General features: G+C 42.3%; 4 protein-coding genes and 1 long non-coding RNA gene across 6 annotated transcripts in view; all 5 read left to right on the plus strand.

Annotated features, from left to right (window-relative positions):
- The first annotated feature begins 10975 nt into the window (after positions 1-10975).
- Positions 10976-12225, plus strand: LOC149317682 (proto-oncogene Mas-like). The gene has a single exon (XM_089518405.1). The coding sequence runs from the start codon at positions 10976-10978 to the stop codon at positions 11984-11986; it is 1011 nt and encodes a 336-aa protein (XP_089374531.1). The 3' UTR covers positions 11987-12225.
- A 3083-nt stretch (positions 12226-15308) lies between these two features.
- On the plus strand, positions 15309-26085 carry LOC149317683 (uncharacterized). Its single transcript, XR_016280753.1, has 3 exons — positions 15309-15349; positions 15932-15994; positions 26012-26085. It is a non-coding gene; the product is annotated as an uncharacterized LOC149317683 (long non-coding RNA).
- A 359-nt stretch (positions 26086-26444) lies between these two features.
- On the plus strand, positions 26445-35586 carry LOC149317684 (mas-related G protein-coupled receptor member H-like). The gene is made up of 2 exons (XM_089518406.1): positions 26445-26479; positions 34346-35586. The coding sequence occupies exons 1-2, from the start codon at positions 26445-26447 to the stop codon at positions 35376-35378; spliced, it is 1068 nt and encodes a 355-aa protein (XP_089374532.1). The 3' UTR covers positions 35379-35586.
- A 3793-nt stretch (positions 35587-39379) lies between these two features.
- Positions 39380-53752, plus strand: LOC149317685 (mas-related G protein-coupled receptor member H-like). The gene is made up of 3 exons (XM_089518407.1): positions 39380-39416; positions 39881-39953; positions 52714-53752. Exons 1-3 carry the CDS (start codon positions 39380-39382, stop codon positions 53750-53752), a joined length of 1149 nt encoding a protein of 382 aa, XP_089374533.1.
- A 12843-nt stretch (positions 53753-66595) lies between these two features.
- LOC149317686 (mas-related G protein-coupled receptor member H-like) overlaps positions 66596-71905 on the plus strand; it is a 6951-nt gene continuing 1641 nt past the window's right edge. The window contains exons 1-3 of one of the 2 annotated variants that reach the window (XM_089518966.1): positions 66596-66674; positions 68068-68191; positions 71405-71477. In XM_089518966.1, the coding sequence (XP_089375092.1) occupies positions 68164-68191; positions 71405-71477 (101 nt within the window). In that variant the 5' untranslated portion in view covers positions 66596-66674; positions 68068-68163. The remainder of the gene's footprint in view (positions 66675-68067; positions 68192-71404; positions 71478-71905) is intronic. The other variant, XM_089518967.1, reaches the window with a different exon arrangement.

A 71905-nucleotide genomic window follows, 5' to 3' on the forward strand; every position in this document is an offset into this window, starting at 1 on the left:
GTTAAACATAGATTCAAGACTCTTGTTTTTGTTGAGCCAAATTCATACTAACAATGTCTGTAGAGTGAAGTTTACTGAAAGTGGACATCTAACTGACCCAATCTATGCAGGAATAGGTGTAAGACAAGGCTGTGTTCTAGCCCCACATTTATTTAATTTATTTGTGGCAGATCTTCCAACTTTTATGTCAACGGTTGATACCCATCCTCCTATGATAGGAAATCGCCCACTTTTTGTGTTGCAATATGCTGATGACACTGTATTACTTTCATTGACTCAAGTGGGCTTATCGAGAGCCCTGAATAGATTTAGTGAGTATTGTGTTAAGTTCCATCTACAGATAAATGTTACTAAATCAAAGGTTGTGGTATTTTCAAAAGGTTTCAATCCAAGGAAATGGAAGGTGAATAATCAAATTATAGAGCAGGTAAAAATGTATACATATTTGGGTGTTCTTTTCCATTATAATGGTCTTTGGGCAAAGCAGAGAGAAAAGGTTGTTCAATCTGGAAAAAGATCTCTGGCGACTCTACAATCCTTTTATTATAAGAAGGGAAACCAAGATTTCCTTGCAGCTATGAAAATTTACAAAATCAAAATAAGACCACAAATACTATATAGTATATCTGTTTGGGTAACAGCTTTTAACAAGGAGGTCGAAAGTTTACAAACACAACTCTGTAGGAAATTGTTATCTATCCCACCATGTGTTCATCACCTAACATTATATGCTGAGCTTGGTCTGGATACACTCGAGACCACAGCTTGGTTGATGGCGTACAAATCATGGCTAAAAATCCACTATAGACCTAATAGATCTAGTCTAATTTGGTTTCTTTTATCTGATAATTATTATACTAATTGGTCAAAAATCTATGAAGATAAATTAAAATTAAAGGGCCTAAGTCTGGATTCTCTACTCCTCCTAACTGAGGAGGAGTGCTTCAAGACAATTAAGGATTGTTTATTGAGTTGGGACTATAAGATGACTTATTCCACTCCTCCCAGAGTGTGCTCCCCTTCTGTATTCGGCATTCCCCCTTATTGTGGTGAGATGCCAAAGTACTTTCAATCATTGTCCCTTCAGGCTTCGAGGAAAGCTTTCCTCTTCACAAGGTTGAATATTCACCCTTCCTGTGTCACCAGGGGTAGATATTTGAGGATTCCTCTTGCAAATCGAATATGTATATGTGAACTATCTCCAGATACTCTCCAACATATCACATTTCTTTGCCCGTTGTATCAAAAACCGAGAGAGAAATTGCTAAAGAAACTAATGGAAATGAACTACTGTTTAACCGATATAACTCTAGTACAGTTATTGGAGGATTGTAATGTACAGATTACACGATTGATGGCCAATTTTCTAATGGAGGCAACAAAAATCTGGCACAAATTAAATAATGGTTAGAGTTTAGTGTTAGATGATTTTAAGGATGATAAATTTTTAAAGTACTCATGTAAACTATTTTAGTTTAATTTTGTATTGTATTGTTTGTTGTATATTGACTATTGAGATGCCTAATAAAGGTTGATGGATGGATGGATATCTACCCGGACATGTGAGGTGAATGGCTCTGTGGGAAAAAGTCCAGCTTTGATGGCTTCCAGGGATAGAGACCAGAGGTTGTTTTCCTTAAAAAAAAATGTTCAAAAAATTAATATTCCAATACATGCAATTCAGTCTTACAAAATCAACAAATCATGTGTTCAAAATAAATTGTTTTAACTATCCTTCAATGCACTTCCTAAAGATTACTAAGTTTCCCCCCCAAAGTAAACCATAGTTAATACACTGACTCTTTTCTATAACGTATAAACAACAACCATTAGATTCTACCAGTTTTCTATCAACCATTTGTGTTTTATCTTATGTGTATATATTCTTTATAGCTACTTAAATACTATAATTTTACACCAAATTGTATATTTATAACACAATTCATCTCTTAACAATGCTATATGTAATTCTTTTTCCCCCGACTGAATATAGTTCTTCCATGGTTCCCATTCTTTATAAAAGTTTTCTAATTAATCTTTTTCCAGCAAGGTGGACAATTCATCCATTTCATATACTTCCATGACTTTCAGTCTCCATTCTTCCACTGTAGGAATTTTGTCAGATTTCCAATATCGTGCAAATACGATCCTTGCTGCGACAATCATATAAAATAATGATTTCTCTTTTATATTTTCCAAATTTAAAGTTTCTGTTATATTCAGGAGATACATTTTAGGATCTGCTTGTACATTAAAGTTTTAAAAAAATAATCTCAATATGGTTATTCTTCCAATATATTTTTGAATTTTGAAAGTTCCACCAGCAGTGTTATATAATGCTTTTATTTTGAGACGGAAATACAATTATACTTTTCCATTCTCTATTGGCAAAGATGGTATCTATCAACATATTTCTCTTCTTGCACCTCACTGGCCTGTTTCTACTGACAGCCATCAGCATTGACAGGTGTGTCTCTGTTCCCAATTTGGCATAAATGCCACCGCCCGACCTTTCTGTCTACTACTGTTTGTGCCATTCTTTGGGTTACTTCCTTCCTGTTTTGTCTAACTCCCTACATTGTCTTTATAACTAGCCTATATGAAATATTATTCATGCCGCTTGCTGTGACTCCCTTGCTTTGCATCCCACTCATGATTATCTCTTCTCTGATCTTCTTCATCAAAGTCTGCTTTAAATCACCAAAACATAAACGGGGGAAGGCCTTAACTGCCATTTTCCTTACTCTCCTCTTCTTTATATTTGCTCTTCCATTGATTGCATGTCTTTTCTTCTTCAGTTTTATAATTCCTCATTTCCAGTATCACAGTATCACTCGGTACTCTTTCCTAGGTGCATCTCTAAACAGCAGTGTTAACACCTTCATTTATTTTCTCATTGGGAGACAAAAGGCAGGCCAAAGAAGGGAATAGATGAAAAATATCCTTCAAAGGTTTTTCAGCAAGGAAGAAGGGTATGGAGCAGACACAGACACCACAGTTTAAACACCATTATTTAATGAACCCAGATACCAACACTATCTTTGTCAATACAAAAATAAATATGTACCTTGATCCATGAGGTAAATGGCTCTTTGGGGGAAAGTATGGATTTGTCGCCTTCAAGAGACAGAGACCAGAGGTGGTTATGTGTGACATTCAGTGCCAAGATGCTGCAAGTGACAAAGGCAGAGTTACACTTCATTTAAGCCCCAGCCAACCATTGACACACCTTCTTTCAGTTTCCCTTTGTGGAAATCAGCTTCTGATCGTCGCTGGAGTTTGCCCTTTACTTTTTTTCATTCCATTTATCTTTCGCGTTTGCTTCATTCCCTTCATTTAAGCTTGTTTCTTTCTATCTTTCACCTTGCTTTCTTTAATTCTTTTAATTTATTTAATTGGTTTCCCATTCATTTCTACTGGGGCTGGGTGGCTCTTGGTCAATTTCATCATCAGAGTCTCCCCACTCATGATTATTTTAAACCTTTTACTTTAAACTGTCTTGCTTCTGGGGTGATGACAGCTTACTTTTCCTCTGTGTTTGTTCTGAGAGGGCATATGAGGCAAGCAGGGCCTTTAGAGATGTTAGCAGTCTTCCTTTGTTACATAGGGCCTTGTCTGGACCACATCACATGAAGGAGGGCTGGCTAGTGATTTTTGGTGTCTTTGATTTTTTTTAATCATTAGCATTTTTAAAATATTTTTTCTTAATTTTTCTTAATCTTAGCATCAAGACACTACTTCTTTGATGTTGGAGAGAAACAATATATTCCATGTATACTAAACAGAATATAGATTTTCAGTGTGTCAGGAGCATGTTTTTCTCAATTTGATGTACATGAATGATTGGTTGCTGGTGTAACTATACAAAGATTCTGCTTTAGGTGAAAGCATTGTTGCTCTTCCTCAACACTGAATGGAAATCCAAATCTCATATTTCTGTTTAGTCTAGAATTTTCTGTACATTTATTTCACTACTCCCATGTTTACAAACAAATGTATTCATTAGTCCCACTCCCAGCTCTTTTACAATGATTAGAGAACGTATTGTCATCACCAAAATAAAACATTTGATTGGTATTTTACTAATTCAAATATTATTTATGCTGATTTTGCAAAACAAACACTGTGCACAGTTGTGCTTGGGCAACTAAGAATAATTCAATTTCGGTGGCAGGTTTGTGAGCTAAGATCCTTTAAATATTTAACAAATAAAACACATGGGAAGGGGACACATTTATTTAATGAGTTTTTTAAAAAAAACATGTATCATTTACTTATTTGGTGGAATAAATAAGACTCAGATCAATGAAAGCTCATGCTCCAACTTTGGTCACCTTGGTGGATGATCTATGCAGGGAGCTGGACAGAGGAAGTGTGTCCCTGTTGGTCCTGCTGGTTGTCTCAGTGGCATTCAAAATCATCAACCGTGGTATCCTTCTAGGCCCCCTCTCTGAGATGGGACTTGGGGACACTGTTATGCAGTGGTTCAAGTCTTTTTTAATAATAATAATAATAATAATAATAATAATAATAATAATATTTATTTATATCCCGCCTCTCTACAAAATGCAATTGAAGCATACTTGGAGGGGCGTACTCAGAAGGTGGTGTTGGGAGACTTCTGTTCGACCTCCTGGCCATTGGCCTGTGGAGTCCATCAGGGTTCTGTTCTGTCCTCTGTTATTCAACATCTACATGAAACCACTGGGAGAGGTTATCTGGAGTTTTGGGGGGAGAAGTCACCAGTATGCAAATGACACTCAGCTCTATCTCTCCTTTCCATCTGATTCCAAGGAAGCTGTCTCTGTACTGATAATAATAATAATAATAATTATTATTATTATTATTTGTATACCGCACTATGGCAAACCAATCCAGGCGGTTGACAACAGTGCTGAACCAGTGTCTGCTGTCAGTAATGGACTGGATGAGGGCAAACAAATTGAAACTTAATCCAGACAAGACAGAGTGCTCTTGGTCAGTCGTAAGACAGATCAGGGAATTGCTTGATGGGGTTACACTCCCCCTGAAATCTCAGGCTCTCGGTTTTGGTTTCCTCCTGGACTCCACTCTGAGCTTGGATTCCCAGATCTCAACAGTGGCCAGGAATGCATTTGCACAGTTAAAACTAGTGCGCCAACTGCAGCCGTTCCTTGAGATGTCAGCTCTGGCTATGGTAATGCATGCCTTGATTACACCCCGTTTGGACTACTGTAACACACACTATGTGGGGCTTTCTTTAGAAACTGTTCAGAAAATTCAGCGGGTTCAAAACACTACAGCTAGAATGCTGAATGGAGCCAGTTACAGGAAGCATTTAACTTCCATGTTAAAACAGCTTCACTGGCTACCGGTTCATTTCCGGGCACAATTCAAAGTGCTGGTCATGACCTATAAAGCCCTACAGAGCTTAGGTCCACAATGTTTGAGTGATTGTATCTCCTCATACAAACCAGCTAGAGCCCCAAGATCTTCCGGGGAACGCTTTCTCTTTGTCCCACTACCATCCCAGGCTCTTTTGGTGAGGACAGAAGAGAAAGCCTTCTCAATGGCTGTTCCCACCCTCAGGAACTCCCTTCCATGGGAAGCTAGTCTGGCCCCCTCCCTGCTTGGTTTTCTACAGCAAGAAAAAACATTTTTATTCAAGCAAGCTTTTTAATGTATTATCAAGAGAGATGGTTTATATGGGGTATGTATTTTAGTGATGTTTTCAACTTTGTATATTTAATATGAATTTTATATTGTTTTAAACTGAGAATTTTAATTGTTTTAATTTTTTATTGTGAAGTTTGTTTTTTAGATGTTTTTATCTAAGTTAGATGCTTGTAAGCCACCTTGGGTCCTTTTCTGGGAGAAAGGTGGCATAGAAATTAAGTAAATAAATAAATAATAAATTATTTTTTATCAGTTATCTCCTATACATAGGTAAAAGTTAGAATTTGGATATCCCGTTCTAGTGGCTATAGCAGATTTTATTCGAATTTCAAAAATGCAAGCATGGTAGGTGGAGATGCTACAGAAATAGGCTGCGTAGCTATCACTATCAACTTGCCCACTTTTCTGGAATGCATTTTTTTGTTGATAGTGTGTAAGGGTTTTGGTGAATGGGTCTTGTGTTCAAAGGGATCTTGCAGCACTTTTGAGATAAACTGAAAAATAGGAGTTGGTACCATGAGCTTTCACTGACTTGAGATTTAGGGGCAGCTACATGCCATGGCCCCAATCTGGCCTTTCCATGGTGCAAAAATAAGACTCAGACAGTGGCTCCTTTTTGCACTGCAGAAAGGGTGCTCTAGCCACTGCAGCGGTGGTGGCTTTTTGCCACTTCTTTGGTGCAGAGCATGTAAGAGCTTTGCCAAAGATGCGGCATGATGCCACCTGCCATCTAGTCAGGTGAGCAGTGTGGGGGTGGAGTCGGGTGGCTGGCATAGGAATACCACGTCCCCACTTTGCCCTGAGGCCGGCATATAATGCCAGTCTGTACAGCCTCCTACTTCCTCAGTGGCATTGTGGTGTTATAAACCTTGTTCTGTTTCCTCTTGTATAAAACTCTAATTAACTCTCCCTTGTGCTGGGATATGCTGTAAGCCCAGCTATGTCTGCAGAATATTATCCAAGCAGACATTTGCAGGATAATACATCTTGCCATGGACCTATAGTAATAGGGATCTTTGTTAGTAGGTTGTCAAACTGGGAAGCCCAAACAAATTATAACAGATCCTTTGTGTTGACAACTTCATTTGTGGAGAATTTTGTCTACATCACACATACAAATTGGTGCATGAATGCCCCCAGGGTAGTGGCCCTCACCCCCTTTAGGAATTGGAAACAAACATATGCCTACAGAGCTAACTATAAGGGCTAATGTGCTGGGCTTCCTCCAAATGTTTTAGTCATTTGCCTTGGCAGAAGTGGCTGGGGCTTCCTTGCAGAGAAAGGCCCTTATTTTACAGGCTCTGCATGGTTTCATGGTATTCATGGCAGATGGCCCCTTGTATTTGGAGGGCAAACTGCCGCTTCTCCTGCATGTTCATCATTTGCCTCAATGGGAAAGATAGAACTGCGTGAGGTTGCTCCTCATCTTGCACCTGTCCAGCTTCATTGTAAACTAAATAGATTATAGATCAAATAAGGTGGCCCTTATTTAACCCAAATTTCTGTGCTTGATCTCATTATTCCATGGTTGGTTATCAATTGATAGAATTGTGTTCCCAAGTCTAAGGTATTGAGTGGTAAGCTCTTAAAAATATGAGTATAAATGTATATGTATTGATCCATATTAGTACTGAAGTGATACAACTATCTCTTTTTCTTCCCTGAGAAATTTTTCATTTGTAATATATGTATGATGCCCATGTAGAACATAGTCTTCACCATGCTATGAGTAACTGTACCTTCTAAATTTGATAAGCAGAGATGGGTGAAAATTTCATTTCTTGTCTATTCTTCAGTAATTTATCAAAATTCATTCATTACTTATTTTGGGTGGAAAGAAATTGAGGCCTAAAATGTGAATACAAGGCAAAGCAAAAATGACAGATTTCCCTCATCTGTAACTTAAAATGGTGCATATATATTGATGTACAATTATTTGTGTAGGTCAACTGGAGACATGTTTTCAGCAGTTAAATGCTAGGAGATTATGATTTATCAGCATAATTATCTTGCCCAAACATACAGTATGTGGACAAGATAGGAGATGTTTCTTGAGCTTAAAAGCAATATCATGCCATGAAATGTGCATTTTGAAAAAAAGATTTCCCAGAATCCGCTGCCAGGGAGATCATGACATTTTCATCTGTCTCATTCCTCTGTTGCCCAGAAAATACACTTTCTGTCCAGAGAGGCTGTAACGTATTTGTGGCCATTTTTAATTCCATGGGTACTTCTGCTCCTTTTTTACGGGTATATAATTACTTTTTAAATATTTATTTCTTGTTCATGGTGTTTTTACATGTGATTTCCAGTGTTTTACTTTGTACTTTACAATTTGTGTTTTGCTGTTAACATACTTGAGGAATATTATGTGTAAATATGATAAATATAGAAGAAGAAGCATGACAAGGATCTGCAACCCTTCAAGGCACTCTATTCCAGTGTTGAAGAGTTCTTACAATCAAGATATTTTTCCTGATGTTTAGGTGGCATCTCTTTCCTACTAAATTCCTAATGTCAGAAAACATTTCCTAGCCTTCTCCAAAACATGAATGCTCATCCCAAAGTCATAGACTCTTGCTTCTCAATTCTTAATCAAAATGTTTTTTAGGAGGTGGAATATAGCTGCCTGGTTTCAGACAACTGTGTCTATGGGTTTCTATATGCCTTTAACTTTCATTTTTAATGGAGCTGCCAGTAATATGTTATTATTTCTTGGCAGAACTGAAAGACATTTGTGAACAGAGCTGTCTGTTTAGAGGGAATCAGGACTACCAAGTATCAGATGAACACGTAACCTGCTTTTTCCCCTCTGAAGACCTTTACAGTAAGTGTATTTAGCAATTTAAAGGTAGGATGGATAACATCAATGCATAAACTACCTATTTATTCAAACAAAACTCCTCCCTTGAACTCTGGTCATGAGAAAGACAAGAATTTCTGTTGTGCTTGCTAATGCATCACTGGGGGGAAAATGCCTTCTGAACAGTCTATTATCATTGTTATGTCTTACCAATATTTTCCTATTGATTGAGGCCAGGAAAAACAACCTATTAAAATACAACATAACCTTTATAGTAAGTTATAAAACACATAACATCAATTGATAGACCATATAAATACATATTAAGTAAAACCAATTACTACTTTGAAACCCATGACTTAAACTTTCATACCACAATAACGTCATGCTAGCAAAACCTAATGCCACAATAACATCAAAAAAGTTGATACTTAAGTATTTTAGGAAGATGAATTTCACAGTCGAGATCATATTTTGCAGGGAGGTCTTTGGCACCCCATAGGCACAAAAAGCTGACATACATCCCAGGCTAAAAATGCAATATTTTTATGCAAACTGATTCAGATAGTTGAGCATCTTTCTGATACTGTTGCATAACAATGATCTAAGGAAGTTACTTTTTTGGAAAATGTTCATTCCCTTCTTCTTGACCTATTTCAATGTGATCAGTGACAGCCTCAGTCAGAAGCCAACAGGGATGTAATCAAAGGCTTTCATGGCCAGCATCCATAGTTCTTTGTGGGTTTTTCAGGCTATGTGGCCATGTTCTAGAAGAGTTTCTTCCTGATGTTTCGTCAGCATCTGTGGCTGGCATCTTCAGAGAAGATGTAAACTAGGGATGTAATCCTTCACTAATTTTCTTCTGAAAGGAATCACTGGGTAATATTAGCAAAAAAATGATTTCAAAAACTGCATAGTTTTCAAATACTATTCAATTTGGGACACAATCAACACACATTGCATGTGTATGTTTGTGTGTATGTGTGTGAGAAAGTATACTATTGGTTTCTGTCCAAGAAAATCATGTGCAAATTGTAAGCATAGGTTCTGCAAAGATTCTCACCAATACAGAATTCTCCTCATTAGGGTTTCCTAATACTTGAGAATCATGTGTGGTTGTTGTTGTTGCTGTTGTTGAGTATTTTTGAATCTCCTTTCCACCACTAGATGCAGGCTTCTCAAATTACACGCAACAGACTGAACCTTCTGGCAAACATCTGCCTCCACATGCAATATTAAGCTCCCAAAAGGTAACTTGCCATTGCCCCCATTAGCATCAACTTAACCTTGGCCAGGGTAAAAATCATAACTTCCCTCTAAGGTGAGAATGCAGGTAGGAATTTGGCAAAATGTAGACCAATTGGGAGACATTCATATCCTTAGTATATATCGTTTGAATGTCACTGAATAGACAATTGACATTTCAGCTGAAGTGGAAGAGTGCCATCTTATGGGGTAAAAGACAGATAGTGGACTTTTATCTTGGAAAAGCCATTACATGCTAAACAAAAGTGAATGGTTGATAGACAAAAGCAGGACTGGAAGATCAGAAACCTCTCTGGAAGCAGAACAGCATTAGGGAGAGTAGCTTTTCAATCATACCTGTTGAGGGCAATTTCTGATTCTTCTTATAAAATCAAAAGGAGGTACGGCTGGAAAATATATTAGACAATATCTGGGAAACAGTTGAAAAAATTATTATTATTATTATTATTATTATTATTGTTTTGTTTTGTTTTGTTTTGTTTTGTTTTGTTTTGAGTGCTGAGAAGCTTAAAGGGAAGAATCCTGGACTGATCATAATATTTGAAATTTAGGATTTATGCTGTGCAAATTCCAAATGTGTCCATTTGACATGGACAACAACCTTTTCTATACTGGAACCTGTCTTTTATGCACAGAGGTCTATGCAGAAATATCATTTTCTGTACAGAAAAGGCTGCTTCCTGTGCAGAAAAGACTGTTTTCTATCTAATGTTCATTTTGCATATAGTAAATCCTCAATAACAGCATTTTCTATACAGGAAACAGCCTTTTATGTCCAGAAAATTATATTTCGGTGCAAAACAGGGTGGACCCTGCACAGAACAAGCATTAATCGCTAACTTATTCTTCATGAATTTTACATGTGGTTGACCTGCAGAGAGAGCAGCCATTTTTTCCTCAGGAAACAGCTTTTTCCTTTTCCTTTTTCTGCACAGAAGAAGGCTAATTCTGTGCAAAATACTCATGTGTGATTTTACACAGAGAAAGTCCTGAATTGTAAATAGGTTTTGTTGTAGTTGTAGTTCAGCTGAATAAAGAAGTAGGAGAAGATGCTTAAAGAGAAGTGGGGAAAGGTTTTTAATGTCAGAATTGATGGCAATAGTAAGTACATCCTTAAAAAGAAAATTCTCAGACTCACCCAGTCCACAGGGCCAAGGATGCAACTTTTACTTGTTTATTTCATTATAGTTCAACATGATAGGAGAAACTGAATCTAATGGTCTTCCTCTTTCTTTCCCCCTCCTAGTTATCATGAACATGCAAGATATTGCCCAGAACAAAAACTGGCGCATCATAACCAATGATAGCATGGCATCTCTGCCCCCTTTGGATGATAGAGAAGAATATTATACATACAATGAAACTGGATTCCCAAATGAGCTCATCCTCCTCTGTCCTTCAGAATGCAAAGTTATCAGCAGCTTTGCTTTCCTTGTCTCTACCTTTGGACTTGTGGGGAATGGAACTGTCATCTGGCTTCTTGGTTTCCGCATGAAGAGGAATCCTTTCACAACATTCATCCTGAATTTGGCTGTTGCTGACCTTGGGGTCCTCATCTGCATAGTTATTCAGGGAATTGTTCTTATTATATATTCCTTTTTAAACAGAAATATGGTTTTAAATGTGTATTCTTTGTTGGCGTGGATGTTACTTTCAAATCTTTTCTTCCTTATGCACTTTACTGGCCAATTTCTATTGACAGCCATCAGCATTGACAGGTGTGTGTCTGTCCTCTTCCCAATTTGGCATAGATGCCACCGCCCAACCTACCTGTCTACTACTGTTTGTGCCATTCTATGGGTCACCTCCTGCCTGCTCTATCTACTTCCATGCATTTTCTTTCTAACTCCTCTATTGGAAAAAATATTGATAATGCTTACTGTCATCCCCTTCCTTTGCCTCCCACTCATGATTATCTCTTCTCTGATCCTTTTCATCAAAGTCTGCTTCAAGTCATCAAAAGTTCAACAAAGGAAAACTTTAAGAGCCATCTTCTTTCCTCTCCTATTCTTCCTCATATTTGCTTTTCCATTGACAACTTCTGCTTTCATCTTCAGGATTTTAATTCGTCGGAGATACGATGAGAATGGTGTTCTATATTCTTTCCTAGCTGCTTCCCTGAACAGCAGTGTTAACCCCCTCATTTATTTCCTGGTTGGGAGACAAAAGAGAGGCCAAAGAAGGGAGAAGATGAAAAATATCCTTCAAAGGCTTTTCAAGGAGGACGAAGAGCATGGAGCAGATATGGACACCCCAGTTTAAACACGGTTATTCAGTGACCCCAGAAACCCACACTGCCTCTGTCAATGCAAATATACAGGCTGTTGTTTCTTTTTTCTTTCCGAATGAGGTGGACAATGTGCTCTGAGTTTCGATTCAAACTTTGAAAGACACATCGAAGGTGTGAAAACTATGTAATGAATTAGGCTGAGTGATGTGCATAACTCTACTGAATTTTAAATTAAGGGACAGGAGGAAAGACAGCAAGCGATTGATGGACTTCTGAGAGGAGAAGAGGATAGAAGCTGGATGGTTGCAGGACCATTATGCTGAAAGAGCTGGTGATGTCTTTTAATGCATTGAATTATTTATTGCTTTCAACTTTATAAATTGTTTAATTATTTCTTAAGTAACTGTTACATTTATAATTTTACTAAAGTGGTTTTTTTGGTATAATCTGTATTGATTTTAAATATATTGTTAGTTGCCTTGAGTCTCATTATTGAGTGAAAGGTGGGATAGAAATGAATTAAACAAATAAACAAATAAACAAATGAGATATTTGCATTTTTTTTCCTTTTTAAAAAAATGAACTGGAATGAATTTCCCTCCCATCCTGACTCACTACCCCCTTCAGATTTTAAGAAGAAGAGAACTCTATTCTCAATATGAAAAGTGAAATACTGTCCAGAAGTTACCTTAAACTAGCAAAATGTAACACATGTTAATGAAAATTATTAGATTTTAAAACATTGTAAAACATTTTAAACAAAATCTTCAGCAAGTCACCTGAAAAGGTTTACAGAGCAATCAGAGCACTCAGAGGTAAGATGGCACATCATCCTTTCGAAGTCAACATGAACCATGCACACCACATGCTCTGCTCACAGTTACTTGCAATGTTGCTGACCTTCCCCCATCCATTCACTAAAAAGCCTGGGCACTTCTCCCAGCATGCCTGACTGTTGAGGTTATCAGTTGGGGAATGGGATTTCCTTGTCCCATCCTCTTCCTGTCTTTGTCCCACGTGATCACAGAAAGGACTTTCATATGACATTGCGCTGATCCTGTCATTGTCCTGTCAGTGAGCTGGATTTCTCCCATCTTTGTCCTTCATTTTGTATTAATAGAAGTACCCATTAATGCAATTCCACTTCACTGACAGGTTAATGACAGGATCAGTGTGACATATGTGAATGTCTTTTGTGCTATTGCTGGCACCAATGGGATAAGGATGGGAAAGCAATCCGCTTCACTCCCGTCCCCCATTTTATAATCTCCACAGTCACAGTCCTCCACACGTTGGCACATCTTGGGTCAATTGTCAGCATCAGTGAGGATGGGCTAAGGGGTTTTTATTGTTTTTAAGGATTGTATTGCTAATTGTATGTTTTTAACTTTGTATTTTGTTTGCGCTTCGGTGCACTTTGTTAGCCGCCCCGATCGTCCGGAAGGGCGGGGTATAAATAAAAATTTTATTATTATTATTATCATGGTGCACTGTTGAATATGGCCCTACTTCTGCCATCTTCATATTCTTCATATTCAGGGGGTGGGGGAGATTTTTTTTAAAATGTGAAGATAGGAGAAACTGAAATGGGCAAATTCACAGATCAAGTTCAGGGCTTTGTGTCTTTAATTTCAAAGCTACACAGATTATAATGCCTCTGCATTCAACCATGATAATACTGAATGAAGTTTCCCAATACTTTTTAGCCCCCTGATAAGCTCCCTATGTTTAACCACGGATGGGCAGTTTACCTTTCTCCCAAAATCTGAATTCCGATTAAATACAAATTGCAACATTTTTTTCATCCATCCCTGTTTTTAATGCCAGTGACAGTAAACCCACTGCCCTGATTCCTGATCGATGGAACAACAGAAAGGTATATCCCTTTGATTCTGATTGGAAATAGCAGCATTCAGATATTTTCCCCATAAAGTAAAATGACTTGGATGTAGTCTATGAAAGGAATCAGTCATATGGCTAGTAAGTACCTCTCCACCATACAGGTAGGTAATTCAGTAATCCACAACATAAAGCATGCCTCACATTTGGGATATGTCTGTATGTCATAAGATGTGTTATTATTCTGAAAACCTAAGAGAAAGCAATAAACAGAGATTTTGGATATCTGTAGCTATTCAGTCCAAGACAAAGGAAAACATGTGATATGGGTTCTTTACAGTTAATGACAGGAAGTCATTTTATATCATCATAAGAATCTAATTCAGATATTTCCTGATAGGCTCGAGAAATAACATGAAACAAAATTTGCAAAATAAGTATGGCAGTACAGATATTTAAAATCTTTTTTTAAATCCTATAAAATTGGTTGACAAAAAACAAAACAAAACCACACACACACACACACACACCAAAATTGATGTGACATTACTAACAATCATGTCAGAGCTATAGGCTTGGTTCCTGAAGGAGGGAGGTGAAATATGGCCCATGGACTTTTCCTTTCTGCAAATGATCACCCATATGCTCATATCCTATGTGTAGTGTAATGTTTTGAGCATTGAACTATGTCTCTGGGGATCAGGGTCCAAATCCCCACTTGACCATAGAAACCCATTGGATGACTTTAGGCAAGTCACATTCTCTCAGCTTCAGAAGAGGGTAATGTCGCCCCCCCCCCCCCCCAAGAAAACCCTTGTGATAGACACGCTTTATGGTTTCCCCTCTGGGGCCCTTTACAGTAAGTGTATTCAGCAATGTAAAGGTAGAATGAATAAAATTACTGCATAAACTACCTATATTTATTCAAATAAAACTTCCTGTATGCACAACTACATTTGCTTGGGCTCTTGAACATCTCAGTTGAACAACTCAGAGACAAGAATTGCTGTTGTTATTGATAACTCCTCACTGCCTTCTTCACAGTCTATCATCATCATCATAATTTCTTACCCATCTTTTCCTAAAAATTGAGGCTGAGAACAACAACAGATTAAAATACAACAATATATGACCAGTTAAAAAACACATAACACCAGTTGAAAGACCATAGAAATACATATAACATGAAACTCATGATTTAAATCCACAGCATTGTGCTTGCAAACACTTACTGCAACAATAACAATAAAGTATGGGCACATACTTTCAGCAGTTAAATGCTAGGCGATTATGATTCATCAACATAATTATCTTGGCCAAACATATGTAGATCAGATATGAGATGTTTCCTGAAAGTAGTATCGTGTGAAGAAATGTCCATAAATATACGATTTCTCAGAAGCTGCTGCCAGGGACATCATGACACTTCCATCCGTCTCCATCCTCCACTGCCCAGAAAATACACTTTTTGTGCAGACAGGCTTTTGCCATCTATAACATATTTGTGGCTAATCTTGAATTTTAAATCCATGGGTACTTCTGTTCCTTTTTTACTGGTATGTAATTCTTTTTTATATATTTGTGTGTGTGTGTGTGTGTGTGTGTGTGTGTGATATTTTTAAGTGTAGTTTCTACACTTACTGTTTTAACTGTAAATGCTGTTAGTTACTTTGTACTTTTTGTTTTGTATATTTTGTATTTTCTCTTAGCCATCTTAAGGACTATTGTTTGTAAATACGAGAAATAATGAAGAAAAAGAAAAAGGATGACAAGGGTCTACCACCCTTCAAGACAGTCTATTCCACCATCAAACAGTTCTTATAATCAAGATGTTTTTCCTAATGTTTAAGTTGAATCTCTTTTGTTGTAATCAATTCCTGATGTCAGAAAACACTTCTTAGCCTTCCCCAATGCATGATTGCCCAACCCCAAGTCATACACTGCTGCTTATCTATTTGTAACTGAAACATTCTTTTAAGAGCGGGATATTGCTGCCTGACATCGGACAACTGTGACTATTGTTTGTAAATACGAGAAATAATATTGCTGCCTGACATCAGACAACATCAGACAATCTATATGCCTTTAACTTTCGTTTTCATAGGAGTGGCCACTAACATATTATTATTTCTTGGCAGAACTGAAATACATTTGCGAGCAAAGCTGACCTTTCTAAAGGAATCAAGGCTTCCAAGTATCAGGTAAATGCATAACCTGTTTTCCCCCTGTGAAGCAAATTATTATAAGTATATTTAGCAGTGTAAATGGGGAGATGGATAAGATCAATGCATAAACTAACAAAGGGGCAGTAGAGACAGGAGGCTCCTTGCCACCCCTGTAAGCCCGTGTCTGTGCTGCAAAAAAAAAGCTGCCTAGAGCGGCTTCTTTTTTGTGATGCCAGAAGCAGGAAGGGGCACCGCCAGGATGCCACTTCCTGCTAGCGACGTCTGGTTGCTGTATGGCAGCGATGGCATCATGGCGGCCCCCATATGGATGGGAGGCCACCGTGACGCCGGCGCCCACAAGTATTAGGGTTCAGGAGTGTGCGGTTGCTGCACACTCCAGAACCCTAATATCGCCAGCGCCATGCCACAAAGCACCCATGTGTACTGGGCCTATGATTATTCAAATAAAATAAAACTTCCTGGATGTAGAACTATATTTGCAAGGGGCTGTTGAATATCTACTCTGATCTCTAGTCATGAGAAGTGCAAGAATATATGTTATGCTTGGTAACTACTCATTGAGTTAAAAATGCCTTCTACACATATTGTTGTTGTTGTTGTTGTTTTAACCTATCTCTTCCTATTGATTGAGGCCAGGAACAACAACAAATTAAAATACAACAATATAACACCAGTTTAAAAACACAATGGTGGGATACAGACGGGCAAAAAGGGGTGTATTCATGACATCATGAAGGTAGAGCCTTCAGACAGCCCTTACCTGAATGCCGCCATGAACACGCCGCCCGCACGCCCCAAGCGGGAAGAAGCGGCATTAAAAAGGTGCTGCTTTTTTCCGCTTCTTTTTGATTTGCGGCGTACGTGCGCAGCTCCATATGTAAGCTGCTGCACCGGTATGTCCGAATTGCTACGCCGCAAATATAAGTTGCCCATTTAAAAGCTCCGTGTCAGCTGCGTCGCATATTGGGTCGGGGTCCGGGACATGCGTGGTTTGCAGTCGGGCTTTAATTGCAGCGTCCGCTGCCATGCAGCTGTGGAAGCTGCGGCACAGCTGCGGCGCATTTTAAGGCTCGTAACCCTAACCCTAGAGCCACTTGTGCGCATGCGTTGCTAGAACCAAGGGAAGTTGTAAGTTTTGCCGGCGGATGTTTTGGTTGTAGAAAGTGATAAGGGAAAGTTTGGAATTTAAAGTGACCCTTTACACACATTCCTGCGCCATTTTCACCTGGGAACGGGCACAGTTCGGCTGCTCCTGGCACAGCTGTGCGGCGGCTCCCCTTTGCCACCAGGCAGGATGGCACAGCCATCCACCAGCACCCCGAAAAAAGGCAGGGGGACGTCTTGGTCTCATGCGGAGACGGCTGACCTCATAGCTATATGGTCCCAGCCAAACATTTTGCAGAAACTGGAGCAGTCCTACCTGAATGCTGACACATATCGAGAAGTGGAAGAAGCCATGAGAGCTGCTGCACCGGTACACCAGAATTGCTACGCCGCTAATTTAAGTTGCCCTTTTAAAAGCTCCGTGTCTGCTGCGTTGCATAATGAGTTGGGGTCTTGGAACATGCGCAGTTTGCAGTCAGGCTTTAATTGCAGCGTCCGCTGCCATGCAGGTGTGGAAGCTGCAGCACAGCTGCAGCGCATTTTAAGACTCCTAACCCTAACCCTAACCCTAACCCTAACCCTAGAGCAACATGTACGCATGCGCTGCTTGGAAAGTTTGGACTTTAAAGTGCACCCCTACACACATTCCTGTGCCATTTTCACCTAACAATAAAAAACCCCTAAAACTGTAAATATTTACATATGTACAAGGGAGGTGATGGGGGATGGCAGGGGGACAGCGGTGGCAGCGGAGACAGCTGTAGCTGTGCATTGCAGATTCAGCAGGAGCGTGGGGACCAAAGGAGAGGAGGCATCCATGATGCTGGTGACACTGGCAAAGTGCAAGCGGGCAAGGATGCCAACACCAGCTGATCACCAGCTGGCAGGAGACCACCTTTGTTCTTGGGCAGAGCGGGGGGAAAAGTTTTAAAGGGACTTGGGCACTTTAAATGTGCCCATAGGCTTTCTGCCGCCGCTGCTTAGCGCTGTAGCTGCGCAGCTGCGCACCCGCCAGCCGGCAAAGAAAAAAAAAAGCCCCGTTTTTGGCCGCCCGTGAGGAGGGGCAGACAGTCCCGCAGGGAGCTCATGGAAAGGGCACTTCGATTTCAAGAGACGGCACTAGGATTTCAAGAGAGGACACTGGGAGTTCAAGTGAGGGCACTGGGATTTCAAGAGAGGAACCTAGAAGTGCAAGTGAGGGCAGTGGAAGTTCAAGAGAGGGCCGTTCAGAACCAGGAGAGATCAATAGACAGGTCAGACCAGGAGCACAGGTGACTCAACACCACCTTGGAAGCGCAGACTGTTCTGATGGGGCAAATGCTGGAGGTCATGAGGGGAGGGCAGGGTGGCCCAAGACGCAGAAGGGTACTGACAAGGCACTAGGTCCCATGATGTCCCATGAAGACATCATTTCCCCTCCCAGGGCATGTGTTCCCTCCCAGCCCTATCTACTCTAGTCTACCTGTTCCTGTTCTCTCCTCCCACCATGCCTGGCTCACTGGTCCCCAAACCAGCAATGTCCAAACTCTGTCCTTCCAGGTGTTTGGACTTCATCTCCCAGAATCCCCAGCCACCTTGCCCTGTGGTCTGGGATTCTGGGAGATGAAGTCCAAACGCCTGGAAGGACAGAGTTTGGACACTGCTACCTCCCAGCACTCCTGCCTAGCTTTAGACTGCACAGTTGCGCCTAAGCTGTCACATTCACACTCACAGCCACACTGCCGCAGTTGCGCATAATGAACCACACAAATTTTTTTAAAAAATAAAGTTTTTTATTTACAATAAAACAAAACATTTTTTATTTACATATTTACAATATTTACAAAGGGAAGGGGGAGGGTGAAGGGGGTGGTGGTGAAGGGGGATGGCAGAGGGGGCAGGGGAGGGAAGCTGCTTCACGGAGCGGGAGGAGGCGGTGGGGCGGGAAGCCGGCGGAGGAGTTCCTGGAGGGTCTCTTCGATGGAGGAGACTCTCTCCGCCAGCTTGTCCACCTTCTCCTCCAGGGCAGCGAACATCCTCTCCGTCCGGTTCTCTGTGGGGGGAAAGAAAGAGGATGGTTAGGGTCAGCCTGTGGAGCCCATCACCCACTCCCACAGGCAGGGTTTCTGGGTGCCCCCGCTCCCTTCCCTGGGTTCACCTCCGCACTTACCTTGCTGCCGGGCTTGGAGGACTCGATCCAGGGTCCTGGCATCGAGGGCCAAGTCCCCTGGCTCCCCTGGCAGGCGGCGGCTCGGGCCAGGCTCCTCGGCGGCGGCAACAGCAGCAAGGACTTCAAGCCCTGCAAAAGAGGAAGAAAAGGCCCAAGTTACCATGCTGGCATGGCAGACGAGGGCACAAGTGTCGTGGGGGCTGCAGTCAGGCAACCCCCACCCCTCACCCTAGGGACCTACCTGCCGCCAGAGGAGCCTGCTCTGGCTGCGGAGGGGCCACAGCAGCTGGTCCTGGCTGTGGCCCACCCTCGGGGACATCCTCGTCCCCCGAGGATGGTGGAGAGGGCGACCTGGCACGGTGCCCTCCCTCCCTCCGCCTCCACCTCGGCCGCACGCCTGCAGAAGGGAAGAGGAGGGATGGCATTGGCACCATGCAGGAAGGAGAGGAGGGCAAGGGAAGGGTCAAGGAGGGTAGGACAGGGCATGGCAAGAGCTCTGACTTACCTGGAGGACGGCGATCTTCCGGTCTGGGCCTATCTCCCCTGATCCACAGGTCCTTCAGCCACGAGAAGAATGGTGGCCGCCTGTCAACCGGGGGCTCCTCTCCGAAATCTTCAAGGGTTTCAAAGAACGCTGCCTTGAGAGTTTTAAACTTCACTCTACATTGGTGCAGCGTTCTTTGAAACCCTTGGTTTCGGAGGGCTCGAGAGGCCTCGAGAAAATGCCCCCGGTTGGGCTTGTTGGTGCTGGCCATCACCCTCCTCGCAGCTGCCTGTGGCATCAGGGAGTCCAGGAGGATCCCGACCTCCTCATCGGTCCAGTAGGCCATGCGGATCGGGACCCTCCTGCGTGGCGCTGCCATGTTGATCGCCGTCCTGGGGTCTTGCACAGTTGCGCACGGGTATATATGGGCACCTGTGGCTCAGGGCCGTTAGGCCAAGGTGGTCCTAGGCCAATGATAGCTTTCAGAGGAGCAGTTTGAATCTCTCCCCCAATAGATGCCCTCTGGGTGCCCTATTGATACATTCAAATGGGCCATTAGGAAAGCTTGAATTTGAGGGGGATTGATACATTGTCAAAGGGGCAATTGGCAGTTGGAGCTGATGTATCTTTTTAACCCAGGAAAACAGGCGCCAGGAGACCTTTTGTGTGTGTGTGGTTGTGTGTGTCCCCCTCAGGCACGTGGCAAAACATGCCCACAGCACAGATCAGGAATGATAGGCAGACTCAAACTGTGGATAATGGGATACATTTATTCATGTGCTTATGGTATTTCAGAACAATGCACTCTGACATCACAGATGATGGCAAAGGAGCCATCCTTCAGATTCTCCTTGTCAGAAAAAAATCTGCCAGGGCATTCCTCACAGTCTCCCCTGCTTTCTTCTTCTCTTTCTCTTGAGCCTCTGTGATTGGTGCCAGGGTGGGCAGCACAAAACGGCGCCTATATCGCATGCCCTCATCCAGGACCCTGCCCTTGGTCTCACAGATATTGTGCAGAATGACACATGATGCCAGGATGGGCACCACGTTCTCCTCTGCCACCTTTGTTCTTGGGCAGGGCGGGGAAAAAAGTTTTAAAGGGGCTTGGGCGCTTTAAATGCGCACATAGGCTTTCTGCCGCCGCTGCTTAGCGCTGCAGCTGCGCAGCTGCGCATCCGCCAGCCGGCAAAAGAAAATAAAAGCCGCGGTTTGGGCCGCCCGTGCGGAAGCTGCCCCTTTCTTTGCGGCGTCCTCCGAGGCGGCGGTATAGAAGCTACGGGTCCGAAACGGACCCAGGTGAGGCGTCTTCACTGCCCCCCGTGTGGAAGCCCCAACACCTGAAGCACGTCCCCGGGGCGGGCGGTCTGGAGGCTCCGTATTCAGCAGACTACACCTCCAAGACGTCTTCTCCTGCCCGTCTGTATCCCGCCATAGCATCAGTTGAAAAGGCATATAAATACATATTAAAACCTATTTGTTCCTACTTTACAACTCATAATTTAAATTCCAACAAGACAACATTATTATGCTTGCAAACACTGAAACAATAACATCTAAATAGCCAAAGGTGAGTGGCAGGTAGGTAAAGGGAGGTCTGGAAGATGAGACCTGAAACCACCACGGGAACCTATCTGGAAGCAGACCAGCCTTAGGGGGAGTAGTTCCACATTCCAAATGAAGAGATGTCTGGGCTGTCCTATTGCAAACTGTAACAGTAGAATAGCTCTTTATGTGAGTACAAGCAGCTTAGATAAATATTTATCATACTTTGTTCTCAAATGTTTTTAACTTGAACTCCCTAAAGCCCATGTGAGCAGGGACAATGGCTGAGGATTCTGAAAGTTGAAATCCAAACCATGTGGAAAACCAGACATGAGAACTGCTGGTTTTGTCCTTAGCCTTTTGTTCTTCCTCGGTCTTTGGATCAATATTACTTTAAAGACATAGTTTGCAGCTATTTTTCCCCATATTTATAAAGACACCGGATCCAGTCTGATTTTGGAAGCTAAGCTTGGATGGGTGACTGCCAGTAAATACCAGGTGCTGTAGGTTTCTGATATTATTCTGTATCTGGTATTCTTCTGTATCTCTCTATATTTCAGAGGACAAAACTGGCAAAACCAAATCTAAGTATTCCTTGCCTAAGGAAACCCCATGAAATTCATGGAGTCACCATAAATTAACAGGCAATTTGAAGGCACACACACACATACACACAAACACACACAGAGAGAAAAGATTAAGTATGGAGTGATACGTTAGCATTGCTGTTAAGAAGGTTTCTCTGCAAAATACTGATACATTTGTGTTTACTTATTACTAAATTGGGGATTTATGAAAAGATATTTGAAAGGCTTTGATTAGAGCTCCTTGTTATAAGTCATAGTGAAATAATTATGGAATAGGAAAATAGAAATATCTTAAACCTCTGGTTAGTAGTAATCTTGTGTTCTCTGTCATGAATACATTAATAACCCAAAAACTTTCTCTTTTTTAAAATCAGTCAGTCATGAGGTCTGTGGAAGGTAGCTGCTGGAGGAGATATAGGATGGTTTTTTAAAAAATATTTTTATCTCCTACATTATTTTCTATCCTGAATCTCTATGCTCGTTCTGGAGTTGTCATGGATTAATTCCAACCTTTTTAAGTAGGTGGGAGGGAACATAGGTTAAAAAATAAAAATGAGCCAGAAAGGTAGGGTTGCATGGGCAGGGGAGAGGAAACAAAGCTACTCTCTTCATTCTGCTCTTTGTAACAAAAAATTAAAAGGTTTGGATTTTGTAACTAAAGTCCTTCCAGGCTCATGCCAACATTCTCCTATTAACATGAATGGTTGTGCAGAAATAGGTGCTTCAACTTACAGTTCGAAAAATCTTTGGTAGATTGATTAAAAGCCTGGCAATATAGAAGAAGATAGTTTTGCTGTGTGTATATGTGTGTGTGCTGTTCCACTATGGTTTCAAGATAAAAGAAGTTATAAATTTATTTAAAGGAAATAAAATATTGATAGGTGATCTTGAGATTTTCTAAGGTTGGGTTAAACAGTAGCATATACATACTTTTGAAATGGGGCCAATATATCTCATGAAGGCACCAGTGTCTCTCACAAATTTCAGTGGTAAGAAATAATAATAATAATAATAATAATAATAATAATAATAATACGTTTTATTTATAGACCGCTATTCCACAATGATCATAGCGGTGTACAGTAAAAATTGTAATAGAATACAATACAAAATACACAGTGACAGTTAAAGGAGGGAGGGGCTTCGTCCTTCAGGCTGTCCCTGATGTTGCTGGGTCTGCCTGATCGCTCCCTCTGAGGCCGAGATGACAGTTGAGGAGGGAGGGGCCTCTTCCTTCAGGCAGTCCCTGATGTTGCTGGGTCTGCCTGATCTCTCCCTCTGAGGCCGAGATGACAGTTAAGGAGGGAGGGGCCTCTTCCTTCAGGCAGTCCCTGATGTTGCTGGGTCTGCCTGATCGCTCCCTCTGAGGCCGAGATGACAGTTGAGGAGGGAGGGGCCTCTTCCTTCAGGCAGTCCCTGATGTTGCTGGGTCTGCCTGATCGCTCCCTCTGAGGCCGAGATGACAGTTAAGGAGGGAGGGGCCTCTTCCTTCAGGCAGTCCCTGATGTTGCTGGGTCTGTCTGATCACTCCCTCTGAGGCCGAGATGACAGTTAAGGAGGGAGGGGCCTCTTCCTTCAGGCAGTCCCTGATGTTGCTGGGTCTGCCTGATCGCTCCCTCTGAGGCCGAGATGACAGTTAAGGAGGGAGGGGCCTCTTCCTTCAGGCAGTCCCTGATGTTGCTGGGTCTGTCTGATCGCTCCCTCTGAGGCCGAGATGACAGTTAAGGAGGGAGGGGCCTCTTCCTTCAGGCAGTCCCTGATGTTGCTGGGTCTGCCTGATCGCTCCCTCTCTAGTACCAATGTGAAGTCGAAGGTTTTCACGCCCGGCATCCATACATTTTTGTGGGTTTTTCGCTTCCATGCCAGCATGCTCTGAAGATGCCAGCCACAAATCCTGGCAAAACATCAGGAAAAAAACTCTTCAAGAACACAGCCACATCACCCAAAAAACCCCACAAAAAAACTAAGTCTAGTACCACTCTGAAAACTTGGGTAGAATTGCTGTAAAATAATATCTCAGATTGTCCTTTGAAATAGACTTGTGAATATTCCTTGAGCTGTTTGTTGGCTACTTAACTGCAAAAGGATAAACAGTCTTGAACTAGGATGCCAGTGTCGTCTAAGAAATAGTTTAAAATAGGAGAGAGGCACACATGAGAAATGATTGGTCGTAATTTTGGCAGTTTTTTAGAAGCCTGCCAGCCACCCTAAGTTCCTCTATAAGATCCTCTGTGTGGCATCCACAGCACTTTTTCATTAGTTTGGCTTCCAAGAAAATACTAAGGTCCCCTCCCTCCCTCCCTCCTTCTCTTTTTTTCTGCAAACATCAGCAGCTCTTTTGCTGAATAAATTCTGCTTTCTGACAATAGCCGTATTAGGAATTCTTAAACAAGGAAACTAGAGACAGCAAGGAAATTCTTTCCCTGGATTTTTAAAGAAAATTGTTTGAACACGTGACATATTGTCACTATCATCACCAGGTAGGTCTGATACTGCCCTCAGAATGGACTGAATTTGGACAGATCTTGGGAAAGGTTTTTTTGTTTGTTTGTTTGTTTGTTTTATTTTGTTTTGTTTCGTTTCGTTTCATTTCCCACAGTTCCATAAATCCACCAGTTTATGTGACCAATGATGGGCCTGGATGTTATAAGAAAAAAGTAGCTTTTCCAAGCTCTAAATCTAAAATAATGTTACTTGGATTCTGTCCTGCGTTTAGCTAGTAAAGAAATAGAACTGTTCAGTTCAGGATGGATTTTGGGGATTGCTTGAAAAAGAATAGCAGGTAATGAAAATTCTTCTGCCAAAATGCAGCACTCAGAGATAGTTCAAGTGTCATAGGCAGCTGGTTAGGTGACATACCTCTGGAAATGAACTGGAGAAAGGACCAAGGGATTTTATTTTAAATAGCTTGTAGGAGATAACCTTCAAAGGGATAATTTGCCCAGAACCTCATTCTGCTCCCACATAACCTCTTCTCTTAACCTCCTGATCAATCTGTTGCTCTGAAGGCACCAGTGTCACTATGCTACCTTGCCATACCTGTTCAGAAGAGATGTAGGGGCCAGGAGACCTTGAGAGCTTGTCTTTGGTTACCACACCAAGGTCTGAAAGTGCTCACCAATGTGACTATGTCTACATATCTAGATCCACACTGAATTTGTCTGTTGTGATATGCTTATTTGGGATGTAACAGAGGAGAGTGGTTGTTGTTTTTAATGTGTGGATGAAAAAGATGCAATTGGGAAAAATACAGTGCAGTTGGAAAACCCTTGCTATGCAGTTTGAAAACTAAGAGGGATACTAGTGACATTAGGACTTAATGAGTATTTATTAAGCATTTAAATGACAAGGATGGCATGCCTGCAAATTATCCAGGCTTTCCTATATTCAGTACATAAATTGTAGGGTTTCTCTGCATAAAACACTTGTTTTCTGTATTCTTCCCCCATAATATGTTTTGCCCTCTTGTTGCCTTGTTATACACTTTTGACTATACACAGATGTTGCTAAGACCTATATATTCCTGTTTTCATCTGTAAAATATTGTGTGTGTGCGTGTGTGTGTGCGTGTGTAGCAGGGTTATGTGGTGGTCATCAATCAAGTTGGCCTAAGTGATCTGCAGAGTGAGCAAAGATGTATGTGTGTCTCTCAGACCTCATCAGTGTCCTATAAATATCTGTGCCTTGCCAAATCTTCCTTCCCCGGTGTTCCTCCCCACTCCATTCCTCTTCAAAGGTTATTCATTTTTTTAAAATGGCACTTTGTAAAGCACAGTCATAGTGTTATCACATATACACCCAAAAATGAAAATGCAAAGTAAATTCTGCTAATAGCTGTCAGATCCATATGCATGGTTCTGTCATTATGATCTGATGAACTCCATCTGTGAGTGCATCTTCACTTCTTCCTCCCTCCAAGTTGTCATAAACTGTTTCTTCACAGTCTGAATTCCTTCCTTCTCATCCTTGCCTGTAAGTAACCTCTCCTACCGCCAGTGTGGGGAACAGACACAGAACTGTGCAGGCAGATCATTATACAGTATTCTGCCTGCCTAATGTAGGATCTTGTCCTAAGTCATTTAAATCAGCCAGTTCAAAAGACTGCTGCTAACTAATATTGGACATAGCAAGTGACTTATCTTTCTTTGCATGTGCTTTGTGTTTAGGTATCATGACTACAATATATGATTATATGTTTGATTATGACAACACATCTTATTATGTTGTGGATGAAGTGAGGTAAGTATGTGATGCTATTAAACAATTTCCTTAGTGGTAAAAAAGCAAACAAAGAGCTAGAGAATCTTACTTTTTGGACTGTGTTGTTCCGAAAGCCACCAGTCTAACTAGAAACATATAATGTGCTTAAAACAAAAGAAAAAAATGCAGGCAGCCATAACTGACATCCCATGCCTTCACTAATTTTGGATACTTTAAACGCTGATTGATGCACAAGCCACCATCATAACCCAATGTAAAAGAAAAAGCAAGTTGTACAAGCACCAACAAAAGATGATTTATAATATCCCCATATAGATCTACCTTTAGATGTAAACTCACTGATCTTCTCCCCCCACTTCTAGGGACATGAGAGGCACGATGCCATCTTATCGAGATAATGTGGTAAATCTTTGGTAAGTATGTGAATTAATTCCTTAATTACATCACAGGTATTCATTACTATAATATTTCAATACCTTTCAGGAGGAAGAGGAAGAAACATATTTCCTGCTAGAGACTGTTCAACTGTTGAAGTGGCTCTCAGCAGTATAGCATAGGGAGCCCTGGTGGCGCAGTGGTTAAATGCCTGTACTGCAGCCATTCACTCAAAACCACAAGGTTGCGAGTTCAAGACCAGCAAAAGGGCGCAAGCTGGACTCAGGCTTGCATCCTTCCGAGGTCGCTAAAATGAGTACCCAGACTGTTGGGGGCAAATTAGCTTACTTGCTGTTCACCGCTATGATCTTTGGAATAGCGGTATATAAATAAAACAAATTATTAATTAATTATTATATATAATCTTATATAATGTTATATAATTACATTGTGTAAATGTATAATAACTGCACAATTTTTTATGATTATACAACATAATGCAGTAATGTTCCCCACCCCTGTCTCTTCAGTTGAAGGATTTAGGGTCCCTGCCACTTGTCAGCTAATTCTATATTCTTCCTTGGTGACCTTTATCAACTTCTGGCCATACAATATGTCAGCTTCATGATTCAACCAGACCAGTCAGAAAATCAACATTGTACTTAAGTATCTTCAAGTTTTGAAGTTCCACAATATTTACCTGGGAATAAACAGACTCTTTTGGTATTCTCTTGTCCCTTCATATTTGCTAGGGTTAGGAGCACAAGATCCCCATGAATATGGAAAAAAATTAAATAACAAAAACACCATGTTTTTACCTGAGAGGACACCTCTCTGGGAATCTCTAGGTCCTTCAGTGCAACTTTAGTTAAAGTTGACCATAGAGTTGCACTGGAGGACCTAGAGATTCCTAGAGAGAACATATTAATCAAATCTGTGAATAATCAAATCCACAAATATCAAATCCACAAATATGGGGGAATGAGTGTATTTCTTAAAAGTATCCATTGATATACAGTCGACCCTCCTTATCCACAGATTATTTTATCCACTGATTCAACCATCCATGGCTTGAAAATATTATTTTAAAAGTATAAATTTCAAATAGCCAAGCTTGTTTTTGCCAGTTTATATAAGGGACACCATTTTGCTATGCCACTGGATTTAATGGGACATGAGCATCAACAGGTTTTGTTATCTATGCAGGTTCCTGAAACCAAACCCCAGTGGATAACAAGGGCCCACTGTATACATACACATACATTCCCTTCAGGGACAATCACAGTCATAGCATTTTCTAAGCACTGCAGCTTAGGTATATCTCATAACATTATACATAAGGCATTATTGTTTCATTATATTCAGTATAATGCATCTTATATTAAGTCATATATATCCATCACATCATATTCATCAGGACATTCATAGGGATTTTATTTCTCTATTCAGCTCTTTAACAGGCTTGGCAGTAATTAATGCATATAAGAATATCAGCCTGCTAAACCAGTTAACATGTAACATTATACTTGTATCACCATAACCAAGTTCTCTCAGATCACACTGTTGTCCATATGTCTGCTAATTCATTATACACAATCTTATAAACAGTCACACTCCTGTCCCTTATCATATTCTTAGCCATTTTACACTTGACCAATTATCCATGTCAATCTCATCTGCTTGAAGCATTTTACAACTCTAAAAGGCTTCTGGGTAATACAGGCATTCCAGGGTTAAACCTAAAGCAGTTCTTATGTGAACCTTAATTGCATTGATCACATATGAACATATGAGAAAACAAGGAAAGGTTCTTGGCCCAACCAAGAAGGGAATAATCTAGAGCCATGATGGCGAACCCATGGCATGCGTGCCAGAAGTGGCATGCAATGCCATTTTGCCTGGCACCTAGCAGGTAGGAGGTGGGACAGGTATGCATGTGCCCATTGCTCCACTTCCCAGACCTTTCCTGACCTCCACCTGTCTCTTGCTTTTCCCACATAACTCTCACTTTTTCCACGTAGCTCATTGTGAAGCTACACTGTGCGCCTTGTGAAGCTACAATGTGGAGCCCTATATACTATCTATATCATGGGTCGGCAACCTGCGGCCCGCGGGCCGGATGCGGCCCGCGAGCACTGTAGGACCGGCCCCTGGCCGACCCTGCCGCCGATTTGCCGCCGCCCCAGGGCCCCAGCAAGCACTGGGGCCGCCGGAGCGCTCCGTTTCCCCGCCCCCTGGGATGGCCTCTGGCCTCCCAGGGGGCGGGGGCAAGCGCTGGGGCCGCCGGAGCGCTCCGTTTCCCCGCCCCCTGGGATGGCCTCTGGCCTCCCAGGGGGCGGGGGCAAGCACTGGGGCCGCCGGAGCGCTCCTTCCCCCCGCCCCCAGGGATGGCCTCTGGCCTCCCAGGGGGCGGGGGCAAGCGCTGGGGCCGCCGGAGCGCTCCTTCCCCCCGCCCCCAGGGATGGCCTCTGGCCTCCCAGGGGGCGGGGGGCAAGCGCTGGGGCCGCCGGAGCGCTCCTTCCCCCCGCCCCCAGGGATGGCCTCTGGCCTCCCAGGGGGCGGGGGCAAGCGCTGGGGCCGCCGGAGCGCTCCTTCCCCCCGCCCCCTGGGATGGCCTCTGGCCTCCCAGGGGGCGGGGGCAAGCGCTGGGGAAGAAGGAAGAATGGAGGAGGAGGAGGGAGGAAGGGAAGAGGAAGGAGGAAGAAGAGGAGGAAGAAGGAGGAAGGAAGGAAGGAGCAAGAGGAGGAGGGAGGGAGGGAGGATGAAGAAGAGGAGGAAGAAGGAGGAAGGAAGGAAGGAGCAGGAGTAGGAGGGAGGGAGGATGAAGAAGAGGAGGAAGAAGGAGGAAGGAAGGAGGGAAGGAGCAAGAGGAGGAGGGAGGGAGGATGAAGAAGAGGAGGAAGAAGGAGGAAGGAAGGAGCAAGAGGAGGAGTGAGTGAGGGAGGATGAAGAAGAGGAGGAAGGAGGAGGAAGGAAGGAGAGAAGGAGCAAGAGGAGGAGGGAGGGAGGGAGGGAGGATGAAGAAGAGGAGGAAGAAGGAGGAAGGAAGGAAGGAGCAGGAGGAGGAGGGAGGGAGGGAGGAGGAAGAAGGAGGAAGGAAGGAGGGAAGGAGCAAGAGGAGGAGGGAGGGAGGATGAAGAAGAGGAGGAAGAAGGAGGAAGGAAGGAAGGAGCAAGAGGAGGAGGGAGGGAGGGAGGATGAAGAAGAGGAGGAAGGAGGAGGAAGGAAGGAGAGAAGGAGCAAGAGGAGGAGGGAGGGAGGGAGGGAGGATGAAGAAGAGGAGGAAGAAGGAGGAAGGAAGGAAGGAGCGAGCAGGAGGAGAAGGAAGATGAAGACATGCAGTCTTTCTGAAGGTGAGACAGTGTGACTTTCCAAAGTGCATTTCTATGTATTTTCAGTGCTTTCAATGCTGAAAGGTGTGCTTTTACAATGAGAGTGGTAGTGATGGTGATATGTCAGTTTGTGGGACATGCAGTCTTTCTGAAGGTGAGACAGTGTGACTTTCCAAAGTGCATTTCTATGTATTTTCAGTGCTTTCAATGCTGAAAGGTGTGCATTTACAATGAGAGTGGTAGTGATGGTGATATGTCAGTTTGTGGGACATGCAGTCTTTCTGAAGGTGAGACAGTGTGACTTTCCAAAGTGCATTTCTGTGTATTTTCAGTGCTTTCAATGCTGAAAGGTGTGCTTTTACAAGGAGAGTGGTAGTGATGGTGATATGTCAGTTTGTGGGACATGCAGTCTTTCTGAAGGTGAGACAGTGTGACTTTCCAAAGTGCATTTCTGTGTATTTTCAGTGCTTTCAATGCTGAAAGGTGTGCTTTTACAAGGAGAGTGTTAGTGATGGTGATATGTCAGTTTGTGGGACATGCACTCTTTCTGAAGGTGAGACAGTGTGACTTTCCAAAGTGCATTTCTATGTATTTTCAGTGCTTTCAATGCTGAAAGGTGTGCTTTTACAAGGAGAGTGGTAGTGATGGTGATATGTCAGTTTGTGGGACATGCAGTCTTTCTGAAGGTGAGACAGTGTGACTTTCCAAAGCGCATTTCTATGTATTTTCAGTGCTTTCAATGCTGAAAGGTGTGCATTTACAATGAGAGTGGTAGTGATGGTGATATGTCAGTTTGTGGGACATGCAGTCTTTCTGAAGGTGAGACAGTGTGACTTTCCAAAGTGCATTTCTGTGTATTTTCAGTGCTTTCAATGCTGAAAGGTGTGCTTTTACAAGGAGAGTGGTAGTGATGGTGATATGTCAGTTTGTGGGACATGCAGTCTTTCTGAAGGTGAGACAGTGTGACTTTCCAAAGTGCATTTCTGTGTATTTTCAGTGCTTTCAATGCTGAAAGGTGTGCTTTTACAAGGAGAGTGTTAGTGAGGGTGATATGTCAGTTTGTGGGACATGCACTCTTTCTGAAGGTGAGACAGTGTGACTTTCCAAAGTGCATTTCTATGTATTTTCAGTGCTTTCAATGCTGAAAGGTGTGCTTTTACAAGGAGAGTGGTAGTGATGGTGATATGTCAGTGGGACATGCAGTCTTTCTGAAGGTGAGACAGTGTGACTTTCCAAAGTGCATTTCTGTGTATTTTCAGTGCTTTCAATGCTGAAAGGTGTGCTTTTACAAGGAGAGTGGTAGTGATGGTGATATGTCAGTTTGTGGGACATGCAGTCTTTCTGAAGGTGAGACAGTGTGACTTTCCAAAGTGCATTTCTATGTATTTTCAGTGCTTTCAATGCTGAAAGGTGTGCATTTACAATGAGAGTGGTAGTGATGGTGATATGTCAGTTTGTGGGACATGCAGTCTTTCTGAAGGTGAGACAGTGTGACTTTCCAAAGTGCATTTCTGTGTATTTTCAGTGCTTTCAATGCTAAAAGGTCTGCTTTAACAGTGAGAGTGGTTTCGGCCTTCCCCTTCGGCTGAAAGGGCCCCTTGGAGCCCTTTCGGCTGAAAGAAGGGGCGAAGGAGGAGAGGGCAGGCACACGCCTCCTCCTCCCCACGGGGCTTTGGCAGCCCTGAGGTGTCTTTCGGAGGACACCTCAGGCCTGGCAAAGCCCCAAGGACAGGAGCTGGGGCCGCGCTCCTGTTGCTCCTGCCTCTCACGGGCCCTTACTGCTTCTCTGAGAGGCAGCTGGGGTCCACGGAAGGGCAGGAGGAGCAGGCGCGTGCCTGTCACCCCCTCTGCCAATCCCCCCTTCTAGCTGTCTCTGAGACAGCGGGAGGTTGGGAAAGGGAGCAGAGAAAGCCCTGCCCCCAGAGGGTGGAAGCTCCGCCCCTGGCATGCAGCCCCACCCCCAGAGGGTGGAAGCTCCACCCCCGGCACACAGTCCCACCCCAGAGGATGGAAGCTCCGCCCCCAGCATGCGGTCCTGCCCCTGGAGGGTGGAAGCTCCACCCCCGGCATGCGGCCCCGCCTCCAGAGGGTGGAAGCTCCCCCCCCCCCTTTCGGCCCCCCAGTTGTCTCAGGGACAGCAACCCGGCCCCCGGCTCAAAAAGGTTGCCTACCCCTGATCTATATACTACAGTATATGCTCTCCAACCACTTCATCCAGAACAAAGTAGTATAATGTGGGAGTCTGTACAAACACACTCTGACTATTCTTGGATTTAATCTTAAATGGCATGCATCTTTCCCATGGAATCCTGAATGAAAATATTGTCCTGTCTGCAAAACAACTAATTGAATGTGAAGTCGAAGGCTTTCATGGCCAGCATCCACAGCTTTTTGTGGGTTTTTCGGGCTATGTGGCCGTGTTCTGGGATAGACTCTTCCAGAACACGACCACATAGCCTGAAAAAGCCACAAAAAACGATATAACTAATTAAATGTTTTTGATTCTGGAACAGAACACTTTGTTAAAGTTCAGTTGGTTTTGAATTGTTAAGGAAATAATGGGATACACCAGTACATGAGAAAGACCAGCCTTCCAATGAACACCTTGGCAGGTTCAAAACTGAGATCCCAAGCAGTTACCCAAATACCACTAATTTGCCACCAACAATCAAACAAACTGCAGAATTGTAAGTGAAGTTTCAGCTGAACCTGTGTATGATTCTGCCCCGTGACTTGTAGCTTCCTGGAGGAAGTCCTAAAATATCATGCAACAGGATGAAATATGAAACTGACTCTTTTAAACCAACCAAACAACCCTGAGGTGTACTATAAACAGTTTTTCAGTATAATTTATGCAGTACATTAAGGTAGTAATAATAAATAACAATGTTTATTTTTAATACCCTTCTCGCCAAAGGGTAGAACATCAAAGATACACAAACAGGAGCAAAACAAGATACACCAGTATAATAAACAAATATAAATAAAACACAATAAACACTATAATATACTAAAACACCAAAATAATATACTAATGTAATAATGTATACTAGATACTGTTTTAACATATCAAATCTACGAATTGCAGGGGGTCAGACTTCTTCTCCTGTTCCCTTATCTGTTGGAGTTCCCCAGGGCTCTGTTCTGGGTCCCCTTCTGTTTTCTCTCTACACACTGTCCTTAGGAAAACTCATCAGCTCTTTTGGCTTTTCCTACCATCTGTATGCCGATGACACCCAGCTGTATCTTTCTGCCCCTGACCTTTCTCCAAGGCTTGAACAGCAAGTCTCGTCTTGCCTCACAGCTGTCTCGCAGTGGATGCGCCATCGGCGTTTGAAGCTCAACATGTCCAAGACGGAGCTTCTTGTCTTTCCGCCTAAGTCCACCCTTCAACACTCCTTTTCTGTCTCTGTGGACAACATTTCCATTCTACCAGTCCAGCAAGCCCGCAGTCTTGGCTTTATCTTTGACTCTTCTCTGTCATGTATCCCTCAGATCCAGACCACAGCCAAGGCTTGTAGATTCTTTTTATACAATATTGCCAAAATCCGACCATATCTCTCCGCCTCTACTGCCAAGATCCTGGTCCATGCCCTAGTGATCTCACGACTTGATTACTGTAATGTCCTCCTGGCTGGACTTCCTCTTTCTCACCTCCGTCCTTTAATCTCTGCCCAGCATTCAGCTGCACGCATTATCACTTCCACCCACCGCTCTGACCACATCTCTCCTGTGTTGGCATCCCTTCACTGGCTCCCTCTCCCTTTCCGCATTCAGTATAAGCTCCTGCTGTCGACATTCAAAGCCCTCCATGGACTGGCCCCTCCTTACTTATCAGACCTTCTTTCTCCTCACCTTCCCACTCGGGCCCTCCGTTCTGGTAGTCAAGGGTTCCTGTCTCAGCCCAGGATTTCCTCTGCCCCATCCCGGATTCGCCCCTTTTCACTTGCTGCCCCTCACTCCTGGAACCTTCTTCCTCCACAAGCAAGAGTCATCACTTCTTTAACCAGCTTCAAAACAGAGTTGAAAACCATCCTGTTCAGAGAAGCCTTCCCAGACATCGCATAATTGTCGCTTACTATCTGATGTTCTGTTGTTGACTGTTTATTGATCCATTTCCTGTATTGCTATGTACTGTATATGTATTATCCTACTTGTGAGTATGTATTTTCCCTGGATAATGATTAACCTTCCATTTTGAAGCCAAGCCCTCCCTCCTGTCCATCTGCCTTGGTCCAGGCCTCGGAGGTTGAGAGGAACTGCTGGACCTCTTACCCTTTCCCGTCACCACTCCCTTCTCCTTCTGTGTCATGTCTTTTTAGATTGTAAGCCTGAGGGCAGGGAACCGTCTAACTAAAAAAATTGCATGTACAGCGCTGTGTAAATTTACAGCGCTTCATAAATAAAGGTTAATAATAATAATAATAATAATAATAATAATAATGTGATCTCAAATGACAAAGAGACAAAACTATATGAATATGTGGGAGGGAATCAAAATCATAATCACATTATTTGTGGAGAAAATTCCATAATAAAAATGGATTCACTTTTTTCTCTCTCTGTTCACAGGAAACATTATGAAGAGATTAGCAAGGTTGTATCCTATCCCCTAACAAACATGAATAATGATATTGGTTCTGGAGATTTTGAAAACAGTCTAACACCTTACCCAGGCATAAATGGGAGTACGGCAAATGGGCATCCAATTAACAGCACTAATGATCTACTTTCTGACAGTGTAACCACAATTGTTATCAACAGCATTGTTGTTATCATCTGCCTTTTGGGACTTCTGGGAAATGGAATGGTCATTTGGCTTCTTGGCTTCTGCATAAAGAGGAATCCTTTCACCACCTACATCCTGAACCTCTCCATTGCTGACTTTGGGGTCCTTATCTTTCTGACAACCAGCAATGCTTTTGTGATGTTAGTGGATCAGTATCGTGGAATCAATATTTTCTCTCTTTTCTTCCTAATATTTTTGGAGCTTTTTTTCCTCACATATTCTACCAGCCAATTTCTCCTGGCAGCCATCAGTATTGACAGGTTTGTGGCTGTCCTCTTCCCATTGTGGCATCGTTGCCACCGACCACCTCGCTTATCTACTATTGTTTGTACCCTAATCTGGATCCTCTCTTCCCTGCTCTCTGGAATTCACTTCACCCTCCTTCGGACTCAGAACTTTGGGAATTCTCCACTTTTGTATCCACTGATAGTCAATGTTTCACTTTGTGCTCCTATTATGGTTGCCTCCACTCTCACCCTGGTCATTCACATCTGGTGTAAACCAAAACAACACCGGCGTGGGAAGCTTGTCACAGCCATCTTGCTTGCTCTCCTTTTCTTCATCATCTTTGCTTTACCACTTAATGCGTTCTATATAGCACATTATTATCATACCTCTCTTTCCAGCCTAATGGCCACTGGTTTTGCCTGTGCTTCTCTGAACAGCAGCATTAATCCTCTGATTTATTTCTTAGTTGGGAGGAGGCAAAAGAAGGGTCAGCCCAGGGGGTCCATGAAGGTGGCACTCCAGAGGGTTTTCAAGGATGAGCATGAACATAAAGAAGAGCAGAACACCACAAGTGAAACTGGCATTTGATACCATTTTATGGACATTTAGGACACATTGCTAATGTTCACTGGTCCTCTTTGTAATTTGTAATTTTTTATTATTATTTTAAGAACAACAATGATTTAACAACAAATATTAACTATTGTACAATACATAGCATATTACATACTTTATAAATGTCATATTTCCCTATGTGTAACTCACATTGTTGCCCTTTTATCTTTGTTTATATAATACTCCCCCCTCTCCTTTCTATACAACAGATTAGATATTCAGTTTGGCTCAAAATAAAGCAATTGTAAATTCAGGTTCTTTCTTAGTTTGCTTCATTACTGTCGTATCCATATATTTCTGCTAATAATTATATTTTTACAGTGCACATTGTGAATCTGTGTTTCTTACCATATTTATGCATCATCCTGAATCTGTATTCTAGCTAAGTCTTTTCCCCACCTTTGTATTATTTCATAAGAGATCATTTTATCATATTCATTTTAAAATTTTATTTTATAGTTCTTTTATCTTCTAGTCACCTGACTTTGTATTGGCTTTTTCTTAGACTATTACCTAATTACATCATGAATTCATTCATTAAGTTAGACTTTAAACTATCAAATAGTCCATTTTGTTTTACAAAAGTTTAATAATGATTCCCAATCTCTATTCCAACCTTCACTCAATTTACCATTTAATAAGATTGTCAGCCTATCTGGTTTGATCATCTCCAAACATTTTAAAGCCAGTTATCAACTGTTGGTATTTCACCCCTTTCCATTTTTGTGCATATATTAGTCTGGTGACCGTGATTAAATATAAAATAAATTTTAACTCTTCTTTCCCTTCTACGATATTTAGCAAGAAGCACTCTGGCATAAGTTTGATTTGAATTTGAAGTATTGTTTGAAAGGAGTTATGTATCCTTTCCCAGAATTGGGCTGCTAATGGGCATGTCCACCAAAGGTGGAATAATATTACTTCGTTCTTCCACACTTCCAGCATTTGCCATTTTCCTCTTGCGTTATCTTTGCCAATTTATTTCGGGTGAGATACCATCTGTGCACTATCTCATTGCAATTCTCTTTTAAGTCCATACATAGCATAAATTTCAAATCCTGGCCCTATGCTCTCTCCCAACACTCCACTTGGATAGTGCGACCAATATGTTTTGCCCTCTGGTCCTCTTTTTTTTTTTAATCTTAATGTTACACTGGCGGGATACACACCGCCATTTAGTACGTATAGAATACGTACTAGGGTTAGGAAGGGGCGGTGCTTCCGCACCCCCCTAACCCTAGTACGTATTCTATACGGACAAGATGGCGGCGCCCCTTCCACATGGGCGCCGCCATCTTGACGTATCGGACGCCTCGCTACGTCGCAAACGCGACGGAAAAAGAAGCTCCATTTTGGAGCTTCTTTTTCGGTCCGCGCGGGAGTCGGGCCGTCTGAAGGCTCCGGCTCCCCCGCGGACCTACTGGCGGCGGCGGCAGACCGCCGCAAATCGGCGGTCTGTACCCCGCCTTTGTAAAATAAAAAGCTGCTTCATAAACAACATGAAGAATGGATTGAAAAAGTTTTTTTAAGAAAAAATTGTGCAATGTTCGTACAATTGAAAGGGTCTGTGAAATCAAAAATGTGTATGCTTACAAACTGCAATGACTGAATGGCACATCCCTAGTGGTGCAAATGGGCCCTGTGCCCTTTCTTCAAAACCTCCGTTCTTTGTAATTTTGTTTAATGTTTGCTGTACTCTTTGTACCCAGTCACCCCATCTTACTGTGATGGACAGAAAGGTGAAAGCCTACCCTTTTAATGGATCAATAGCAATAGCAAGTACATTTTTCTATCACTTATCAGTGAACTAACACTCCCTAAATAGTTTACAATGTGTAAGCCAATTGCCCCCAGCAAGCTGGGTATTCATTTTACTAACCTCTGAAAAGATGGAAGGCTGAGTTGACCTTGGAGCCCTCTGGGATTGAATTTATGGCATTATGGCATTTAACCACTGTGCCACCAGGGCTCCTTTTGAATGGTTCAAAGGCTGTGGAATTTTGCAAAGGTGGTACACACACCCTTCAGAACTGTGACATATTAAAAGGCATACCTGTGAATACTACCCACATGTAATGTTCCTAAGAACTGCAAACTCATAGCCATAATTTGCCCTCACTTCTTCCCATTGTATCTGGCATGGTGGCTCAGCTTGGTATTCCATGTTATTTTATCCCACTGTAGACTCAATATGAGAGAATAACTGGTAGCAAAACACTTTACAAGACACAAAGTTGAAAGCACTAGAAATTCCATTTCCAGAATATACAAAACATGGTACCATGCTTTGAAAAACCATCTGGGCCTGAAGTGCCCATTTCTTTTGCATTTGAAAAATAATGCAAATCACTTTTCATTCACACAGGGGATTTCTGAAATATCCAGCAGAACCAGCAGGATGCCTGTGGTTACTGTGGGTCCAACTAATGGATTTCTCTGAAACACTGTCATTATGTAATGTTTGTGCCCCTCCCTTGCTCAACAAATATAAAACATCCGTCTGATATTCTCTGCCAAGCTTGTTTTATTCATCCTTGGATGGACACAGTCTTCACAATGCACTAAAGAGAATGTGTGACTGGATTCCTGGCATTCAGGAAGGAGAACATCTGTGTCTTCTCTAGTCCTACTTGTGAACAAATAGATGTAATTGGACAAAGGTAGGATATTCCATATCTGATACCTTTTACTGATGCTGACTTCTTCTCTTCATTGGGGGCACTTGCCCTTCCCTTTAAAATTATTCCTCATCAAAGACCGTCTTTCTCATTAAGTGCAAAGGATTTCCAAAGCTCAGTTCCAGGATATATCCTATGTAAATTCTTTGGCCAAACTGCTTAGTCAGACTCTTACCCAAAATGGTAATGGACTATTTTTAAATGTCATTATATTGCTTATCTTTATATGTGTCTATTTATTTATTCATGATTTTAGGAAGTAATTGTTCCTCTCCTTTTTCTTTGGTTAGGTTACTAACATTTATTTTATTAATTTTGGCTGTTGTACAACAGACATAATCAATTCATGGTCACATAAGTGGAGCTTTACCATTTTACAGGATCTAAATCTTATTATTAGTTCCAATTAGAAAAGAGCTATTGAATCAATTGGATTTACATATGTGTTGGCACTGTTCATCAACTGATTGAATAAGTGTAATGTAGAAGGGGCTAACCAGCAGAATTCCAGCCATGCAATCACATATTTTTGGATTATTCACCACTGTCTTCAATGTACCACTTTATTCACAGGGATTACAAAAACAGAATAATTAAACTTATTCAGTCAGTTGATGTGGACTTCCCATGACACAATGAGACAACAAGCAGATGCTTTGGCAATGCACAGTTGGTTGCATAACATAGATATTCAACAAAAGGGTGGCCAATTTTCACCTGTGAGATGTTAGAGAGGAGGGGGTATATGGATGTCATTAGCCAAGCTGGCCTGAGAAATCTGAGGAGGAATATAGGTTTATGTGTGTCTGTCAGAGCTCATCATTGCTTTATAAATGGCTGTGGCTAATAAGGCATTGCTTCGCTTGTGCTCCTTTGCACCTGTGACCTCCATATCTCTCTCTCTCTCTCTCTCTCTCTCTCACACACACACACACACACAGAGAGAGAGAGAGAGAGAGAGAGAGATGCCGAATGACTGTATGAATAAATTCTAGCATTGAGATAATGCTGAGCTGAGCTGGATAAGTTATTCTCAGGGTTATAACCCTCCCTACTTAGAAACTTGCCATGGTTCTGGACATGAATGTAATAATCCCCTAATACATTTAATCACTGCTTTCCATACAGTGTGCCCTGGCTATCAAGCAGGAAGGTGAGGAAACCAATAGTTAACCTAGACTTTAGGAACTTCTACACTAGCAACAAAATCTGGATGCAGCCCAGAACATCCTGCTCCAAATCCACTACACAAGTTCTATACATACTATCACAGCAGCAAAGTGGACTGAATGCATAATGGCTGAGGACACTCAAAACTTCACAGGTATCAATGGTATGTACATTGCATGGCCTATCTGATTTGCTTCTATGCTGCTTCTGATAACTATTGCCACCACCATTTTCCCACCCAGAAATTCAAAAAGGCAAGAAGCAGTGCTCCAGCCCAGAAAATAGAAGGGACCAGTGCTTCTTTTAGTTTTTCCCAAGACAGAGTATGCTGCCCCCTTTCTTCACTCTACTCAGAGAAGGAGATGACCCCTTTTCTTTCTCTTTCTCTTCTTCTTCTTCTTCTTCTTTGATAAGAATTAAAGAACAGTATATACATGGAATCATGGATAGGTTGGCCCAGCTGTTTGGATCAATGTATTGACTAAAATGTTTAGCCATATACATGAGCATATACAGTATCTTCATGTGAGTCTCTTTTTAAGTCACAGAAACATTACATCTCCAAATGGATAAGACTGTTTTAAAAAGCTGTTACTAACTTTTGCCACCTAAAACTGTTTTATGTAGGTGTTACAGGACTTCTTGAATTGGAAAGCAATATGTCAGATTATGGCAACAATTCATTCAACTTTAACATGAGGTAAGTAAGTGATGTCATTAAAATTTTCATTGGAGATGGAAGCAAACTATCTGATCATTTCATACCTTTCTGAAATTAGGAATCCCTCACCATCTCTGCACTACTGCTCTTGACTGACTTCCAGTCACCATTTTAAAAAGCCTCTATCATTTCACAGATGAAAACTGGAAACATGTGGCCAATTAACATAAAGATTCTGCCTTGTCTCTCCTCTCCCCCAGCTGAGTTAAATGAGTGCAAACTACATTTTCACTCTGAACAACTTTGCAGCAATTGAAGTAAGATGAGGACTAAGGCGTGCTACAGACCGTCCTTAAAGGATGGTCTGGTGGCAGTGCCGTTTGTGCCACCGGCAAGCCGCAGCGGATATATCACACGGCTTGGCGGTGACAAGAAAAAGAAGCTGCAAAAAGCGGCTTCTTTTTGCAGTGCACCAGTGACACCACAGTGCGCCATTGGCGCACTTGTGACGTCACCTGGGCACCGTGACTTCGGACGTACTAAGGTTGTGGGCGTCTAAGAGAGACACCCCCAGGCAACCCTAGTACGTACGGAGTACATACAAAATGGCCTGTCTGGAGAGGGCCTAAGAGAAAAAGTGTGAGGGGTAGGAGGATGAGGAAGAGAGAAAAACTGGGACATTATAACAGAAGCTGAAAAGGTGAGCTGATAGAGGATTAATTGGGGCTGCCACTGCCAGGTCAAAGCAGTTGTAAAGTATATTTTCAATTGAACTACAGCCAAAGAAAATCTTTTAGTGAAGTTGGGCTGTGGAAGAAGCAAAACTGGTGCATGTCTTTGCGTTTGTGGATGGTTTGGCATGGTTTTCAGGTGGAATACTGCCTGGAAATCACACTGATTTATTTAAAATAAAAACTAAAAATGGGAAGAATGGTTTAGGGCCATGAAAGTCCTGTTTTGGCCAGAATGCAATCTGTGGGGCACACTTCCCTCCTCCCACACAGAAGCTAAATAAACTTGATACTCTTGTAAATTAAGGGGCTAAGCAGACAGAGAGGAAAAATCAGGTCACTCCTGGTTTTCCTATACTTCCCACAGAGCCTGCTCCATAGATGGGCCAAACACCCACAGGCATTTTGCACCATGCAATGTCAACCTGTACTGCTAGATTTATTTATTTTATGCATACACATAAACACAACACCTGTGACTGCCAATTACCTCCCACATCCCATGCAGTCATCCCATTGGATGCCCTGTGTGACTGGACACACAGTTTTACAAGCAATACACCACCTGTACAGTGCATTGATACACTCAGTGACTCATTGACGAAGTACAGTCATAGAGTCCCACCATACATGGCCCCTTCACCTCATAGCCCCCTTATTGACTGTCTAGTCTGTATATGTGTTCATTACTTCTATTGCATTATTGTCGATCTGCTGTGTTTGTTGCAATTTTGCCTCATGGGGTGTGTGACCGTTCAATGGCATGATGGGTTGATAGTGCAGCTGGCCGCTCATGCACCTGTACGCTCAACACATGGGGGGGTTGCCAAGCAATGGCACCAGGAGCAGCAACTCATGAAGGCACATGCTCCAGACCATTTCCATATGCCACTTAGGCTTTCCTGCATTCCTACACTTGTATCATGGTGTTTATATACTGGTGTGGTATATTTTCAACATTAGAGCAGCGTAAAAAGGTGGGCTTTTTTGTGGATGTTCTCGTTTTTCACTCCAGAGTATGGCCTCCTCCTGGTTTCATGTTGTTTTGGTCTCATGCATCATCTAAACAACTAAAGCCTGAAATGGGGTGAAATCACTTGATTTTGCCAGTGTGGATAACTCCTTAGTAAGAGCTTACAGTTACAGAACTGGTGAAGAAAGAATTAAGAATTAAGATACGGATGCTTGGAAATATCAATTGGAGGGTGAAAACAGTTTCCTAAGATGAATCTCCTAGGACAGTAGGTGTCATGGAACATGTCTTTAGATGTCATTAGATCAGGTGCCTCCCCTTTGACTTTCTCTCCACCCATCAACCAACTGTTCTCAGGCAACACTACATGGTAATTCCAACATAAGGCCAAGCTCTGGGGGGAAAACCTACAATTGAATACAAATAAATATTTAGCAGGGGGGGAAAAGTGTTGAGGATTGCACTCTGCAAGAGGCCACAAGACTGAACTTTTTACTCAAAATGATACCAGGCATACAGCCATACTACATATACTCTAGTACTCGCCACAGTCCTCCCAAACTACAGGAAATTAGTCCAGTGTTGAGGAAAGCAGAAGATGGGAAAGATCCATTTCCTTATTTAAACTAACCAGAGTTCCTTATAACAGGCAAGCATACAGACAAACATAGAGAGGATGGTTAGTTTAAACTGTGGCTGGTGAACACTCCAGCATCATAAAACAATGGTAAAGAAATGGGGAAATTGTACAAAGTATAGCAAATGAATGATATTGCATCTGTATTGTTCTTTCTAAAGTGTTAAATATTTACAATCTCATTTTTTATATATATTAGCAAAATGAAAAATGATTCATTTGATGGTCCTCATAGAGTATTGTATGATGTGGGAAGGATTTGGTAAGTATATTTTAACAAATTATTTCTTTTATTTTTGTAAAGGAAGACATCCCATAGGAGCAATGTATGCAAATGTGGTATACTGTTATTAAGCTAGTTGAGAGCTTCAGTTACATCAAGCTGTTCTGTTGAAAGGAGAAATATGAATTAATAGGTAATGGTGAAAATATGAAGAGCAGCTCTTTACAACTAGAGGAACTAGAAGTCCATTGACTAGAAGGACTTGGGTGCATTACTCATCCAAAGATATTAGATGCTTCAGTTCATCTTGTGGCTGGTTTTTGTATCATTTTGTATGATTCCCTCCCATGTGTGTGTGCAGACATGAATATGTATATTCAATTTCTTTCTATCTGGCCACATTTAGGTTACCTTGGAAAGAAGGCTAGTAAAACATTGAATGAATGAATGAATGAATGAATGAATGAATGAATGACTAAAGTGGCATTTCCAAAACTTAGAAAAGTTTATTTTGTGGACTTCAGCTCCCAGAATCAGCTGATCAGCATGTCCATAGTTGCATTTCCTTCAGTTCTCTTGTAGGGATAGTATACCATCACAGTGTAGTGGTTTGGATAGGGGATTTTATTTTTGTCTATAAATAAATGATGATGATGATGATGATCATGATCATGATGATGATCATGATGATGATCATGATGATGATGGGGGATTTATCTCCTGAAATGTATAAGCAACAGGCAAAGTTCCTGAGGTCATTGTTTCAATTTCCAAACTGTGTTCCTAATTGTGTGTTATTGCTGGAAACAGGGGAAAGTCCCTTTTCCATTACAGCTTGGTGGCTTTTCCTCAAGGTATGGATCATTGGCGGGTTAGAAACCGCCATATAGTACGCGATGAGCGCGTACTAGGGTGAGGAAGGGGTGGTGCTTCCTCAACCCCTATCCCTAGTACGCGCTCCGCGCGCACAAAATGGCAGCGGCCATTCCACACGGCCACCACCATCTTGGTGTAGCGGAAACGCTGCGTCCACACATCGCGCCCCGGAAATGATGCCGCGATCACGCGACTAGCCCTTCACGACATCTCTTCCAGGGCCTGAGAAGGAGCGCGATTTCTGCATTCCTTCTCTGCAGCATCCAGGAGCCACGCGGTTTAAAGGCTGCGGCTCCCGGACGCTGCAAGAGGAGGCAGAGCCAGACTGCCGCTTTTCGGTGATCTGTAACCCACCATAGAATCATAAAATCATAGAGTTGGAATAGATCACAAGGGCCATCCTATCCAACTTGCTGCTATGCAGGAATACACAATCAAAGCACTCCTGACAGATGGCCATCCAGCCTCTGTATAAAACCTCCAAGGGAGTGTTTGCACTGCTGAATAGCTCTTACTGTCACGACATTCTTCCTAATGTTGAGGTGGAATCTCTTTTCCTGATGAGGGTTATAGTGTTTGATGAAGGCTTAGGTCTTATTAAATAGCTGGCACAAGATAAATACAACGAAGACAGCTGTATCTATTGCTGTCTCCTCATCCCTTCTTTCTAACCTGGGTTTAGTTATTGCTCATAAGTCTGTCAAATTAAATAGCTTTTTTGAATTGTGTTCATGCTGTTGTGTCTCTTGGGCCCATTACAGACGGGCTAAAAAGTACGCGCGGAGCGCGTACTAGGGTTAAGACGATGCTTCCGCACCGTGCGCACAAAATGGTGGTGGCTGTTCCACACGGCCACCGCCATCGATACATGACGACTGGACCGCCTGCAAACGAGGCGGCGTGGTTGTGACGTATTGGGGTTGCGGCAGGGCGCCTAGGGCGCCCTTTCTGCAACCCCGGAAGGAGCTCCGTTTCAGAGCTCCTTCCTGGTTTGGTCCGCTGGGCACAGCCTTCAGATGGCTGCGCCCAGCGGACCAAAGGAGAAAGGGGCCAAATGGTCCCTTTCTCCTTCTCCGTGCCGCCGCGGGGTGTCCTTGGGGCTTGAAGCCCCAGGGACACCCCTTTCCAGGCTGCGGGGAAGGGCCCTTTTGCCGCTTCCCTGCAGCCCGAAAAGCAGCGGATCGGGGCCTCAGCGGCTGCCACTCTGCACACTGAGGCCCTGATACAGCGGGGAAAGGGGCGGGTGCAGCCCGCCCCAAATGGGCGGTCTATAACCAGCCTTGTTTTCCAAGTATGGTGTACATACATTATGCCCTTTCCATATAGCCAATTATTTGTTGAACCTATCTCTAGGCACGTAACAATGTTTTTTTTCTCCAATGCTAGATTATAATGTATATTCTAGAGAACTACTTCATGGTAGATTTGCTGGTGTTCCTTACACTGAAAGAAGATGTCCGTATAGTAACTTAGAAACAGAGTACCATATGTACTCATGTATAAGTCGACCTCATGTATAAGTCGAGGGCAGTTTTTGGATCCAAAATCATGGATTTTGATATGGCCCATGGATATGGCCCATTGAGGGTCAAACACTGGAGGATGTTACAAAAGATCTAAAAGAACAAAGCACCACTTCCCTCCCTATATCTCCCTCTCTGGACATCTACCAAGCATCACTCTCGGCATGGAAAAGGGGAAACAAACCTCGGCACACACACACACACACACACACACACACACACTTCCCCTTACAAAAAAGGAGGACAGACCCCACTCTTTCTCTGCTCTCCACCCCAAGGACCCCCAAGGGTCAGGGCTTGCCAAAAAAGGGCAGACCCCACTCTTTCTCTGCTCTCCACCCCAAGGACCCCCAAGGATCAGGGCTTGCAAAAAAGGAGGACAGACCTTTCTCTCTCTTTGCCTTTCAACCCCAGGATTTCCAGGCAAAATGGGGGACAAGCCAGGGCATACAATGTGTTTGTGTCCTGTGACCCAACAGCAGCTTGTTAGCTGTGTGGGAAGGCTGAGAGGGAAAACAAAGACACACACACACAGAGGGAGAGAGGAGGAGAGTGGGGGCCGGGGCTTCAAACAGGGAGCCGTTACAAGGCTACAGAGGAAGGTGGGCACTTATTATTTCTGGAAATTTATAAGCATAAACTCATTGACCCTTCCATAAGTCTACCCATGATTTTGGAGTCCATTTTGGGGCATAAATTTTTTGACTTATAGTCGAGTATATACGGTATATGAAACATATTTTATTATACTGTAATTTTTACAACCAGATTCAACAAGCCAAAATCTACCAATTATTGAGTGAGATGAATGGAAGATCAGATCTTTTTCTATGTAAAATTCTTGTTGGAAGCTACTGTAAATGCCTGAATGTCACTCTCAAAGGTGGTCAATTCTTCTCTGAGGCAGCTAGGGTTAGAACCCTCTAAGTATAAAAAGAGATTTAGATTTAGCCTTAGTAACCCATTTAACTCCTGTCTTATTTTGGGGGATTTGGGGGACTTGTATCTCTTGACTGTGAAGTTTACTGCACTTACCTTGGAACGGCCCCTGAGTGTTCTTAAAGGGACCATTCTGGGGATGGGAGGCGGCAGGAAACGACGACTAGAGCGTGACTGGCGAAGACATCAGGACTTAGCCAACAAGGCACTCCTAGACTCTCTTTTGAAGGCCTACGAAGTGGCGATAGATGCAGCAAAGAATTCGTTCTATGCTGCACGTATCGCGTCTGCGGAGTCACGTCCAGCAGAGCTGTTCAGGGTAGTGAGGGAGCTTACTCAGCTGCCCTCCGCCCTGAACCCTATTTTGGAACCATCCAAGGCCTGCTGTGACGAGTATAACAACTTCTTCGCAGATAAAACCTCTCGGATAAGGGCTGATCTTGACGCCAGTATTTCTTCAGGATCCAGAATAGAGGTCTCCAGAGCTTCCGTGGACTCAATTGTACTGGATCATTTTGAGTCTGTGAGTACTGAGGAAGTGGGCAAGATCCTTAGAAGTGTTAGGAAGACGACATGCTCTCTCGATCCCTGTCCCTCTTGGCTAGCGGCTCAGCGGCACGCAGCTGTAACTAATATGTTACATTGCATAATTAATTCATCTCTTAGGGAAGGGCGGTTTCCATCCAGCTTGAAATTGGCCATTGTAAAACCGCTGCTAAAAAAGCCCTCCCTAAACCCCCTGATTCATAATAATTATCGGCCTGTCTCGCTGCTGCCTTTTTTGGGGAAGGTGATCGATAGGGCGGTTGCCATTCAGCTTTAATCGATCTTGGATGAAACTGATTTTCTAGACCCATTTCAAACAGGCTTCCGGGCGGGCTATGGAGTTGAGACTGCCATGGTCACCTTGGTCAATGATCTCTGTCTGGGCATGGACAGGGGTAGCGTGTCCCTGTTAGTGCTCTTAGACATCTCAGCGGCTTTCGATACCATTGACCATGGTATCCTTCTGGAACGCCTGGGGGAGTTGGGAATTGGAGGCACTGTGCTCCAGTGGTTCCGTTCCTACCTCTCGGGTAGATTCCAGATGGTGCAGCTGGGGGACGTGTGCTCCGATAAGAGGGCGCTTACATCTGGCGTCCCTCAGGGAGCCATTCTGTCCCCCATGCTGTTTAACATTTACATGATACTGCTGGGAGAGATCATCCGGAGACATGGGGCGCGGTGTTATCAGTACGCTGATGACACCCAAATATGTTTCTCTGTGTCTCCGACTGATGCAGTGACCAGGGATGGCATCTCTCCTCTAGATGCCTGTCTGGAGTCAGTAATGGGCTGGATGAGGGAAAACAGACTCAGTTTGAAACCAGAGAAAACGGAAGTACTTGTGATTGGTTCCCCTGGCCCGGGGATGGAAATATGTCCACCCGTCCTCAACGGGGTCACGCTCCTCCTGAAGGACTCTGTTCGCAGCCTGGGGGTGCTTCTAGACTCGTCGCTCCACCTTACATCTCAGGTGGATGCGACAGTCAGGAGCACTTGTTATCAGCTTCGGCTGATACGCCAGCTGCAACCCTACCTGGGCCGGGGGGACCTTGAAATTGTGGTACATGCTCTGGTAACCTCTCGGTTGGACTTCTGTAATACACTCTACATGGGGCAACCCTTGTACCAAACCCGGAAGCTTCAATTGGTGCAGAATATGGCAGCCAGACTGGGCACTGGATGCTCCAGGACCAGCCATATAACACCTGTTTTACAAGATCTACACTGGCTGCCCATCCGCTTCCGGGCACAATAAAAGGTGTTGGTTATTACCTATAAAGCCCTAAATGGCTTGGGCCCAGGGTACTTGGAGGACCGCCTCTCCCCATATAATCCGCCCCACACTCTCAGGTCGGCCGGGAAGCAACTGTTAAGAGTTCTAAACATGAAACATTCTGCATCTGCACAAAGGGCATTTTCCAGCTCGGCCCCGCAGCTCTGGAACTCTCTTCCCGATGAGCTCCGCTCAGCTACCTCTCTCGACATATTCAGGAAGAGCTTAAAAACCTTCCTATTCAAACAGGCTTTCCCCCAGATAATGTAATATCCGCTCTCCCCCCGATGTATTGATGCACTTGCACTTTTGCTAGCTATTATTATGGTTTTATTGGTAGTTTTTTATCTGTTTTTAATCTGTTTGACTGTACCGTTCGCGTTTTTAGATGTGTATGCTGTTGGAATGTTTTGCACACTGCTGTGCTCCTGTAACCCGCTTTGATCTGAAAAGGAAAAGCGGGATACAAATAAACAGTATTATTATTATTATTATTATTATTATTATTATATATCGCACAGCGAGAACTCCACCACCACCGAGCCTTCCCATTCTGTTCTTGAAGCATTCCAGAGGGCCAATTTTCGGGAACGCTTGAGAAAGCGTTCCCAAAAATCGGCCCTGGGAAAGCTCCCAAAACGGAAGGGGAATGCTCAGCGGTGGCGGAGTTCTCGCTGTGCGATATACAGCATTCCCCACCACCTCCTGTCCCCAGAACGGTCCCTTTAAGAACACTCAGGGGCCGTTCTAAGGTAAGTGCAGTAAACTCCTGTATGTGTAAACATTTGGTCTATGGACTCTAATGATGACTTATAGGAATAGTATACCAACATAATATAGTTGTTTGACTTTGGACTACAATTCTGGAAACCAGGATTCAAATCCCTGGGCAAAACACACAATCCCAGCCTCAGAGGAAGGCAAAGGAAAAAAGAAAACCCCTCTCAACAAATATTGCAACAAAAAAGTGATTAGTTCACTTTACAATTGCCATACATCAGAAACAACTTGAAGGAACCCAACAACAGCATCACACAGCAGTGCATTAAGAGAAGACCAGCACATGGCAGTTTATCACCTCCTCATATTTTATATCTAATTAGAAGATGTTAGAATAATTTTGCATGTGCTTTTGCACTGTTTTAAGGGGGAATTGACTCTATGGAGTATAATTCCATCTCTGGAGTAAGAAAAAGTAAAAGAAAAAATGGCATGGTGGTAGGAGAGATTGAGAGGTTTATTCAGCCTGAATATTGTTTTAAAATCATAAGGTGGTGGTAGAGTTGGAAAACCCATCCATTTGATAATTGAGCACACTAGATGGATAGACTCAATAAGTGAAGTCATGGGCCTGAGCCTGCAGGACCTAAGCAGAACAGCTGAGGACAGGGAGTCTTTGAGGTGTCTCATCCATAGAGTTGTCATGAGCTGGGGTCAACTCAAGAGCAGTTAACAAACAACAACAACAGAAACATTTATGGAAGGGAGTGGCTGATCATGCCTCTCTCACCAGGCCCAGTGGCAGATTTTAACAGACCTACATACAGGACTTCAGAACCTTTCTGACACTTGAAGACACTACTTAAGCCTACATTCAAAGCACCTGTGGAGTATGTACCTGCATGTCTTCTTCTTCTTCAAATTTCCCTATGCAGATAAAAGCAAGAAAGAGAACCTTTGGCTCCTGAGAAGTTTAAAAACAAACAAACACCCTCAAGGAGGTTCTACAGTCCACAGGTTAGCTACGAATACTCAGAAACCTGGAAACATTAGCTTTTCCTCATGTTTGGGAAAAGCCAAGATGCTGGTTCAGCTTTCCTGGGACTTTTCCAAGCTCATGGGACTTTAAGTTTTGTCTCCAATGCTTGATCTTAGGACATGGTTCATCTCTCTTCCAAATTACTGTTGTTTCCGATCACAGATGGTGATGTCAAGCCTACAGGTAAAACACTTCATTCCTCCCTCATCCCCGAATGAGAAATGTGAGGGAGAAGCAACTTCAGACTTTATCACACACAGCTTTTAAACCACTATTAACATTAGAAAATAGCACCTTCTGCGATACTTGTAACATAATGCCATGATACAGAAGAGCTATATAAAAGAGATGACAAATGTAAGGACACATGGAAAGTAGGGCCATATGAAGTTGAACCCCAAATATATATATATATATATATATATATATATATATATATATGCCTAAGGTGAAAGCTGCAATAAGAGAAATGCTGAAAAACAGATGATATTCCAAATGAATTGCTGCAGTCCACATTGACAGAGTCAACTATAGTGATATCATATGTCAACAGATATGGAAAACAAAACGGTGGCCAGCCGACTAGAAACAATCAATATATATCCCCATCTACAAAAATGGGGACACAAAAGAAAGCAGCAACTATAGAACCATAGCACTAATATCACATGGAAACAAAATTATGATCAAAATTCTACAACATAGACTCCAACCATACATGGAGAGAGAAATCTCAGAGGTCCAACCAGGTTTGAGGAAAGAAAGAGCTGCAAGGGACCACACTGCAAACATATGATGGCCAATAGAGTGCACCAGGGAATTTCAAAAGAAAATCAGCATGTGTTTTATAGACTACAGGAAAGCCTTTGACTGCATAGCTCATGAAAGGCTATGGAATGCCCTTAAAGACCTGGGAATGCCAACACATCTGATAGTCCTAATGAGGAATCTGTACTTGGAACAAGAGGCTACTGTCAGGACAGAACATGGAGAAACAGAATGGTTCCCAATTGGCAAAGAGGGCAGACAAGGCTGCATCTTATCACTCTATCTGTTCAACTTATATGCAGAACATATTGTAAGAAAAGCAGGATTGGACACATAAGAAGGAGGAGTGAAAACAGGAGGAAGGAATATCAACAATCTAAGCTATGCAAATGACATCACAATACTAGCAGAAAACCTCAAAGACCTGGAACAACTATTAAGAAAGATCAAGGAAGAAAGTGCAAAGGCAGGCCTATTGTTGAATAAAAAACAATAGAAAACAAAAATAATGACCACAGTGAACCTACACAAATTTGAATTGGACAATGAAGAAATAGAAATAGTAAAAGAATTCTCATACCTGGGATCAAGCATTGATAGAAATGGAGACTGTAGCCAGAAAATCAGAAGGTTAAGAATGGGAAGGGCAGCCATGAAAGAACTAGAGAAGATCCTAAAAGACAAGGATATACAACTCAGCACAAAAGTTAGAATCGTACAAACCACTGTATTCCCTATTACCATGTATAGGTATGAGAGGTGGACAGTTAAGAAAGAGGATGGGAGGAAAATTAACTTGTTTGAAATGTGGTGCTGGAGAAGAATGCTAAGGAGACGGACAGCTAAAAAGACCAACAAATAGGTCCTGGAGCAGATCGAGCCAGAAATCAGCCAAGAAGACAAACTCAGCTTGTCGTATTTGGGCCACATCATGAGAAGGCATGAATCATTGGAAAAAGCAATAATGCTAGGAAAGGTAGAGGGAAGTAGAAAGCGAGGAATGCTGCATATAAGATGGATGGACTAAAGAGGTCATAAGTATGAGTTTGCAGGAGTTGAACAGAGCAATGTAGGACAGGGGGTCTTGGAGATGTCTGATCAGCAGGGTTGCCATGGGTCAAAATTAACTCCAAGGTAGGGCAACTGGGCAGGGAAAAATTTCATCCAGCAACCCCATTACCACCACCACCATGAGCTCCACTAAATGTAGTATCCGAGGAGCTTATCACTCGGGCAAATAATCCGGTTTACCACTTCCAGCTTGAATTCAGGATTTGGTGTGCCTCTGGATGTTATCATAACTAAATCACCACCTATTTAGTTGGGATGATGCCACCTGGATGCATCCCGGGTCTAAGCCCCATTCAGCTGGCCATTTTTTTTAAGTCAGAAACTCTCCAACTTCAAAAAATAGTGCCAGCTGAATGAGGCTTCGATCCAGGATGCATCCAGGTGGCATATCAGCTAGATAGGTTTAGTTATGACAACATCCAGGGGAACATTCTGAATCCTAAATTCAAGCCAGAAGAGGTAAACCAGATTATTTGCCTGAGCAATAATCTCCATCACTTCACTTCCTGTGGGCATTTTTGGCTGAAAAGAAGCTTTGTTCTTTGGGTAGATCTAAGAGGAAAGCTCAGGTGTTATGACTGTGATAGATTTTCATGTGCTTTTATAGTGTTCAGGTGAAAAATTGTCTGAAAATCAATGCACTGATGAATACAAATTTTGAGAGGTTCTGTAGCTTTCATGGACTGCCAGAGGGCTTAGAGTGCTACAAAGGTGTGGCCACAATTTCTGCACTCTTAATTTAAAGATGCTTTTCTCTTATTAACACATTTCCTGAGATAGATAAACCACCCACTCAAAGTATCTTGAGCATTGTGCAACTACAATGTTTTTATTGTTGTTGCTCTCTGTCAATTAGGGATCAGATGGCACAGGGTCAAGAAGAATTCTCCCACATCTGTATGGATACAGCTTTTCAAAATGTGGAAACAATAACCCATTGAAGCTACAAGACGAATACTAAAAGTATCTAGAGTCATTTTTAATCTGAATTATGTCTAAATATGGGGGGATCAGATTTGTTTAGCCATTCTCAGTGTTGCTGACTTCAATTGTTTTGAACTGTTAAAAGAAACAGTGGAATATACCAGTGCCTGAGAAAGGCCCATCCCTCAGCTGAATACCTTGGCAGGCTCAAAACTGAGATATCAAACAATTAACAAAACATAAATTTGCCACCAGGAAGCAAACTGCAGAACTGTAAATGATGTTTCAGTTGAGCTTTGCTATTACTTCTCTCTCCCCATAACCACTACTCCACTTGAAGCTTCATGATGTGCAGTATAAACATATTTTCAATATAATTTGTGCAGTATCTTAAGGTGCGATTTTTATGTATCAAATATATGAGTCAGTTATCTGATCTCAAATGGCCGGCACAACAATATAATTCTGTGTGGAGGATCAAACTCATAATCATTTTATTTGTGGATACAATTTCATAATAGAAATGGATTCACATTTTTTCTTGTTCTGTTCACAGGAAACTTTACGAAGAGATTATCAGTGGTGAATACCATACCTCCAAAAACATTTTCAATAATAATAATAATAGTTATGGAGATTCAAAAAACAGTCAAAGACCTTACCCAGGCATAAATGGGAGTACTGGGATTGGACATCCAATTAATGGCACTAATTATTTACTTTTTGAGAGTATAACAAAAATTATTATCAACAGCTTTGTTCTTATAATCTGCCTTTGGGGACTTCTGGGAAATGGAATGGTCATCTGGCTTCTTGGCTTCCGCATGAAGAGGAATCCTTTCACCACCTACATCCTGAACCTTTCCATAGCTGACTTTGGAGTCCTTATCTTTCTAATGATAGTTGATGCTTTGGTGATGTTAGTAGATCAGTATCACGGAATCAATATTTTCTCTCTTTTCTTCCTAATATTTTTGGAGCTATTTTTCTTCACATATTCTGCTAGCCAGTTTCTACTAGCAGCCATCAGTATTGACAGATGTTTGGCTATCCTTTTCCCACTGTGGCATCGATGCCACCGACCATCCTATTTATCCATTATTGTTTGTACTTTAATCTGGATCCTCTCTTTCCTGCTTTCTGGAATTCACTTCACCCTCCTTAGGATCCAGAACTTTGGGAATTCTCCATTTTTGTATCCACTGATTGTCAATGTTGCACTTTGTGCTCCTATTATGGTTGCCTCCACTCTCATCCTGGCCATTCACATCTGGTGTAAAGCAGAACAACGCCATCGGGGGAAGCTTGTCACAGCCATCTTGCTAGCTCTCCTCTTCTTCCTCATTTTTGCCTTACCACTTAATGTGCTTTATATAATCCATCAATATCATACCTCTCTTTCCAGCATAATGTCCACTGGTTTTGCCTGTGCTTCTCTGAACAGCAGCATTAATCCTCTGATTTATTTCTTAGTTGGGAAGAGGCAAAAGAAAGGTCAGTCCAGGGTGTCTATGAAGGTGGCACTCCAGAGGGTTTTCAAGAATGAGCATGAACATACAGAAGAGCAAAACACCACAAGTGAAATTGACATTTGATGTCCTTTTATGGGCCTTGGGAAGTCATGTTCAGTGTTCACTATTTCTCTTCTTTAAAAAAATCTTAATATTACTTAGTAAAAAAAGAGGGCAACATAATGAACAACATCAAGGACTGATTGGGAAAGTATAACCAATATTGCAATGTTCATCATCAGATACTTTCATGGGTTTTTTTATTCATTGAATATCTCAGAAAAGCTCTAAGCTATACAAAAAAGCTCACTGTGAGCCCATTCACTCCATAGATATTTAATACTGTTAATCTGCTTTAACTGTGAAGGTCTCATCCTATAGAATCATGCCATTTGCAGTTGAGGAAGGAATATTTAGATTTGTCAGAGCACTCCAGTGCCTCACTAAACTACAAATCCAGGATTGCATGGGATAGAACCATGGCAGTCAAACTGGAATAATAATACTATGATTTTACTGAAAGTATCATATTAAGAACAGGTCTACACTTAGAAGAAGATGGAGTGAAGATAAGAGGGAGGAACATCAACAATCTAAGATACGCAGATGATAAGATACTACTAGTGGAAAACATAATGGAGTTGGAACAGTTATTAAGGAAGGTCAAGGAAGTAAGCACAAAGGTAGGCTTTCTGCTGAAAATAAAGAAAACAATAACAATAACCACAGATGATTACACAAATTCAACCTTTGTTGTTACCTGCCCTCAAGTCGATCTTGAGACCTTCTGTCCTCCTCTCCTCTGCTTCATTCCTGCAGTCCCACAAAACCCATAATCTCCTTAACAGAGTCCATCCATCTAGTATGTGGCCTTCCTCTCTTCCTATTTCCCTCCACCTTTCCCAGCATTATTGTCTTTTCCAATGAGTCTTTCTTTCTCATGATGTGTTCAAAGTACGACAGCCTCAGTTTGGTCATCTTGGCTTCCAGGAGGCGTCCAGCTTGATCTGCTCCGGGATCCCATTTGTTTGTCTTTTGGATGTCCATGGGATCCTCAGAACTCTTCTCCAGAACCACATCTCAAATGAATAGATTTTCTTCCTACCTTCTTTTTTAACTGTCCAGCTCTCACATACATACATGGTAATAGGGAATTCAGTGGCTTGTATGATTCTAACTTTTGTGCTCAGTTGTATATCTTTCCATTTTAGAACCTTTTCTAGTTCTTTCATAGCCATCTTCTCCATTCTTAATCTTCTTCTGATTTCCTGACTGCAGACCCTATTTTTATCAATGTTTGATCCCAAGTATGAGAATTCTTTTACTAAGGTGGGTTATAGACCGCCCATTTGGGGCGGGCTGCACCTGCCCCTTTCCCCGCTGTATTGGGGCTTAAGCGTGTAGAGCAGCAGCCACTGAGGCCCCGAGCCGCCGCTTTTCAGACTGCAGGGAAGCGGCAAAATGCTGCTTCCCCGCAGCCTGAAAAGGGGTGTCCTTGGGGCTTCAAGCCCCAAGGACACCCCACAGTGGCGGGGAGGGGGAGAAAGGGGCCGCTTGGCTCCTTTCTCCTTTGCTTCGCTGGGCGCAGCCGTCTGAAGGCTGCACCCAGCGAAGCAAAGCGGCGCCTCAAACCAGGAAGGAGCTCCAAAACGGAGCTCCTTCCTGGTTCGCGCAAAGGGCGCCCTAGGCGCCCTGGTGTGGAGCGAGGACGTCACATCCGCGCCGCCCCATGTAGAGGCGGCACGGCCGTGACGTCCTCATGACGGCGGCCGTCTGGAATGGCCGCCATCATTTTTTACACGCGGAGCGCATATTAGGGTTAGGGAGGTGTGGAAGCACCACACCTCCCTAACCCTAGTACGCGCTCCGCACGTACTTTCATAGTGGTCTATAACCCGCCTATGTCTATTTCTAGGTTGAACTTGTGAAGATCCTTGGTGGACATTATTTTTGTTTTCTTTATGTTGAACAGTAAGCCTACCTTTGCACTTCCTTCTATGATTGTCTTTAATATGTGTTCCAGCTCTGTGAGGTTTTCTGCTAGTAGTATGGTGTCGTCTGCATATCTTGGAGTATTGACATTCCTTTCTTCTATTTTCACTCCTCCTTCTTCTGTATCCAAGCCAACCTAGATGATGAAGAAAAACAAATAGTTAAGGTTTTTTCTGTACCTGATCAAACATTGATCAGGACAGAGACTGCAGCCAAGAAATAATAATAAGAGGAGGAATGAGAAAGGCAGCTATGAAAGAAGTAGACAATATCCTGAAGAGTAAACGTATACAACTGAGCACTAAAGTCAGAATCATTGTATTGAATGTGAGAGTTGGACAGTGAAGGAAGCAGATAAGAAGAAAATAAACTCATTTGAGATGTGGTGCTGGAGAAGTGTAATAAGAAGTTACTTCACTGAGTAAACTAAGGAGCTGGTACAGAATTCCAACCATTGTGTTTGAATTCCTTATATTATTTTTAATTAAATGTTATAAATTGTTTTTAAATATGGCTGATAGTATAATTCCTTTGTAATGTTGATATTTTTTATGTTTTTAAACTATATTTTAGTTTGAAAGATACCCTGGATTGGAGATATTTTTTTTAAAATGTTAATAATAATGCTACTAATAATAATAGATCATGTAGATCTGTGGTTCCTTATTAGTGATATCTAAATGCAAACTGGAATAAGGCATTGTTGGAAAGCTTTGAAAAATGTCTGAACTGTTATTCTTTTCTTATTTTCCCATCTTTGGCTGTAGTCCATGAAAACCTATATCAAATAATATCTGACCATCCTCATGATATCACAACACTCTCCGTTGTTGTTGTTGTTGTTGTTGTTGTTGTGTGTAAGTGCATTCTTTTCTGTAACATGTAAAGTGCAATGGCTGCTCTTTAACGCAATTCCCTACACTTATTGGAAATATACTTTTATGCAGATTTCATCCATTTTGTCAACCAGAGCTATGGTTGATTTTGACCTTTCCTTCAAGGAGGTGGTATATATTGGGTCCAGAGGGAGAAGACAAATCGGTGAGAAACAAAAGAGAAGGCTCTCCTGCTAATAAATGTGTGCATAAAATAAAATAAAAAAAGATTGACTATCTGTAAAACACAATTATGTGAGGCTTATTTCATGTGCTTCTTTATCAACCTTCAGAACCAGATAAGGTTTTCTACTTTGTGAGAATATCAACCAAGATTTCTATGAAGACAGATAACAGTTTTCTGGAATATCACTGCCACAGCCTTTTGTGTCACACATATTTGGTTTGAAGGTTCAGTATCAAACTAAAGAATGGATGACCTAAGTGACGCTATCATACTTTAGTGGCTAAATGCCACAATATTGGAAGCTAAGCAGAATCAGCCCTGGTTAGTACTTGGATGGGAGATAGCCATGAATACCAGGTGCTCTCTATTTGAGAGGAAGGAACTGACAAAACCATATCTGAATTTTCCTTGTCTAAGAAAACTAAGAAATTCATGGAGTGGCCATAAGTAAAAAGGTGACTTGGAGGCATTTTTGGATACTTCATGAGATGGCATGACCCATTGGGAAAGATTATAAATCTTGGTAAAGTGGAAGGCAATAGGAAAAGAGAAAGAGCACACTATAGGTGGCTTGACATTGGTTTATAGAGGTATCTCATTCATAGGATCACCATTTATAAAACTGAAAACTTTTACAGAAATGTCTGTAAGAAATGTTTTGTTTTAAAGTGCGTTATTTAACTTTTTAAAATCTTTTTTTGAAAAGACTGTACTGTAAAGTACAGTAGAAAAGGAGCAAGACCACATTACAGGGGGATGGACCCAATCAAGGAAGCTATGGCCCCATATAGACAGGCCAAAATAAAGATGCTTTGGGTCACTTTGGAGGTATGTTGTTTAAATGATGCATGCGTCCTAAGACTCCAGAAGCTGTGCCAAAACCATGTTCCAGTCCTTAGGACTGGAGGGTGGTTTTGGTGTGGCTTCCAGACTCTTAGGATACATGTATCATTTTTAAACAACACACCTCCAAAATGACCCAAAGCAGCTTTATTTTAGCCTGTCTGTATGGGGCCTACAACTCTGAGGGCTGTTGATAATAGGTTGACTTGGGGGCCTCTCGTTCATAGAGTTGAAATAAATCAAAGTCAACTTGATAACAATTACAAATATTTTAAATATGGTGAATAGTTTCATTTGACTGTAATATTGACTTTTTGTAATAATAAATTGGTTACTTAATATATTCACACGAATGCAACAATGACTGCCCCTTGCTGACACAGAGGATTGCTAGCCCAGCTTTCAAACTGTGATTAGATCTGGAGAAATGCGGCTTTGGCATACGTATTGCTCAACAACACCTCTGACTCATAGGTGCGGCTCTCTCCATCCAAGATTAAAGTATCACTTTTTATTGATGGGGAAAACTATCAATGAGCTCTAAATAGTGCAAATGAAAGTCACAAAAACATTGGTGCCAGGAAAGTGGTGTTATTGGCAGCAAGGTGGATTCAGTGTCCCTTCTTCTTTCCCTCTCCCCCTCCTCCAAGCAGCCTAATTACCCTTTTTCCTTCTATTCCATCTCTTTTAAAACATCTATAGGGGGAGCTCCAGAATTGCACAAAACTGTAGAAATAAAATAAAGTAATTTTTCAAAAATCTGGAAGGCATGCTGAGCAGAGTGTGGGGCTGAGGTACGGAAGTTAAGGGGTAATCATGAGTTGAGTGTGATCACAACAGTTTCAAAGGTGTTTGCTGATTCATGAGTACAAACATATAATTTCATTTATACTGACAAGCACAATTACTGGGAGAATAGGGCTCACACAGTAAAGCCCTTTGCTACTTAGCACACCCACATTAATACATTTGGGAGTACTACCAAATTAATGTAATTGGTTGCATCATCTCCAAACAGTTAAGATTTTAATTAGCATTGTGGCCTGTTCCAAAGTTTTAAATCACCTTGAAGTCAGGGTGAGGGTCTGTTGATTTTAAATTTGGTTGTTTTTCAGAAGTCTTAAAGACATTATCAGCTCTTCTCTGTAATCTGCTGTGTGCAAGACACAGAAGGGCTTTATCAGTCTGGGTTCAGAGACTAATAAGCAAGATCCCCCATTCCCCACCCTACAGACCTCAGAGGTTTCTGCTTCACAAATTCTGCTTTCTGACAAGGCTCACATCAGGAGGATCCTCATAAGCAAGCCGCACTCAGCAAAGTAGACTTTTGGTGGACTGCTGAAGCACCTCACAAATTGTCACCATCACCACCAGGTAGGTCTGATGCTAAGCTTGTATCTGTGCATTGGGAATACTCTAATTTCAGCAAGCCAATAAAATACCATAGAGCACATTTTTTTATTTGGGATGGACCTCAGGAAGTTCTCATGGGAGAACAGCAGTTGGTAGCAAAATGGTGCCAGTTTAGTTGTGCATGAAAACTAAGCTGTTGATTGAGGCATATCAGCCATGGCAATGCAGTAGCAGAGTGGAGAGAGCTGCCCTGGTTCTACTCTAGAGAATCCTGGGATTTGCAGTTTTGTGAGGCACAGCATTCTTTGGCAGAAAAAGCTGAAGATGTTGTAAAAATTACAAAGTAGTGCCAAATTGCATTATTTTTACAGTTTAGATGCACTGTAACTCTAGGCCATGACCCTGCTTAAACCAAGACCTAGAAATTAAAGAACTTCAGCTCACTGTAATGTCTTGGTAATGCCTATTACAGTCATTTTGCTTTCCACTGAGCATTTTTCTTTTGTTTTTCAGTCTTCAGCTGCTGGTTCCTCTGCATTAAAATATTTCAAAATCTTGTTCAGAACCCACTGGAAACAGAAGAGAGTTTTTAACAACATTTTTACAACTGAATGCATAATTACTGGGGACATTCAAATTTTCATAGGTATGAATACTATGTATTCATAGATAGTATGTCATAGTAGATTCACAGTACTTATTTAATAGATATACCATATCTATGGCATATCTGATTGGCTTCTACTTTCTATAATGAACATTCAAGAATTCCATTCTGCTAGAAGAGTCCATAATACAAAGGGTTGGGGAAAATTGCTATTACCTGTTGGCCTGCCAAAGAAGAGATTTCTCAATCCTCAGGAAACACAAAGGTGAGAACGTTGTGCAGTTTTTGCTTAGAATTTGTCAATCTGAGATGTTTCAAGAGATGTTTCTTCACAGAAATACATATGGGAATTCTGTACAGCAAAAGGGAGGGTCTCACAATAGATAGATAGATAGATAGATAGATAGATAGATAGATAGATAGATTTTTATACCATACATGTGTTTTATTGAAACACAATTTTGTAAATAAACCTTTTCACAAACATGCACTTTTGTGTAAAAATGATGTTTTCTGGCAAAATATAAATTTTGCTGAAGAAACATGGCTGTGTAAGATTTGTGGAAAAATAGCATTTTACATAAAACCACTCCATATTATGGCAATGATTAATTCAACTCTGACAGTGGATGAGTAAGTGATGCCGTTAAAATTTTCATGGGAAATAGAAGCAAACTATCTAATCATTCCATACATCTCTGAAATTAGGGATCCCTAATCCCTTCTCTGTGCTGCTGCTCTTGATAGTAGCTCCACATAGAGAGGTGGAACAAAGTCAGGGATGTGTAACTCTGAAGGGAAGCACAATTTTTACCTCTGTGACCCACCTGCATGCCACACTGGTGTGTCCATGTGCACAGATGAAAACTGGGACATGTGTGGCCAAGCAACATCAGCATGTGGTGAAGAGGGTAAAAGTTATGTATAAGGAAAATGCACAGTTTAGAAGAGGCTGAAGCAGTTTGCTGTGGCCTAGGCTGACTAGGGATGGCAAGATTGTGCCCCCTTCCTCCACCTGAGTTAAATGAATGCAAACTATATTTGCACTTTGAACTCACTTAGTAACAATTAAAGTAAGTTGAACACAAAGCAGGGAATGGGAGGAGGAGGAAGAGGAGGAGGGAAAACCAGAGGAAGAGGACAAAAAAAGGAAAACTTTTAAAAGATGCTGAAAAAGTGGAATGGCAGAGGATTAACTGGTACTGCCATTGCCAAATAAGGGAGGTTGGAGTATCTGTTTTCAACGGAATAACAGTCCCTTACCTCTGCTCATCATTGCTGATAGTCAGTAGACCAGGGGTAGGCAACCTTTTTGAGCTGGGGGCCAGGTTGCTGTCCCTCAGGCAACTGGGGGGCCGCAGCCGGGGGTGGAGCTTCAACCCTCCGGGGCGGGGCCATGTGCCGGGGGCGGACCTTCCACCCTCCGGGGGCGAGGCCTCTCCATCTTTGCTGGCCCCTGACAGGGCCCCAGGCCCCATCAGAGACCGGCAAAAAGCTGGGGGGGCCGCCAGCGCTGGAGGGCCCCCTGGAGGGCCCCAGTGATGGCACTGGGCCACCCAGAGACCCCCTGCTGCCCTCGGAGCCCTCCTGGAGGGCCCCGGAGATGGCAAAGGGCCCCCCAGAGGCCCCTTGCCGCCCTCGAAGCCCTCCTGGAGGGCCCTGGAGACGGCAAAGGCCCCCCCAGAAGACCCCTGCCGCCCTCGGAGCCCTCCTGGAGGGCCCTGGAGATGCCAGCAGGCCTCCCAGAGGCCCCCTGCCACCCTCAGAGCCCTCCTGGAGGCCCCCGGAGATGCCAGCGGGCCCCCCAGAGGCCCCCTGCTGCCCTCGGAGCCCTCCTGGAGGGCCCCGGAGATGCCAGCGGGCCTCCTAGAGGCCCGTGCCCGCCTGTCGCGGCTTTTCGCTGCTCTGGGCGCCGCCATTTTGGGCGGCAAAATGGCGGCGCCCATAGCCCCAGAGGCCGCTATGGGCGCCGCCATTTTTTCGCCCAAAATGGCGGCGCCCAGAGCGGTGAAAAGCTGTGACGGGCAGCTGCGGCGGAGGCAGCGGTGGCAACAGCAGCCAGGGGCCGATCGCCAGGCCTCCGCAGGCCGCATGCGGCCCGCGGGCCGGAGGTTGCCGACCCCTGCAGTAGACCCTCCCCTTGTTGCTACATCTGATACAAAAATGGGACACCTGGTTGCACCCATGTATGCAGGCACCCCTTTTCTACACTAGATGAGGTGATGAGGGTTTATGGACAAACAGCAATGATAGATGGAGGTATGGGAGAATGAGGCCATCTAATCAGCCAAGATTTGATGTGGAATTTCCATGGAACTCTGCTGCAAAAGGGAGTCAATTTGGCCCACTCTTTTACCCCAGGATTTGGGCTGGATCCCATAGATCCACATCCAGTCTTCCAGGATCCAGCCTGATCCTGACCATGAGGTTTTGGCCTGTATCATCCAAATAAGATGATGAAAAGCTATGGGGAACATGAGCCTTTTTGGCCCATGCAGACAACCCCAGGGTCAAGGAGAATTCTTCCACATCTATATAGATGTAGTCTTCCAAAATATTGAAACAACAGCCTAGCGGAGCTAAAAGATGAACACTGGAAGTATCAACTGCCACTTTTAACCTTCATTATGTCTGAATATGTGGAATTCTGATTAAATGAGCCATTTTCATTTGTCAACTTTAGTTCCTTTTGAACTGGCAAAGAAATAATGGAATATAGCAGCACATGGGAAGGGCCCCACCTCTCCACTAAACACCTTGGCAGGCTCAAAACTGGAGCCCCAAACAATTACCAAAACACAACTAATTTCCCACATGAAAAAAAGATGCAGAATTGTACATGATGATTCAGTCGAGCCCTTTGTGATTTGTGTCACCTGGTATGGTAAGTCATCATGTCACTCACAACTTATTGACCTCCTACCATATCAGACTTCATAGTATCCTTTTGTTGTTGTTAGTTGCCTTTGAATTGATCTTGACTCATGGCACAGCTGGCTAAGTTATTCATTTTTTAAAAAAAAATAAATGGCAGTTTGTTAAAGCACAAACCACAACTACATGTGTAATTTTGCATAACTTTTTATATACACATTTAATAAAAAATGTACATAACACGTAGGGCTTTGTACATTTAAAAATGTTGTTTTCTTTTCTTTTATTCTTTTGTTTGTTGTTTGAGTGTCAAGAAAGCTTACAAGAAGAATCCGGGCTGACAATAATTTTTGCAGTTCAGGATTTGTTATGTGCAAAATTCACATGGGGTTGTTTTGCATGGACAACAGCATTTTCTGTGTCAGAAAAGTGGGTTAACCTAAAACGTGGAGCATACCTCAGCTTTGGAATATGTCTGTTATGGAATTAAGTGAAATCTGAATTCTGATCAAAAAGAAATTGATACAAATTTTTCATCCATCCCTATCTTTAGCACCAACAACAGTAGACAAACTGAATCAATTCTGGAATGGTGGGATAGTGCAAAAGTATATCCCTTTGATTCTGATTGAAAATAACAGTAGTATTCAGATATTTGTCTCAGAAAGAAAAATGATTTGGGTGTAGTCTATGAAGCCCCATAATGAAGGCAGGGAAATTTCCCAGACAAAACTAATAGAAAGGAAGCAAACATGTGGCTAGTAAGTACTTCCCAACCATCACTGCAAATGGGCTAATTCACAACATGAAGCATGGATCATATTTAGGATATGTCTGCATTATTATTCTGAAACCCTATGAATGAACTATCATAGATTTTAGATACCCATAACTGTATTCAGATACATAGTCCTAGAGAAAATCAGATATGAGACATGTGTTCTATGCAGTTAATGGCAGGAAGCCATTTTATGTCATTGTAAGAATCTGATCCAGATATCTGCTAGTAGCCTAGGGGAATAACACAAAAAGAAGCACTCAAAATAAATATGGTTCTGCAGATATCTAAAAGCCTTTTTTAAAAAATAGCCAATGTAATAAACAGAAAATTAGCTGGAAACAAAATCTAAATTGATGTGACATCACTTCCAATCATGCCAGATCTTCTGGTCTGGTTCCTGAGGGAGGTGAAATGAAATATTGCCCATAAACCTCCCTAATCTGCAATTGCTCTCCATCTATTCTATCTCAAAGACCATCTCTCCTTATTGAGACTGCCTAAAGTGTCAGATAACCAAGGGGACCTTCTTTCAGTACTGCCACTGTTATCACCATGTTTGGTGAGGACACATGAGATGGCCTTCCAAGAAAAGATGGGAATTTTTTTTCTAAAGCATTCAAAAAATAGTTGAAAAACAAGTTTCTGAAGTGCTAAAATGGAAAAAATCATGAACTGATAAGACTCTTCACAGTTTAGGACTTCTTATTTTCTTGGTTAAAAACATCAGATATGATTGCTTTGCAAAGAAAACAGCATTTTCCCTGCTGTGTACCCGACTGCACAGCGGGGGATGTCATGACACTCATTTGGTGCAGCATTTAAATGCACTGAGCCAAAGGGGTGCCAAAAAGGCTTGTGGCAGGACTTCACTGGATTTCCATTGGCTACTTGGAGTCTCTTATTACCTGAAACCTCATGATAGCACGGTTGATGTGAGACTATGGGCAGGATCTGGCCAAATCTCATGCCAGATCCCAGAAGAAGTCTCACAGGACCAGAAAACTCATGAGACTTTGAAAGTGATTTTACAGCCATATAAGGCCCAGGCATGTGGCTATTAATCATTTTCGGCTGGCCCTGCAGTGCAACTTACCTAACAACTTTTACTGTTTGTTTGGTTGTGGATATCTCCAAGTTTTAGCTGGTTGTCCTCAAGGTCCAGGAAGAAATTTTCCCATGTTATTGGAGCATGGGTTTTTCACCACCCCTGGGGGTATCTTCCCTTGGATGATTCCTTCAGTATTTGTTTGTAGTTGCTAGATGTATCTTGGGTGTGTTTCATGCTAGACTGTATGCTGGTGGTTGTTTGTACTGGTGTCATTTCCCCCCTAACTTTGCTTATTCTTCTGAGAATACTGCCTTCTCACAACTGCTGGGTATAGAAGGGAAGATGGAACATTGGGCAAAAGCTAAATTGGGAGAGGAAAAGCACAGGAGGAGGAAGTGGGTCAGTGGGGCTGATGCAGATTACTCCTCCTCCTGATTGACAGTCTTCATCCCAATGGTTGGCTAGTCATAAAGACTTCGCTGATGCTGATACCAGGCAGGTGAGAATGGCAACCTCACAGGCCTAGTTGCTGATCATAAAATCATTGTGCCCATGTCCTTTCAACCCATATTTGCATACACTTTGTTCGATGATTTTTTATTTGACAGTGATTGATTGATGACATGATTTATGACATTTGTCATTGCATTAAAGTTGTGGCCTTATTATAACTCATATCACAGTGTCCACTCCCCCCCTTGTCTTGATGCAACTGCAAAACGGATGAGAGATAGCAATGTCTTTACTACTGGTTTTCTTGACTGCCCTTTGGTAATTATTGTTGATAGTAAACGAGAAGAGTGATTATGATCATGATGGAGGTTTTACTATGGAAACCATTTAAATCGATATATCAGAGTGAAGATACAATTATCTAAACTTTCTGGCTGTTGTTATGCAAAACACAAAGCGTAGCAACTATAAATCTAATAATCACACATTGCTATCCAATCAGTCACCTGTCTATTATTCCTCAACACTACTCTCAAAAGCAGCAGTTCCCAACCTTTGTTGGGCCGCAACCCCCATTGGAGACTAAAGTCCCGCCAGTGGCCCTCCTGATAGGTTGGGAGGGCAGGAAGGGGCGGGGCTTCCAGCTGCCTACAAGCCCCAGCAGGCTTTGCGGTCGGACGTCCCGCCCCTTCCCAGCCTCCCAACCAATTAGGGAGGCCACCAGGGGAGAAGGGGCGGGACTTCTGGCCGCAAAGCCTGCTGGGGCTTGCAGTCCTGTCCCCCTTCTCCCCATGGTTGTCTGGCAGCCATGGGGAGAAAAGGAGGAGGCAGCCCCCCCTTTCCTTCCTCCCCGCGGCTGTCTGGCAGCGGGAAGGAAGGGAAGGAGCAGGAGGACCCCCCTTTGCTTCCTCCCCAGGGGTGCATGCAGCCGTAGGAAGGAAGGGAAAGAGCAGGAGGACACCCCCGTTTGCTTCCTCCCGGTGGGTGCGTGCAGCCACAAGAAGGAAGGGAAGGAGCAGGAGGAACCCCCCCTTTGCTTCTTCCCCGCGAGTGTGTGCAGCCACGGGAAGGAAGGGAAGGAGCAGAGGACCCCCCTTTTCCTTCCTCTCCATGGGTGCGTGCAGACACGGGAAGGAAAGGAAGGAGCAGGAGGACCCCCCCTTTCACTTCCTCCCCACGGGTGCGTGCAGCTGCAGGAAGGAAGGAAAGGAGCAGGAGGACCCCCCTTTGCTTCCTCCCGTGGGTGCATGCAGCTATGGGAAGGAAGGGAAGGAGCAGGAGGCAGCCCTGCCCCCATCGCCTTCTCCTTGCAAGTGCCTGTGCCAGGGCCAGCCCTTGCAGGGAGAAGGGAAAGAGGAGGGAGCCCCGCCCCCTCCCTTTTCCCTGTGCAGTGCCTGCGCTAGCACCGGCACCCTCAGAGAAAAGGGGAGGGGGAAGCAGGGGGATTTCCAACCTGGCGACCCCCACAAAAGGGTCGTGCTACCCCCAAAGGGGTAGCGATCCCCAGGTTGGAAACCCCTGCTCAAAAGTATTGTCTTAGAGACACAACTAGCAGTGTTATCTTCTCCTCCTCCTCTTTTCCATTGCAGTCAGTGTAAGGAGCTTCATAAGCACTGAAGTTAGTGCAGTAGTTCAGAAGGACTTAGACATCCTATCTCTGGTTCAGCATCCTCAAAAGATTTGTGAGACATTTGTGAGAAGGACTGGGTGTACATTGGAAAAAGTTGTTCCTTGACACCTCCCGTCCATACAATAGTTCTTCTTTTAAAATTGCTGTACAACTGCTTTTTACACTTATCCCACTTTCTGATGAAAAAGGATTAAGCAAGTTCCCTTTTTAGGGATGAACTGCAAAATCATCAGTTTCTGCTTAATAAATTCTAGTGGCACACCAGCATTATTCAAACAAGGAAACTGTTGGGAGACATTTAATTTTCTTGGGTCTTTTCGGTTGTAAAAGAGACTGGGAGCCCACACCAAGGACTGTTACCAGGTATGTCTGAGGCTTTCATTAGTATAGCAGAGTTGCATTAAATACAATTGGCATTTTGTCATGAATTAAAAGCTAGCAAAGAAGTATTAAGAGACCATATTCAGTTCAGGAGTGATCTCAAGAAATCCTTAAAGGTGAAGAGTGGCTAATATGTAGCACACCTATGATCTGTAAAGATATAGGAAAGAGAACTAACACTATACTTTAGTGGTTGGCAGGTCATAATACTCTGAAAGGAGAGCTTAACCTTGACCTAACATAGTATTTTGTTGCTGCCATGACATGACAAGCAAGAAAAAGACAAATGTGAAAGAAAAGTGGGTTGTTTGTGTAGCATGCCTCTGATCTGTAAAGATATGGGAGGAAAAAAAACTATGTTTTAGCAGCTGGCAGATAGTGATTCTATAAAAGTATAACTTGTCCTGCTCTTGGTGCTGAACTAACACAATGTCCTGCCTCTGCTTTCCTTCTTCAAGGAAGATAGCAGTGCCATCCTACCTTGCCATACTTGTACAGAAGTAGCATAAGGACTATGGGATTGTTTTGGATTGCCAATGTGATTCTAAGGGTGTTCACCTGTTATGCTGTAGGAATGTAAAGAATACAGACAGGCTTTCTTATCCTTGATGAGAAAGTGTAAATTAACTCACTGAGAAATGAGACTTTTTTGTGAAACTAGTTTAAACCATTTTTTTCTGCACCATTTTTGCAAGAAAATGAGATTTTGTGCAGAAGAAAATACCTATATGCAAACTTTTCCTTAAAAGTTCCAAGTTTAAAAATATCTTCCAAATAGCCCACCCTCTCATAGAATCATAGAATTGTAGAGTTGGAAGAGACCACAAGGGCCATCCAGTCCAACCCCCTGCCATGCAGGAACTCTTAATCAAAGCATAGAAAGTCGAGAGAAAACATTTGCAGTTATTCATTCCTGCATGTAAGAATACAATAAGCAAGAATTAACAACCCTTCCTTGTACCCATGTTCCTGTGTTTGTTTGTTTGTTTGTTTGTTTGTTTAGAATGTCTATACCTGCCTTCATTCCAAATTTATCCCAAGTACAAGAATCCTTTAAAATCTGGGTTATAAACCAAGTATGTTGCTATATTACAATATACTGAACAAGTATGATTTGATGGATGTGTGTTCTCTTTATGAAAGCAAGTAATGTTTAGCCCTTACAGTTTGCACGGAGCACAACATCTTACACAACCATTATTAATTTATTTTTTACTTTAAGGACTTACTACTGGAAAATCTGAGAAGGATGTTTTGTGTATGTGACAGACAATTCTCATAGCATAGATTAGTACAACTAGGTACAATAGTACATGTTCTGGTCTATTTGCTTTTGCCTCATTTTTCCCCTCTTTGAATTCTGTATCCTCAACAGCGCTCTCCATCCTGAGTTCTTCTGACAGTCAAATGTCCTTATCAGAACAGCATTGAAATACAGACTAGCATTTTTCTACTAGCAACTAGACCCAGAATGGCAGAGCACATTCTGAACCTCACAGGTAAGAAACACAGTAACAGAACTGACCAGGAGAATTTGTACAAGAAAGATTAGGATGTTCCAATAAGCTGATCTTCCTGGTCTGTTCTCTCAAAGGTCTCTAAAGTTTTAGCTAATGCCTTGGCTTTTTCTTGTATCTATCACTGCAACACACTATGATCTTGGAAGTAGGGAATAGCTGTCTGAGCAAGGTCTCTGCCTGTAATAAGGTTTGTTTGCTGTAAACCAAGATTTAGCACATACCTAGCAATGCCAGTGCACAACAGCACTCCCCACCTTTTATATAAATAGAATTTAAAAACAAACAAGATGTGATATTTTGATTATGTACCACCTTAATTTAGAGATTAATATCAATTTTACTTCCAGCACCAACCTCTCAAATCTTTGCTTTGAGAATGTGATGAGAATTACTGGGTGCTGTTTATCACCTCAATTGCACTGGATTTCACAGAAGAAAATAGAAGCTGAAACATTTGGCCCTTCGTATGAACACTCATTTTCAGTCCATTTATTAAAAACTACTTCCTGGGATCCAGGCTCTACCTCAAAGCAGTGCTGTTCAGTCACTCTTTTCATTGTGGGTTGTGTGTGTGTATGTTATTTTCACCATATTTCCTTGACATACCACATATATTCAACTATAACGTGGGGTTGCCATAATTGTCCACTAAAACCCGGGACAAAATGTAGGACAAAATCTAGACCAAACTGTAGGACAACTGCAGGACAAAACCCAGCCCAAAATATAGAACATTTAAGAAAAATGGAGGACTTTAAATGTCCTACATTTTGGGCTGAGTTTTGTCCTGCAGTTGTCCTACAGTTTGGTCTAGATTTTGTCCTATATTTTGTCCCAGGTTTTAGTGGACAAGAGACGAGGGCAGAATTTGTGGCCAAAATGATGGGTTTTGATATGACCTATGGATAAGCTGAGCGTAAAACTTAGGGGCATGTAACAAAGGATCTAAAGAATAAAGCAAAGGGAAACAATGCCAAAGTGCTTGCAAAATTCCAGCAGGAATAAGTGTTTTTCCTCACCCAAAAGGCTGATGCTTACTCTTGTTTTTCACCAGTGGATGGTTCCGTGTGTGTGTGTGTGTGTGTGTGTGTATTACTTACATTGACCTGTGGATAAGTCAACTCACGTTTTTCTAGTCCATTTTTAACTAAAATTTCTAGACTTACACATGAGAATATACAGTAACATGAATGCATGCTTCACTGTTATTGTTCAACCACATCTGGCATGATTACTGTATCATATAAAATCATTTTCTTCTTTTTCTGCTCTGTCTGTCTGTCATCTATCTAATCCGGCTACCAAGAACATTTATCTTGCATGTGTCTGTATCTAGGGGTTTGCTATCAGAGTACAGATAAGCTTTGCTGAAGATCATTTCTTGTCGTTTGCTAACTGCCAAGTGCTTTAAATAAAATGAACAAGTCATTCAAATACGATCACAGCTCCCTCAGTATCAGTCCTTTATTATAACCTAGTTTTATATGCAGTGTCTTGTAGAAGTATCCCAATGTTACAGTGTTACAACAAAGGCCTAGAATTGAAATTGATTTATTTGATAGGCATCATTACTACTTGATGTACATAAGATATTCAACAACGTGAACGTGTAAAATTATGTATTTGTGTTTGTATATATGTTTGTGTGGTTGTCTCCTTGAAGAGGGCCAAGTTTCTTTTGCTAATGATTTTGTGTACATTTCATAACAAAATACAGGAGCAAAGTTGCAGTTTGAGTACTGTATTGTGCTTTGGGTGTCTCATAGAACCATAGGGTTGGAAAGAGCCTCATGGGTCATCATGTCCAACCCACCTATTCAATATATTGGTATACATGCTAATATCTCAATTTACCTAGTGTGCTGGCCAAATGGCCGTAATAAAGTTATTATTATAATTTACCTAGGAATGGGCAAATCTATGGTGGTTTTCCACCAGCTAATGGTATCCTTGCTTCAGCAGAGTGGCAATTCGATAGGAAAAATCTTCATGCTCTCACAATGTTTACATATACTTGGCACTTTCCACACTGTCAGAAGATTTGAAGCAACTGGGGACGTTTCCTATTCTCTTATCAGGCTGTCAGTGAAAAAGGCTTTTTGACAAGCATTTTCTTATAGTTGATTCCCCATATGCACGTATTCTGTATCCACAGATTCAACCATCTGCAAGTGGATGACTTTAAGCCAGTCACAGTCTCTCTATCATGTAACTCACACTGTGCAACTCCACTGTGTAACTCACAGATAAAATGAAGAAACAGAGTCCTGTGTAGATCACCTTGAACTACTTGGAGAAGAGGGAGGATATAAACATAAATGGGTTTTTTAAAAATATGACTAATTTTTAGGACAGTCTCTGTGCCAGAGGATAAATGGACATACATCAGACAATAGGAATGGGGATACCAGTTGCAGAACACTCCAGTCCTCCTCAACATGCCATCACAGACCTCAGAATAGCAATCCTTGTACGGAAGAAAAAAACCTTCAAAAGGAAATTAGAAAGAGAAACAAGAGAACTGGGATATAGCCACAAACACCAGCCCATCAACAATGAACTGAACAGAGACAGTGGCTTCCTGACACACTACACATATTATAACATCAGTTAACACCTCAGTCTCATGAGGGCTCTCATTCCCATTTTATCACAACTCCCTTCTGGTTCCCAGCCACCATCATACTGTACTACATTCCAACAACTCCTTCCACCATTCATTTGGTTATCTACCCACCTTGGTGTCAGGCAATGTCCTTCCTCCCATTCCCCAATGAGGGTAAACTGAAACTTGTCACCGCATCACCATACCCCAAGGTTTTTCATTTCTGTTACTATTCTCACACACAATCTGCCCATTCATGGATATAAATGTCTATCCACAGTCACTTTACTCCATCCATCTGATGAGGCAGACTCAGTCTACAACAGCTTTTGCCACAAATTACTTTCTCTCAGTTAGTCTCAAAGGTGCTGCAAGATCCCTTTGCAATACAACAATTTGTTGATTGGTTTAATCCAGGTCCATGGCTTAGATTGGCTTCTTGGGACAGTTCCTTTTTGAGCTATAAAATGCTAAAATATGTATAATTTCCAAGTATATAAGGTTGTACAACAGTTGACACCTAGCCTGCTAAGTAATAATGGTTACAATAAGTGACCTATTTACCTTGTGATTTTTATTTTGTTTAGATACTACAATAAATTTTCAAAGACCATACAATTATTCAGAGAGTACACCATTTTTTGTTGTGGTAGAAGTTTGGTAAGTATGTTTTCAAACATTTCCATTAGAGATGTGAGGCAACCCTATCATGGGGGCACAGGTCAGGGCTGGCAATTTTATTCAGTGAAGGTTTGCCATTGCCTTCTTTTAGGGCTGAGTGAGTATTACTTGCTCAAGATTATACAGTAGGAAAGAATGTTTGATTTGAAAGATCAAGAAAGGTTGTCATATGTGTATTGTATTGTGTGGTAAAGTTGTAATGTCCTGTTTTTAAAGAAACTTGTAATAAAATATTAATAAAGATTATACGGTAGGTTACCATGACTGAGTAAAAATTCAAACACTACTCTTTCAGGTTCCTGGTTTTACACTCAAAGCACCACACAATGTGTGGTCTAGCTTGCTTATTGTTGGTACTGTTATGCACCTTCAAACTGAATATAAAATTGACTCTAGCAACCCTATCA

This window comes from Sceloporus occidentalis, unplaced genomic scaffold (assembly GCF_023333645.1).
Source record: "Sceloporus occidentalis isolate IW3139 unplaced genomic scaffold, rSceOcc1.0.p SCAF_3, whole genome shotgun sequence".
NCBI lineage: Eukaryota > Metazoa > Chordata > Lepidosauria > Squamata > Phrynosomatidae > Sceloporus > Sceloporus occidentalis.

Coding starts and splice junctions, on each gene's coding strand:
- LOC149317682 (XM_089518405.1), top strand. CDS start 10,976: ATGAACATGCAAGATATTGCCCAGAACAAAAACTGGCGCATCATAACC.
- LOC149317684 (XM_089518406.1), top strand. CDS start 26,445: ATGCCATCTTATCGAGATAATGTGGTAAATCTTTG. Junction 26,480..34,345: donor GATAATGTGGTAAATCTTTG/GTAAGTATGTGA, acceptor CTCTGTTCACAG/GAAACATTATGAAGAGATTA.
- LOC149317685 (XM_089518407.1), top strand. CDS start 39,380: ATGGCTGAGGACACTCAAAACTTCACAGGTATCAATG. Junction 39,417..39,880: donor AAACTTCACAGGTATCAATG/GTATGTACATTG, acceptor TGTTTTATGTAG/GTGTTACAGGACTTCTTGAA. Junction 39,954..52,713: donor TCATTCAACTTTAACATGAG/GTAAGTAAGTGA, acceptor TTCTGTTCACAG/GAAACTTTACGAAGAGATTA.